At 45.9% G+C, this 60,394-nt stretch overlaps 2 protein-coding genes and 1 long non-coding RNA gene across 7 annotated transcripts; 1 reads left to right on the top strand and 2 right to left on the bottom strand.

The window, feature by feature from the left end:
• Positions 1-27,346: 27,346 nt before the first annotated feature.
• Positions 27,347-41,283, bottom strand: LOC146756509 (C-Jun-amino-terminal kinase-interacting protein 3-like). Of its 3 annotated transcripts, XM_085524503.1 has the most exons (5): positions 40,966-41,283; positions 33,650-33,770; positions 33,304-33,374; positions 32,799-32,890; positions 27,351-28,064 (listed from the first exon to the last, which is right to left on the bottom strand). In XM_085524503.1, exons 1-5 carry the CDS (start codon positions 41,281-41,283, stop codon positions 27,773-27,775), a joined length of 894 nt encoding a protein of 297 aa, XP_085380629.1. In that variant the 3' UTR covers positions 27,351-27,772. The 3 variants fall into 3 exon arrangements, with proteins under 3 accessions (XP_085380628.1, XP_085380627.1, XP_085380629.1); XM_085524502.1 differs by lacking the exons at positions 33,304-33,374; positions 33,650-33,770; positions 40,966-41,283 and adding an exon at positions 30,229-30,252 and having other exon boundaries at positions 27,347-28,061; positions 32,799-33,269; XM_085524501.1 differs by lacking the exons at positions 33,304-33,374; positions 33,650-33,770; positions 40,966-41,283 and adding an exon at positions 30,229-30,252 and having other exon boundaries at positions 27,349-28,064; positions 32,799-33,254.
• A 2,332-nt stretch (positions 41,284-43,615) lies between these two features.
• LOC146756508 (zinc finger CCCH domain-containing protein 11A-like) lies at positions 43,616-46,930 on the top strand. Of its 3 annotated transcripts, none has more exons than XM_085524499.1 (4): positions 43,616-44,891; positions 45,073-45,192; positions 45,719-45,842; positions 46,170-46,930. In XM_085524499.1, exons 1-4 carry the CDS (start codon positions 44,838-44,840, stop codon positions 46,304-46,306), a joined length of 435 nt encoding a protein of 144 aa, XP_085380625.1. In that variant the 5' UTR covers positions 43,616-44,837; the 3' UTR covers positions 46,307-46,930. The 3 variants fall into 3 exon arrangements, 2 of the variants coding, with proteins under 2 accessions (XP_085380625.1, XP_085380624.1); XR_014937451.1 differs by lacking the exon at positions 43,616-44,891 and having other exon boundaries at positions 45,011-45,192; positions 46,170-46,447; positions 46,759-46,930; XM_085524498.1 differs by lacking the exon at positions 43,616-44,891 and having other exon boundaries at positions 45,011-45,192.
• Positions 46,931-58,623: 11,693 nt separating this feature from the next.
• LOC146756507 (uncharacterized) lies at positions 58,624-59,984 on the bottom strand. Its single transcript, XR_014937531.1, has 3 exons — positions 59,732-59,984; positions 59,349-59,509; positions 58,624-58,991 (listed from the first exon to the last, which is right to left on the bottom strand). It is a non-coding gene; the product is annotated as an uncharacterized LOC146756507 (long non-coding RNA).
• Positions 59,985-60,394: the final 410 nt, after the last annotated feature.

The raw sequence follows: 60,394 nt of genomic DNA, 5'->3' as shown, positions 1-60,394 counted from the left end.
CATTCTGGGCACAACTTCCACCTACCACTCAGCTTTTAAAAAAACATTATTTGTGCTTTTCACCTTAAAATCATTTGAGCCTTTCACTGCAGTTTCTTACTCACTTGGCTTCATTTTTTCCTACTGCTCTGCCCACAGGCACATCAAAACCAGAAGAAATCCCCGGTGTAAGTTTAAATGTGTGATGCTTTAGGGTGTGAGTTTGTTGCATTTCCCTGAGATACCTGCACTGTAAGCAAGCTAAAAGCATCAGCATCATCCAACGTGACGCTGACATCGAGCCTAGGAATGTGCTAACTTTTAACGTACATACGAAAATCACTTCTTCTCTAATTGTGCTAAAATCAGTTGAACTCATGCAACTGCAAGTGAATGCAAGTCTGCCAGCTGAGGGAGGGCCCTGCACGCTGCAATGCAGCCAAGCTACAAACTACAACCAATGTTCACAGTGATGGCAGAACGTAAACCTGCCTTGAAAGTTGGAGGTATAAACAGCTTTTTCTTTTTTCCTCCTTCAGATTTCTTGTATATCCAAGACTTAAACAGCAACAAATGTCAGACTTAATCACAGATAGTGACCTGTTAAAGCCAACCATTAGGATCTATGCCATTTTACTATCAAAGGCAAAATGTTTGGCAGGGAACAGAGTATCTACACCTACCTGTGGGTAGTTCATTCAATAAAAAGCACTAAGATAATGAATCATATGCAGCTATCCCTTTAGAAGATAATTACACTTTACAAGTAGAGAGTTACACTTTAACACGAGGATCTTCACTGAGCATCACCTTTCAAAACTGTATCAACATCTGTTGAAAAAAACAAGTGTACTATACAAAGATATAAAAACAAATATAAAGGGAGTTACAGTACTATTTGAGTATAAGAGTAAAAAGGTCAAAAGAGTCAAAACAGTTTAAATCTGCTCTCCACTAAATATCCCAAGACAGACGGAAAATTTGATTTAATATGCTGTTACCCTTTTTTTCCTCCCAGCACATTTCACTTGGGTCTCTCAATATGCATTATGCTACATTTCTATTCCTAGTTAAAGAGTCATAACTTCTTCAGAGCGAAGAAGCAGCAAATGCCTGCCATGAATCTGTGCAATGAAGTGCTCCTTAAAAAATCAAAAATGCATGAAATGATCCAGAGCTGAAAGCTGAAAATCATCCATGCCAACCTTCAAAATTACCATTGTGTTTACAAATGTCATAGGAGAATATGATTTTAGTTCCCAGGATTTCCTGTCTTCACAATGAGAAAAATATCTGATATTTAGCCAAGACTTTGTCTTGAGGCTTGTATACAGAGTCATGTCCACAGCATGTGAACATTTGGGTGAACACTTCCAAGGCACAGCACGCATGCCAGTGCAGCTAAGTGCTTCTACCCTGACCTGGCCTCTGTTATCCTGATGAATTTTCATTCAGTGAAATGAAGTAGGATTCTTGGGGTGGGACATCGCAACTGCTTAACTGCACACAAAAACACTCTGTAACAGCATAAAGGAACATGAAGCTGTACTTAACCTTTTTAAGTGGGCTTTTCCTGCAGCCATATTTCTCATAAAGTACAAAGAGGAGAGTAAGCCATACCCTTTATCCTTTTCTGCATGTACAGCACCACACCACCTAAAGCAAAACGCTGCTAAATACGTATTAATTCACATGGTAATATAGAGTGAATAAGATGGAAGTACAAAGATAGTAGGACTCTTCTGTTACCTACAGCACTCTGCTAGCTGAGTGTTTCCCTGGGAAACAACCAACTGAATACCTGTAGAAAATTATATTCTGAATCTTTCCTTTTGTGGACCCTCCTTAAATGAATGGAATTTCAGATTTAAACCCTATAAAACTGCAGAATTAAAATTGAAAAACTAGGACCTTAACATTTCTGTGCAAATCAAGATGAATCTGAACATTTGTAAAACATGACCATCTTGGGAAATGAGAAATGTCTTTGGATATTTATTATGCCACAATTTAAAAACATTCTGAAATCTCAGTAGCTTGGGCCTGAGTTAGCTCCCAGTCAGATGGAAAGATTTTGTTTAAAGCTGTAAATCCTTCTAATGGTATTTAACTGTTTGAGTCATTGGAGAATTTCCTGTCGGAGTGAGAAAGTGCGTAAATAAAAACTAAAGCATCTGAAATATCAAAGAGATCACAGACACCTTTGGCTTCAGTCTATAGGAAAAAGCTCAATTGCCTCATCTCAGTGCAGCGCCCAGCACACAACATCAGGGCAGAACACCAGACAGAGAAAGCTTTTTTGTGTGTGTTTACACAAACAAACCCAGTAGGGAGTGTAACTGACTAGGATAGTTTTCAAGATCCCTTCACAAAAGCAATCCCAGAAATGCCAAAAAGTGTAGCACATGTTTAGTCTGAGACTGAATTGAGGAAAAAGCAATCACTTCTTTCAGGTGAACACTCCAAAGCTAATGGGAATGCCTTTTTATAAACGCCAAGGCAACTTTTAAAGATTGAAAATTAGAACTAGAAGTTTTTTTTGCTGTTGTAGGTGTCACGGAGTTCTCTCTAGAGCTCACTCCGGGACAGTGGGCACAAACCCGGGGCGGCAGGAACAAAAGCCCCCCCCCTTTTCTCTAGCGGCAGTGCGGCATGGCCCGGCCAGGCCCGGCCACGTGCGTTTAGGGAGACGGGGAAGGGAAGGGAGATTGCGATTAGGTCTAACAAAAAATAAGGGAGAAAAAAGGTGATCTGAGAAAGAATGGCAGTTTAATAACCTAATAATGCTAAACAAACAACAAGAGAGTATCAACAAAGAGAATACCAAGTCCCCAATCTCACCGATGGAGCTTTGGAAGGCAGGAAGCTCTGACCACGTTGTCTCCTCGCAGGGAGCCGCGCCAGCAACGCTGTCCCCTTCCTCACTTCCCTTCCGGTGCCCCTCCCCACATGAACATTTGAGGCAGTTCACAGAGAAAAAAAAAACTTGTCCCCTTTATTCCCATTATTAGGCATGGTGTTCTGATGTGGAATACCAACACCAACCAAATTGCAAAACCATAACATAAGGAAACAAACATTTGGGGAATGGCAGAATGGGGTAAAATTTACCGTCACGTCAAGAAAGTTGAAATTTCACTCTCATGTTCTTGGTGTGGTTTCTGCTATAATTATTTGGACTAATTAAGCTTTTCCCTGACGAAAGCCTAGAAGTATATCACAAGAAGGACCAACTTACCCATGACCTTTTATTTGTCTTACTCAAGCATCTCCTCCTGACCAAAACTGACAATAAAATATTCAGCCAGACTACAGGTTTGAGTAGCTGGGTTGTTTCTAGGATCTCCTGCAATCATAAGCTTGTAACACACACTTGTCTTTTGACTAAGTGTCTTTTACAGTGCAGTAAAACAACAGGTTTTCACATGGCTATTCCTCATTTACCTTGCTCTGAACTCATTCACAAACCATGCGGGATCAATCCAGGGAGAAGGGGAGGAGAGGGGAAGGGAAAGGGGAAGTCCACTGTCCTCTAAAATCAGGCTTCTTACCCTAAAGCTCAACAGCAAATAGCAGTCCACTTCCCCACATTGCTAGACTCCGAGCATTTAAAGAACATCAGCTGACCTCATTATGAGCTCTAACATAGCCAAAGGAATTCACATATTCAAATATTCTCTTGAGTGATGAGAAATATGGAGCATAACTTCAGACTTCTGCTGTTAAACTCTCACTTCTATCATCAACCAGGGTAACAGTTCAATGCTGTTTTAGATGGAAGACTCATACTTTAAATAACTCAGCTCATTAAGGCTTGGATTCCCTACTACAATTAGCTAAATTCCAGTTTGGATCATGCTTCACCTTGGATCACTTAGGGATTCAGCCACTTAATGGTACTAACTCAGTTTGTCTACAGATAAGCTGTTTTCTATAGCAACAATAAGCTGGGATTGCAACTGGATGTCGGGAAAGCACAAATCCCGCAGTTATCCTGCACCAACATCCTCTCCTTCCATCAGAACTGCAAGTTTTTAAACCAGACTCATGCAAGCTTGCATGACACACCTTGTGCAAAACTGTTGGCAGCCATCAGGACAGCCAGTTGCTTCCTGTACAGACACTTTTCCATCAGTTTGGGTTTTTTGCCTCGCTAGAACAACATCCAGTGGTGAAAACTCACACAGCTGAAGCAACCACGCTGATATACTGCAGTCACTGGAGGTGCTCAAGAGCCACGGGTATGTGGCACTGGGGACGTGGTTAGTAAGTCCAGTGAGGGTGGGCTGGGTTGGACTCAGCTATCTCAGTGGTCTTTTCCAGCCTTGGGTGCAACTTGTAAGAGGGAATGAAGCAGCAAACTGCCCAGCACTGAGCTGCATTCTTCCGACATGTGGTATCAATGAAGTGCTGTATTTCCCTATCTACTCTGGAACTATTATTCATCTAACCTAACTGAAACAGTAAGCCTGAACCTAGATATAAATCAGGATCATAGTCACCCGTGGTTCCTTATATATTCAGAAATACACTCTAGAGGGTAATTCAGTGCATCTAGAAATTCAAGTAGTCTCTGAAGGTCTTTGTATTTTCCAATGTCTGTTGGCCGCAGAAGTATGTGAAGTGATGGACATGGCCCAACGATCAGCACTGACAATCAGCTGCAAGTTAATATCTGCGGGTTGTTTGGTTTGTTTGCTTGTCTGTTTTATTTCCTACAACCATTCAGTTTGGAGAAAAGATGAGCAACTGCCAATAGAAGTGATAAGTGCACATTTTGGGACACAGAAGCAGAATTTTGTGACAACTGTCAGCCCAGAATATGTTGATGATGAAGTTGTCCTAACAGTGCATGCCAGTGATTTGACAAACCCTGCTCGGTATGACACAGTTTGTCTTCAATTTTTGGGATCTTTGATTCCCAGTTGGCTCTTAGGCAAAAAAAAAAAAGCCACCCAAACAACCTAGTCCTCATCTCATCCTTCCCATCCAGCTGCTGCCTCACAGAAGGGGTAAAATAAAAACTCTCTTGGACTAGCAGAGAGATTTACAATGGAGTAACTTAAGTAAGGATGGGAGACTGAAGGTGTTGGGGAAGACATCCAGGCTTTAGCTACAGGGCATGCATGCAGAATCACAAAACAAAGGCCAGTCAGAGAAATCAGAGCTTCGTCAGAATTAATGGGGTTGTTTCTACATGCCCACCCTATCTGCCAGTGTAAAACCTTCCAGTGAAAAAAAAGAAAGCTACAGATGGGTGGGGAGAATTGTTGGTGAAATTATTTGTGATATTTTTTGCTAATAATATGCTTAAAATCCTGTAGCTAGACTTAAAGTTAAGCAACTCACTCTATGTAAGTAGACTTACAGAAGGGAACCATAAAGCTTATGGAAGGGAACTGTCAAGCTAATCCACAGCTAAAACAGAGTAGAGACGAATTGCAGGAGCTTGTTTACTTTGCAGAAGTGTGAGCTTTAACCACTGCTGAGCTCCTAGTACAAAAGCCTGAACCAATGCAACAAACCAACCCGTCCATGTTGTACAAAAGAATGTACTGACACCACCAGAACACAAAATTCAATGGCTAAAAATACCAGCAAAAATCATCCAGCCCTTCTCCATTGCTCCAGGACATGCTCAGCTCTTTGTGCCCCACATATTTCACTAACCTTTTCTGAAACCCACTGTGAAGGCTTCAAAGCCCCTCCAAATGACTTATCCAGTCATCCAACCATTAAAAAGCTTTTCTGTTGTAGAACTTGCATCTTTGTCATTGCAATTGAAGTCCCTTATTTCTGCACAGAGAACAGATTGTTTGCTTCCACTTTCTAAAAGCCTTTTATATACTCAAAGCCTGCTATCATATTATATATGAGCACCTTCAAAGAGCCAACAGAGTCAATGATTTTATTGGAAGCATCAGATTTTATGACTCGCAGTAAGTGATCACCATAACTCACACTCACATCTCCTGCGTGTAGAGGAGATCCTCCTTGCATCTACAAAGATGCAAGAAGAAAAGAGGCAAAGAAGGGGTAAAATAAATCCCATCTTACATTTGGGATGCTTAATTCCAGCCTTGAAGGCTGATTTGCCCACTTAACAGCTGTGCTCTTCAGAAGCAGTTGTTCCACAGTTATTTAGAGAGAAAGACAAGTTTTGTACTTGGTTGTTAACACAGAGAACAGCATAAACACACAGATGAACTCAGCTTTGCAGTGTTGTAATGGCTGATGAGGGAAGCCAAGGATCCTTCCACACTGTCAGCCTTCATTTCCAGAGACATACCTTTGGGGGTGATGGTAATGCTGCTCTTGTCATCTCTGGACTCACAGAAGTACTCTCCCTCGTCCTCAGCCTGGATCCCTCTTATTGCCAGAGTTCTTCTGACCCCTTCCTCATCAATCTGGAAACGTTTGCTGGGTTTGATCGCAACCTCATTCCTGCGCCACACCACCTTCCCTTTGACATGGCTCACTTCCTCTTCCTCTAAGCCACATAAACAGCTGCTTAGTGCTCCCAAAGCGAATGCTCACCAGTTGTTTCCAGCTCGAAGGTCATCTTCTGGCCAGCAGCCTCGCAGATGTATTCTCCAGCATCTTTCTTCTCCAGCTGCTCCACAACCAGACGCCGTGTTTTGCCCACAGATTCCATTTGGAACTTTCTGGAGGAGGCAAGCAGTCTTCCATCCTTGTACCATTTTACTTCGGTTTTATCCTGTGCTACTTCACAGCTGAGGGAGGCACTTGCTGCCAGGGCAGCACTCGCCTCTTTCTGCACCTGCTCCTGGTTTATAAACACAGGTTTTGGCTCTGAGGGAAGAAAAGAAAAAGTATTGACTGATGGACTGAAATGAGACCAACTTGCAGGTCTGTATGTACAGGTTGGAACAGGTTTAGGTTACTACTTGTGCCCAAACTAATAGCCTTCACTAGAGAATATCAGCTCTTCTGTTGAAACAAAGTGTCAAATCTAGGCAAGAAAGAACCTAGGAACTGAAGGAACCAAGAGAGTCCTTGAACACCAGTCCCATGGTTGCAAGTCACTATGCAAACATATTGAACCCAAAACAACATCTGTCCTGCAGGCAACCAAAACCTGAGTTCCTTTTACTTAAGACCCACTGTGAAACATCAAAACACATAAACGTGTGATAGTCAAACCACTGGCTGCCTTTTCATGACCCAGACCAGTACTCCTGGCTTCCTGAACAGACTCCTCATGGCCTCTACCATTGCCACAACTGTGACTGTCAAAGGCACAAAGGAAATATGCTCACCAACGCAGTCCTTTGTTCTTTGTGTGTGATTTGCAGATATCTATCTTACTTTGAGCTCTGGCAATAGTCAGCTCTACCAGGTCTCTTACTGTGAGTAGCAGGCACACCTATCCAGATGCAGCCTCCAACATAAAGGCATAGTAAAAAGGCAGTGTACTACTAGGAGAAGTTCCTGCTTCTCCTGCCATGAAAGGCTGCACGTAGAACATGCACTCCAGCCTCACTGCACATACTTATCTTAGTCAAATGTTTAGGTGAACAAGAATTATAGTTCGGGATCTCAGGCACAGGAGAGATTTGAATAATATCTTGAATATTGCTTCCATTGTACATATATCAGTAATTATTATTCTACAGACAGACTGAAACAGGTCTTTGTGCCATACTAAAACCACATACTTGCTACAAACCCAGGCAATCAAGTATAGGGAAAAAACCTCAGCACAGACTACTGCAACTGGATCACTGTATAATGGAAACTAGATTTTACTTTACTGTTCTCTGCTGTATTTCAGACAACACCTGTCTTACCTGTGACATGAATCTTGAAGGTGAGTTTCTGGCCAGCAGCCTCGCAGCTGTACTCCCCTGCATCTTTCTTCTCCACCTGGCTCACCACCAGCCGATGCTGTTTGCCCTCTGACTCCACCTTGAACTTCTTGCTCGAGGTGATCACTTTCCCCTCCTTGTACCACTTCACCTCCGTCTTCTCCTGGGTCACCTCGCAGCTCATCGTGGCATTTTCTGTTGGAGCAGCCTTCACCTCCTTCTGCACCTTCTGTTTGTTGATAAAGGCATTTTCTTCTTCTGGAATTTAAGGAAAACGGGCAAATTTAAGACATGAATCTTTTCTACACAGCCTTCCCCAAATGCCCAAATTAGTCTTTGGACTGTACCGTTGAGGACAGCTTTCCCACTCACATTTCCTGACAGTGCTATGAACTGAATGCCAACATCTGAACTATATCAATTGCCAGTGAAGAACTTCCTCCCTGCCAGACCAAAACAGCTTAGATAGCCCTAAACTTGTTTTCATTTCCACCAGTATCATGTTCCAAAATCTTCAAAAATTAAAAAACACCCCTTTCCCCACTGTCCAGCAGCACACCAGCATACGCAGTCATTGAAAAGTCTGTTTCATACTAGGGGACAGGCATTACATTGTCCAAACAAGCTGACAGTTGTAAGTTGCTTTGCCAGCAAAAGCCAGGTGAGGGTCAAGGTTAAATTCTGTTTGTGATTAAGTCATAGTGAGGAAATGTATTTTTCTCACCTACTTATTTCTGAAAACAGTTCTAATATCTCCTGAGTTTTCATAGGCAGTAATAAAATGGTTTTCCCTATGGAATCACAGAACGGTTTGGGTATAGAAGGAAGCTTTAAAGATCATCCAGTCCAACCTCTTGCCGTGGTCAGGGACATCATTCACTAAATGAGGCTGCCCAGGGTCCCCATCCAGCCTGGCCTTGGACACTCCAATGATGAGTCACCCACAACCTTCACTGGACAATCTGTTCCAGTGTATCACCACCCTCATCATAAAGAACTTTTCTCATGTCCAAACTGAGTCTACCCTCTTCACTTTTGAAACCATTGCCCCTTCTTATGTTGCTATAGACCCTGGTAAAAAGCCTTTTTCCACTTTCTTATCAGACTCTCCTAATAAATAGAATGACTGTCTTCCTCCATTTTGGAAAGAAAAGCACCAGCTTGAAGGCTTTCTATTTTTAAGCATTTCTTTTGTACCTGCTATAGAGAAGAAAACAAAAGACAATACGGGAAAAGCTTTTTAGTTGCAGGTTTCTTTAATTTTATAGAAACCACCAATGCCGCCGTCTAGCATTGTGACCAAATGCTGTCTCTAAGACTATTTAGGAAGAAGCATTTGCAGGGGTGTGCTTGTGCCCTGAAGATATCTTTAATATTCTTCAATTTCCCCTGTAATTATTGACTTCTCATTTTGCTATCACTGCATCTACTTGAGATCCCCAGGGAAATTCCCGAATTATTTCCAGCCTGTCTTAAGCTGAGGCTACCCAAGTCCTCTGCGTTCATAGCTTCAGAAGGCAAAGAGGAATGTACACAAATTAAACAGAATTTAAGGACTGTCTACATCACTGAATGCTGGGGTTAAATGTGTCAAACCACTTAACTTTCCCCTCCTTCTTTGTTGGGGGGTTCAATACAGTTGAAACAATTTCTCTCACCTGTGACATCAATCCTGAAGGTGAGTTTCTGGCCAGCAGCCTCGCAGCTGTACTCCCCTGCATCTTTCTTCTCCACCTGGCTCACCACCAGCCGACGCTGTTTGCCCTCTGACTCCACCCTGAACTTCTTGCTCGAGGTGATCAGTTTCCCCTCCTTGTACCACTTCACCTCCGTCTTCTCCTGGGTCACCTCGCAGCTCAGCGTGGCATTTTCTGTTGGAGCAGCCTTCACCTCCTTCTGCACCTTCTGCTTGTTGATAAAGGCATCCTCTGCTTCTGGAACTGGAAAACATTGGGTAAAATATACATTACATATGAACAACTTGTGACTGGAAGACATTAAAAGTTGCTTCTATGTTGTATTGGACCATTTCCTGGAGCAACACTGCTTCACAGTGTTTATCACACATTATAATGCATCCTCAGCACAGTCCCTATGGTCATCCCATCCCTCTGGGTAGTCTTTACTATCAGCTCGGACTCCTAATTTTCAGATTTCTTCTAATGAAGACAATGACAGATCTTCATCTGTCTGTCTTTTTGATATCGCTCCACTCTGCACTGGAGATCAGCCAAATACAGCTCAATTATGAAGTGAAGACCTCAAAATCAGGAAACCATAGAAATTTAAGAGCAGAAAACCATCTTTTGACTCTACCCTATGGTTATGATATAGCCCTTAATATGGTGAATACTTGGCCTACATTAGATTTTGTAGCTCGGTTTTATGCATAAAGCATGGTTTTCTACTCTCAGCAACCCCTGATTCTTCAGAGAACTGGCTGAGGTCATCTCCTCTTAATACCTAACACATATAGAAGAAAGTGTTTAAAGCCCACCTTACCCTTTGTGTCAACAAATGGAGTTAGCATCAGAAAGATAGCAAGTGTAATTAGTTAGGCATACACACTTCAGTTAAGGTGATTCAGTTAATCACTTTGCTAAGTGGGATCGATTGATACATTGAATCTTTTATTGATTACTTTAATGACTGTTTTATCTGATTCTCCTTTTACCAACAACTGGTTGCTGAGAGCGTTCATGCTAGTTCCTATTTGAGGCGTGGGAGAACAGATAAACCCTAAATAAATGGGCTTCCATTTCTATTCCACGGTTTGCCCTACAAAAGGCTGTAGAAGTGCAGAATATTTCTGACGTACTTACATCATGGACTTCTCTAGTGCTAGCCAGCTTCTAACAGCAGAGCAATTTTGAATAAGCTTCCTATGCTTGTTTGGGTCCCAGGAAAGATCCCAGGGTCCTGATGTTGATACCAAGACAGAGGCTCCAAGCATGAATGCAGGACTAGCAGGTGTGAGGGGGATTGACATTGCCTTTTATTTGCAGTGGAGACATGGAAGACCACTCATTCAGATCATTCATGCAAGCATATTCAGGCATACCCAGCTCAGGTGACCGGGAAGGCTCCTGCTCCCCAGCAGTCATGGCAAACCCTTCCATGACCTGTCCCCTATCTCCTTCCTCCCCGCTGTCACTCTGTGAAGCCTTCTGCTGCCATCCCTTTCCCTTCCTTCATGACTTTCTCCTCTGCATGCTGTCTGAATTCTGAGTGGCAGCAGCTGCCCAGGAGGGTAAGTTCAGCTCAAGTTCCTGTGCTGCTGACCGTTGCAGTACGTGCAATCCCAGGATTCACACCACAGCTCTACCACCAGCACTGCAGTCCACTGAAGGCGAGGGAGCAGGGCAGCAAGCCAATGCAAGAATGCAGTTGACAAACTCTACATTTGATCTCCCTGCTTGTATTGACTGTAGAAGCATCATTCTCTCCGCCCATCTTCAACAGCCCCTGTTCTGACTGATGATCTTCAGGGAAGGTTCAAGTTGGATGTTAAGAAAAACTTCTTCTGAAGAGGAATGGTGATGTGGTGGCACAGCTTTGCAGGGAGCTGGTGGGGTCACCATCCCTGGAAGTGTTCAATAACCATGGAGATGTGGCACTGAGGGACGTGGGCAGTGTGCATGGTGGGATGGGGTGAGGCTGGATGTGGGGATCTTTGTGGTCTTTTCCAACCACAATGATTTGATGAAGATCAGAAGGGTTGCTTATTAGCAAGACAACAAACATGGCCTAGACCAACCAGGTGATGCAAAACTTCTCACAGATGCAATGGAGCTTTGGCCCACTTCAAATAAGGATTTCAGCGTGCACCACAAATACTGAGATAATGAGATGGCAGAATCAGCCCTTTTTACTCTAGTTTTCTATAGGTTTCCAAGGTGTGCAGCACTTGTTTCTTTTAAGCAAGAAGGTCTAATCTGCATCCCGTAATGCTCTACACTCAGCACCTAACATTCAACATGTCCTTAAAATGGGATTGTTCTGTGCTACCAGTGGAACCCTGGGGTAGAGGAATTCTGAAAATCTTTCTGAGTGCAATGGTAAGAGGAGAAATTAAGACTCAGGAAGCCATTGCACTTTGGGAGAAGCTAGTAAGATGAGGATTTCTGTAGTGAAAGAGCCAACCACTCCAAGAGTACTCATAATCCCTCCTGACTTTCACACCACATCATTTTGCAGTGAGGGCTGGACTTGCACGTCATGTTACGGTGGTACACATGAGAAAAGGTAGCTAGGCAAGCACTCTCCTTGTATGGCAGTGGAGGAGGTATTACATTACCCTGTGCAGCCATGAGCTCATCCGGTCTGAAAGAGAACAGAAAACCTTTGGTTTCTGAGGCAAACAGCTAATAATAGCCCTCAGCTAGCAAAATTCAAGTGTAAAAGCACTACATTGCTGGGTTTTCTCCCTACGCCTCTGCAATAAGATGTGGGCTGGCTTTGGCTGCTTAGTATTAACTTGGTTGATTCCAGCTGTTGCCATAGTCTTTCTGTCATTGTTCATATTTCATTTTCTCTGACAGATACCTCCCAAATCTACCCTTTCTGTAATCCACTCTTTGCTGAAACTGCCAGTTTCCTGAGCCAAAAGCATGAGCTACACAACTCACGGAACAGATCCAAAGGCCCCAGAATCACATCCATGTGGTGTGGGAACAGTAAAAGCTGATAGTTTAGAGTCTACACCGCAGGCAGCAGCAAAACTGCCTACTACAGGAGCAGAGATATATTGCACACCAGGGACTGAAGGAGCAGAATGCCCCAAGATGGAGAGAGCAAAGACTGCAACCTTTACAAGGGAACAGAACGCAAGCTATGCCCTGCAAGGACACCAGGTCTGTGTGAGCAGAAAGGCAGTAGACTCCCAGTACAGTTGCTCCTCCACATAGCTGATCAAAAGCCAAACCTTGACCAGGATTAAGCTCCAATGTGTTCACTGCCATAAGAAAGAAGAGGAGAAAACAGATTCCCTGTCCTGATCAGCTCAGAATACAAGACAAGAACTGTAAAGTTAACAGAGAACAAGTTGACTTATGAGCAAAAACCAGCAGAGTGCAGCTACAAATAAAACAGAAGACAAACCCTCGTCATCAGCCAGCTCACTAATGGTCACTCAGAATGCAGCTGATGTGCCCATGGCTATCTGGAGTCTAAGTTAAAATTTACCAGATCTTGTGCAAAATATACGGACACCAGAGCAATCTCTACTGCAGCTGGAGTGAGAGATCTGCCTCTGTTCTGAACTCCCAGACTAATGAGAAACGTACAATTAGAAAGGTATCAATGGATTCATGACTGGTCATTACATTTACAGAACATGGAATGAATGGTCGTCAATGTGGGATTCAACAAGCCAAAGGCAAGTGCAATGCCTCTGACTAAAAGTTCTTAGGACACCGACAACCAAACCTTCTCAGTGCAGCCACAGTAGAGATCTGTAACTACTACTGTTGAAATATCAACTGGTAGAGCAGTGTTGCACATTGTACAAATCACAGTTGGACATCTATGGACAGCTCATTATAAAAGTAGTCGTAGGGGAAGAGCTGGATGAAACACTGTTAAAAACAAATATTCATTTTAGCTGCACGTTTGTAAGCATTTCTTTTCATCCTCCCCAAAACAGTTTCATGGCAGAATCAAGAGGACACGTTCACACAGACGTTTCCACAGCCAGACTATGGAATAATCAAAGAATATCAACCAAAATATGTTTCCTACCAGTTACATGAATCTTGAAGGTGAGTTTCTGGCCAGCAGCCTCGCAGCTGTACTCCCCTGCATCTTTCTTCTCCACCTGGCTCACCACCAGCCGACGCTGTTTGCCCTCTGACTCCACCTTGAACTTCTTGCTCCAGGTGATCAGTTTCCCCTCCTTGCACCACTTCACCTCCGTCTTCTCCTTGGCCACCTCACAGCTCAGCGTGGCATTTTGAGTCAGTACAGCCTTCACCTCTTTTTGTACCTAGCCCTTGTTGGTAAACACGTCTTCTTTCTCTGCAGGTACATCACAACAGTCACACCGTTTTGCTGTAGTCTGCTGCAGAGCTATCTCCAGTTCCCCGTTTTCACTATACTTGCCCTTCACAGGGAGCATCGTGATGCCACATTAAGACAGGAAAATACTTTCCCCTCTATTTTGCCTTGGGAAATGATAAGCATATCATTTCATATCATATCATATCACATCATATCACAAAGCTAAACATTTCTCAGTCTGATAGCAGATTTGGACATGAGATTTAGAACACCTGCATGCACTGCTGAACCTCCTCCCTTCTCTTTTTTTCTTCTGATGTCTCTCTACATTTCCAGTAAATCAGAAGGGAACGGCCCTCTAGAACAGGTTGCCCAAGGAGACTGTGGATGCTCCATCCCTGCAGGCATTCCAGGCCAGGCTGGATGTGGTTCTGGGCAGCCTGGGCTGCTGGTTGGCAACCCTGCACATAGGAAGAAGGGGGTTGGAACTGGATGAGCACTGTGGGCCTTTGCAACCCAGGCCATTTATGAGTCTGATTAGTGGCATTTTCCACCTAATTGTGTCATTCAAATTTTGTAACCAGATCTCTTCAAACACCTCCCATTTTCTCACTCCTTGCATGCCTGCTGTGCTCTTGCACTGTAACCCTGCAGACACCAGATGACTACAAGAGCTGCACAAGTTACCCTCCTTGCCTATGGTTTGTTGCAGTAATTCATTCCTGGATGGAAAAGCACATGTAGAAAAGTGTAGCTATGACACTAGATGACAAAGAAAGTCCTATAGCCAAAGTGTTTTGCACCAGAGAGGCTGTAAGTTGATCCTCCAAATGCAAGACACACAAAATGAAGCGTTCCTTTATCTCTGGGATTTCAAGCATTTTCTCACCTCTGACTTTCACTTGGAATGTTGCTTTGTCATCTTCTGTTTCACAGCTGTAGCTCCCTTGGTCTTTCAGGGTCACATTTTTGACCATGAGCTTGCGGTGCGTCCCCTGGGAGATGATGGTTGTCCTCTGGTCCTGCTTCACCTCTGTTTGATCTTTCTTCCATACGACAGCTCCGCTTGCAGCTGACACCTCACACACCAGCTCCAGGTCTTCAGAAGGACTGACTGATATTTCTGCAGTTGTTTTGGGCTTGTTGACAAAATTAATGGCTTCATCTGAAGAAAAGAAGAGAAAGTGGTTTACATCCTGACACAGGCTTACTCAGTGCAGCATGAAGATACAGTTAGAACTGATTCTAATGTCTCTGCTCATTACATTTGGGTGATCGAGTTTCACCTCTGGAGGTACTCACATACAAACATCTGCTTGATTCTCCTGTGAAAGGAAAGAGTAAGTTCTATGCAGACAGTTCTTATTTCTTTTAATCAATTCTGTATTCTGCACATGTTCTTCTGAAGCTAAAATGAAGGCAGGTAAGTAACGTGTTTGCAATACATGAACAAACCTATTTAACACCTTGTCTCTAAGCTAACAAGCAGCGTTTGATGAGCACATCCGTATTTCATGCCCTTCATTCCATCCACACAGAACCTGCCTGAGGAGCAAGCTGATGGCTGTCAGCTACAGGCAGACCTAGCTTAGTATTGCATTTCTTAGAGCAACAACTGTTGCTTTCAGTCACTCAATATACCAAGGCCAATTGCTATGCCAGGCACATTTATGGCATCAGTGAACAAATAACTCGTTAAAAATTGTAATAGACAGGAGCCATCTATTCTTTTAAAACTAGGTGACCAAAGAAGAACAGTCCCTCTAGAATCAAGCTGTTAAGAACTAACAGCATCAATCAATATCACGTAGATAGATTACTTCCCTGCCCTAAGACCATCTTGTGACCATTTGGTGCTATTAATTAAGCCCTCCTGATGGCTTTTTTGTCTGAGCCATGTGACATTTTGTGATAGGAGTTACTGCTAGTGTTCCCTTAACCCTACACCAAAGTAGGAGGTATCCATTCTCAGGGAATCATGCAGGCTTCCTCTGTATTTGATGCTCACAGACAGCACCAGAACTTTTTAAATCTTAGCTTAGCTCTCATCCAATAATGTTCATCAAACAGTGCAACTTGTCCTTTGGGGATGCCTTTGTTCTGCATCAACCAGTTCCAACGGAGTCTTCTTGGCTTGTTTTAGATCAGTTTTTCAACAGATAAAGCCAGGGTCTTTGAATTACAAAGTGAAATTGCAGAATGCATGATTCTCAACCAAACAGAACGGGAGGTGGGATGCAGGGTGAATACCTGAGCCAATACCACCTGCAAGCAATCCTTCAATATCTTAGGAATCTCTAGCCATCCCAAATCCAGTGTTGTGCTTGATCTATCATCTCTGCTGAGTTTTTAGCTAAGCTGATGGTGAGCATCATGGTGGTGATGGGTGAGCAGTCGGACTAGAGGGTCTTAATCAACCTTAAGGATCCTGTGATCAGAGGAATGTGAATGTGCTGTTAAAGGTCACAAGAGCTGCACTGCAGCATGAGCATACACAGCGAAAGGCTTTCAGTAGAGCTTCAGTTCATAAATGAAAACTGGGTTATGGAAAAGAGGCTCAAGATAGAAACCAGAAAACAGATCTTAACGCCAAGTTCTGTGAATGCAGCCAGCTGAATTTCACAGATATTGAATTTCAATGACAATTTCTTGTGTTATTTTACCCTCCAGCTCCACCCTGAACAGGAACATGTCAGTGACAAGCATTACTCCTCCAGGCTTGACCTGACAGTGCTTTACTTGTACTATGAGCTAATGCCAGGAAGAGCAGGAAAAGAGTTTCATCCACGTGCCTTCTCCTTCCTTAGTAAAACCAGTGTGAAACTGCAGCCACGTCAGGCTGAAGGAGACGTCTCAGATGTCCTGCCTGGATGCAGGAGGTCACGTGTCAGAGGATGTCTGGCACGTCAAGTCTCATGGCAGTGCAGTGCATGACAAACTGCAACAACACTTTCCTGTGGGCTCCTTTGGGCACGAGGCCCAGCGGGTGACACACCTCTGGCTGCAGCTCTTCAGAGCCTCCCAGCAGCCACGTGATGCCCATGGGAGAGACACAGCTGACCCACACAGCAGATGATTTACCAGCTAGCTCTGGTTTACAGCAAGAGAAGATACAAGTGGCGATGCTGAATGGTGAAATACTGCGAGTGTGTGGCATGGGTATAAGATTGGTGAGCCTGAGGATGTTCAAAGTCAGGCTGGACAGGGCTCAGAGCACCTGATGGAGCTGCGGTGCCCCTGTTCATTGCGGGGGAGTCCAACTAGCTGACCCTTAAGGGTCTCTTCCCTATCTATGAGATGCACGAAAGCTGATTCTGCAGTAACCAAGCTACCAACAGCAGTTGTTTGTCTTACAGCTTGCCATCACAGGTTTTAAAATAACAGCATTGATTACTCATTTGATAGTCACATTACAGTGCAAAGCACATGGAAACGTCCATCAGCTAATTCAATTAATTCTGGGGGCAGACTTGCCACTATGAAATATTATGCTAACATGACTGAGAGAAGAAAAGCAAAATGAAGACTAGCTGACAAGCCTTGGCAGGAAGTTTTGCTCTCCATCAATTTAGTCCCAATATTCAATTCTGTTTGGAGCTGTCTGCATGCCTCTCTGCAGTTCGTTCTTTGAGAAGAAGCAATTAAGTAAGCTCTCCAATGCCAAAGTGCATACACTACTCTAGGGCTTTGTTGTTTCTCCATGGACCAACAAGGGTGACAAGCCAGCAGAATATGATGAAGAACCTCATGCATACTCAGTGTAAAAAAAAAAAAAGGCAATTGTTGCTGGGAAGAAGGTGCATTTGCATTTGTGTCATCTGCAGAGGGTACTGCAGAAATGGAAAGTCTTCCACTGGAGCAAACAAAGGGCTCTCATTTATTGCAATCAAGGCCCAGCGTGTGGATCTCAGAGATCAGACCTACACCCTGCAGCAAAACAGAGACCTGCGTGGGAAAGTTCAGTTTCTCTCTCCATCTGTGTCAGAAAAAGCCCACCATGGAATGACAGCTAAGTAAACATCCCTGTGACTCTTCACAGGTCTCTTCTACATTTGGGATCACTGCTACAAAAAGAGCTGTTTACATCATCTCTCGTGGCCACCCTGAGAGAAGAGCAGGAAGGCTGGGATGCTCTTTTTCCTATCTTTCCCTTCATTTCCTCTATATCTTAGAGACGAATCACAGGACACAACACAGAAATCAAATGGCTCTACAAAGCAGACTGGCCAGTTCAAGTCAAAACAGCCACTGAAAACACCCCAGATGCTGTCTGACAACAGCTGGACTGTTGGGGAGTCAGGTGAATGCAGTCTGCTGGCCCTGGGCAGGAAGAGGACAGCCCAGACTGTCACATACCTTTCAGTGAAAGCTGATAGAGCATTTTATCCCCCTCACAGATGCACTGACAACTTGCAGCATCATCCATTGAGACGCTGTGAATTTTCAGGGTGTGTTTCTTCCCCACAATTTGCAGTTCATATTTTTCACTGGCCTTGAGCTCCTTCCCATCCTTCATCCACTCCACAGTAGCACCTGTGTCTGAAAGCTCAGCCTGAAGTTTGGCTTCCTCACGCAGCCGAGCGCAGATCTTTTCTACATCTTTGCTCTTCTTGGTAAATCTCACTGCAGCACCTGTCAGGAGCAAAGGCCTCGTTATTTCAATTGATATCAGGCTAACGTGGTCAATGTTTGCTGCAAGATCTCTGAAAAAGTATCACCTTCTGTTCCTGCACTCATCATTGTGTCAGTGCTGAGCAATTCAAGATATTTAATTTGTTCTTCTTGCCAGATTTACTAAGTAAAAATCAACCAAACATCTCCTTCTACTGATTAATAATGCTCTAAACATGCTTCTGCAGAGGTTTCCACCCAATGACAAACAGCTCCTCCCATAATGAATGTTTATTTGTAATATTTTGTCATGCAAATCTGATTGATAGAGATATTATTGGAATGATTGTTCCCCTACTTCTAAACTATTCCAGTGCAATCAGAAAGGCTGTCTGAACCAGGAGCTGAACGTACTGCTCTATGGTGATGCAGTGGTAAACCTGCTGACTGAATGCACTGGCCAAGAGCTGTGAACTGCAGACATTCATCAGCTGGCATGGGCATGAAGCAATCTGTTTCAGATACCAAGCAGCTGGGTAGATTGGCTTACCCTACACTCAGTGCTATCATGTTTAGGTCACTTACCCTGGACTAAATATCTCTGTGCATTCCAACCCCACCACAATGGCAAGTCAACAGACATGATGAACAGTGTGAAGGAAGGGCAGGAGAAAAAACAAAACGGGAGGGATATCAGAGCTGTTATCTGGCCTTCCTGCACAGATCCAAATCCACTTTGCTACTGAGATAAATTCCAGTGCCACTTCAGAGGGGGAGTCTCTGAGAAAAGACCACCCAAAAATGGCCTACAGTGACAGCCCAAACAATCTGAACTAAGAGAGAAGATGATGCTGTTCCTTCCTCCCTTTTGCGATCTTACAGACCCAACATCAGGAGGTTCTGTGCAGAGGAATGTGACAGAGCTCAGCACTGCACAATTATGCCACAGATTTTGTACCGTATCAGCCCAAGTCGCCTGTCCTTATTACAGGTGAAACTTCATCCAGTTTGCACTGAAATCAACAGCGATTTCCTTGATTTCATCTAATTATTTTTTTTATCAGTACCCAAATGCATTTTACAGAGAGGTGAAAATTCTGCAATTTAGGCCTGCTGACCTTCGTATGGGACAAAAGGCAACAGAGGCGGCACTTCAAACTCCTACTGAAAAGACAAAACAAACAAAAAAAGGCCTGTGGTTCTGCCACTCTCTTCCCTACAGAAAAGTCTTTCTTTTCACTGCAGCTGTGGGTCAGGATGCATTAAGAAACTCATAGTGAGCATCATGCAAGCAGAGGGACTCCTCACAGTCTTGTTTACTTGAAGAACAGGAGTGAACTATGTAAATCCTGTGCTCAGCTGAGCTCAGCGCAGAGCACAGCGCCTGCCCTAAAACGAGGCACTTTGCACCCCAAAGCAAAGGAAAGGCACAGCGTGGTTTTCTCAAGACCTTGAGACGGGCCAGTGTCAAAACCTGCAGAAAGCTACACAAAAAGCGGATCAAAACACAGCAGACACGTGAACACCAAGCAGGAATAGCCTCCTGCCCAGGAACCCGCCAGTGCAAGGAACCAAGCAAGGCAAAGGTGGGAGAAAGTCAGCAAAGCCAACCGTGATTGGACAAGAGCAGGGGAGTATCACACGTGCATACCATATCATTGAGTCTCAACGAGGTAAAAACAAACAAGAAAGGAAACTGAGCAGAGCAGAGATACACACCTGAGAACTCCCCTATGGGCCATGTCCAGTGAAGCACAGAGAGACAAGGGAAAAAAGGAAGTGAAAAAAAGGATCGATCAGTGACTGAAACCAACAAAACTAAAGTTTTGTTTCAAAAAAAAAAGAATTAACAGTGATTCAGCCATTTCAGTGTCTAAAGGCATGAAATAGTAAGGACGGGAACTGCCACGACTCTACATACAGGACAAAAAAACCAAGGAGAGGGAACCCCTGTTAGAACTGCAGCCACACGCCTCAGCCACCCCCAGCCTTCCAGACACGAGTCTCAGACAGTCGCATCTCAGCCTGGATAAACCTTTCTTTTCTCAGTCACACAGCACTAAGCGCAGAACGGCCAGTTTCCACTGCCTTCTTGTTTCCCTCCCTTTGTGATCATTCTCCTGTTAGCAGACAGATCTGCTGAAATTAAACGTGCACTTCAGCCACATTTCAGCATGCAAAGGACAGCTGCATTTTACAACATTTTTTTTTCCAACAGCAGCGCCAGGGCTCAGTCTGATAATTTCATTTAAACTTCTGTATAGAAAAACATCATTTATATACATGAACTTACCACTAATGTAACAACTGCTGTTTTCACCATAAAACACCCATCAAATGAAGTAAGATTTTAATCTCCAAGCAAACACAGGAGGCCACCCTAACACTGAAAAAAAGGACTTCGCAGGGCCCATTACCCAACTGTTAGTCCTACCCTATGTCCAGAGTAAAGGGATAATGAAGACCAGGAAAGGAGATATGAGAGAAAGGGGGAACAACCCACAAGCAGCTGGGACTGCTACACTTTCACAGCTTTATCAGACTGCTACCTGACACAAAGCTGCTTCTCTGACTGCTTCAAAGTCCTCATTGGGAACATAGAACATAATCAGACTTCAGATTCAAGAAGCTCCTTCAATATCAGCCTAAAAGGAGAATGCAAAACTCTCTTGGATTGACTAAGAAGGTAAAAACTGCAGTGAAATCTATGATGTTTCCATACGAGAACGACAATTGTTCCCCTTAAACTTAAAGAAATCTTAACAAAAGGGTTTTTTTTTCTTGCAAACTTCCAAGAAAAGCTCTATTCCAAGTGAAGCTGCCAGAATGCAGAATTACTGGCATGAAGATTTGTGGGAGGAGGGGAAGAAGCAATCTTCAAACAAAGGAAAATAACTTACAGACACAAAGACAGCCCAAATACACAGCCATTAACTCAAGCTGTTGGGTAAGAATTACTGCTGTAGGTGCATATTTCAGTCACAGTGTATCCCAAATTCCATGCCATTTTCTAAAGGTCAAACATCCAAGTTCGGAAAAAAGAGTGAATCTAAACGCTTCTAGAAGCCTAACGGAGCTGTCTTTGCTTCAGAGAAAACAGAACAGTCCCAACAAATTTTACCTAGCAGATCTGCTCCTTCATCAACATCTCCGATCACCTCGGATCCTGCTGTGGAAAGTTCATGATAGAGGGAGTCTGTGTTGATGCCAAACGCTTTGTTCACAATCCCCTGGGTTGGGCTGTGGTTGGAAGAAAGAAAGGCAAGGATTCTTCTTACTTGGTGATGTTTAAGCCAGAACATAACTCTGAAATACTGAGCATCACAGACCAGTACAGTCAAAACTCTGAGAGTGGATTCTGCCACGGGTTGACTGAGGGAATTCAGTAAGTAAAGGAAAAAGAATGTTTTATTCCCCATACCATGTATCAATACCTACCTTGCATGACCTCAGCCTTGCCTCGCTGATGCCTTTTCAAATAGCTGATAACTACTCAAAAATTCATAGAAAACCTTCCACTGGCAGTCCTAAGGATGTGCAGTGATGCCTACACTCCCACCAACTTCAACAGCAACCCTCACAGCAGTAAGATCAGATAAGGACTCAAATGCTGTGAACAGCCCTGGATTTCCTTTTTCCTGTCTCAGAGCAGCCTGGGCCACTCACACAGATCCTTCCATATTACTGATATGTGCCTTCCCTGGAGATCTCAAAGGCTGCCAGCACCTCATTTTTGCATTAGGCAGAATTTATGCATTTTCTGAAACAGCTGCATCTTGAGCTCTGGACCACAATATCCACCCTTCACAAAAACAAGACAGAGGGCCAAGAGCAGAAAGTCACAACCAATACCTGTTACCAGGGCGCTCCAGGCGGGGATCCTGACACATATCCAGCTCAGGAGTAGAGTCTATGATGTCCTGAACATCGGACCACTCGTCACTGCTTCCCATACCTACGTAAGACAACACATGATCTATGGCAACAGTGCTCCTTAAAGGCATTTCTGCAGCTGCAAATAGCACAGCTTGACAATGTCATGGTGCTGCACATAGTTAAAATTTCACTTTGAAACTGCACAGTTCAGTGCATGAAATCTAACCTGGTTTCTGTATAATCTGTAGCCTAAGACCAATATTTGAGGAAGAAAATAAGGGACTCCCCCTTTTGCCAACTTACATAGAAACCAACATACTTAGAAACCAAGACATTTGAAAGCTGAGGCAAGCAACATAAACACAATGTCTGTTTGCATAGAGAATTCCCGAAGGATTAAGGATGTCACCTGTGTACTACATTAGCCCCTTTAATGTGTTAGAGGTGACATTTTTGTCCTTTCCAAGCTGCCCCAGGAGTAAAATCTACAAAGCCCATGAGAACAAGAGCATTCATTGCTTGGTTGAGGCTGGCACTGTGGGCAAGCAATAATAAAATACAGAACTGGACTCAGCTGTGAGTCTTTTTATTCAAATGCTACACTAGAGGATGTTGCACGTTGTTTTATAGTCTCAACCTGTTAGGAAACAGCTGGTGAACGTTAGCACAGGAATTTCCTCTGTATTATACAGAAAAGGTTCTGGTTCTGATGCTAACCTCAGAAACCTGTATTCATAAACATGCTCCAGCTCCCATACCTATGCTGACATTCCTCATCTCCTGCGTGACCTGGACTTCCATGTTCCGGCTGTTCCGCTTTTCTCGTGTCCTCTTGTTGCTCTTGGTTGTGCCATTGTATTCGCTGATGGGTTGGATGCTCAAATTCAGGGGTGTGACAGCAGCAGAGGGCACAGATGATGTGGGAGTGTTGGACTTGGTTCCAGTGGTGCTCGGCGTGGTAGCTGCTGAGGACTGCCCAGATTCAGACATTTCATCTTGGGGACATTATGGCAATTCCAGGGTAGGGAAAGAATAAAAAGGGAAAAGCAGAGCTATATATTTCAGTTAATCTCCGGTTTGTTGGTATATGGCTGCCTTAAAGCATTAAGCAAAATAAGCCTTGCTCACTGCACTGACTAAATGCCCAGCGTTCACTGGAGACACGTGGCACTGCAACCAGAATGCAGCAGTGAGTTCCCATGCTGAACTCAGCAAGCAAATCCTACCTGTGAAAGGATTGACATCCTTCTTCTCTTACTATGAAGAGTTATCTTCACAAGCCACATCATTATGCGACCTCTTCATCATGCACCTCAAGGAAGAAGGTCTTTTCATAAGTGAAAAGCACCTCCAATTGCCACTGACTACAGCAGAAGCTGAAGGGCTTTGGCACTCGCAGTAAGCCAGGACAGCATTTCCCAAGACTGGAAGGTAACACGGACATTGCTTGGGAAAGATGCGAGCTCTTAGAGGATCCAGAAGCTGCCATTACAGTAAGCCACTGACATAACAAGAATGAGAATCCCCTGCGTTGAGAGAACAGCAGCGTATTTCTTACACCAAGCTGCAGAAGCAAAGCAGATAACAAACTGATGGTCCGATTTTGCTAGTGGGGGAAGCCCTATGTCCCCGCATGATATTTCACAGAAGCTTGCCAAGCATGGGTCTGGCTTGACAGCACAGAAGAAACAGGTGTGGTCTCCCCAAATTGATAAGGCAAGACCCAGAAACTCAAAAATAAGAAGCTGACAAATTAACGAAGGCAACAGACTTCCATTGTGAAATGTGCATGAGTGAGTCTCAGCTTTACAGACATTACAGCCCCATTTCTTGTATTAACACCTCTTGAAAAACATGGGAGACTTGTAAGGCTTTGTGAGGATTTTACACTGCAGCCCTTGTTTGTCAATTAAAGCAGCGCTGCTTCAAAGTCAGCCAATTAATGTCTTGACCGATGCAGTAATCATCCCCAGTACCAAATGAGATCTCTCCTTTCTTCACGGCAGCCCATTCTAATTGCTGCCAGCAGGGAGATGGCAAAATGAATTTGGAGAGTTCTATGTGCTGATGACTTGCAATTGGGTGCAGTGACGCTCAGCAGCCGCACACCCAGACTCAGCTATAATTGTTACTGCTTGCCTCTCCCCTCCTGTGCAACTGCTGCAGAGGCTCAGACTGCTCAGCAGCTGCTTCAGGCCTCCCATCCTCGGAGCTGTGATGCTGGTTCACTAATTTCTAAGTCTTGCTCTACTGTTCTAACATTAACTGCACAACATAACAAAGCAATTCAAAATGGGATGAGAGAAATACTGAAATATATTAACCCTTTGCAGCCTTTTTTTTTTTTTTTAAATCTGGAATCTTATTAACACCTTCCCTTAATTAGACCGGCCACTATGCTTATCTATTGATGTCTTGTTTGGTTTCTGCACATTCAGTCCAAGCAGCCCCCACGCTCCCACATGGAAGTTCCAATGGCTTCCCTGCACATTTGCTGATTTTACAAGCAAAACTGAGATGGAAACACTTCACTGTGGCTACATGTGGAAACCACTCTTCTCACCTCCACTCCAGATTCCTGTTTTGTGAGTTACTTTTCTAATAGTTTAGTTCATTTTTTGGGAACGTGATCCAATAAACCTTGTAACACTTCAGCTGCAATTTACCTGCTGTGCTTTCTGTCATACAGAGGGACAACAAAGAGTTCCAAGCATAAAGTGCAATCATAAAACCTCTTCCCCCACCCAAAAAAACACTTCTGTTGGATGAACAGATTCAGAGCTCCTTCTTGTACCCACAACCTTTAAGCATAACTGAAGTCTGTGAGAATTTCAGCCCTGCAAAAGGGATGTGCAGATGTCAATTCTTGGACTTGGGATCTAGATGTCATTTAGAAGTTCTACAGCATCTACAGAGTGATACTTGTATTGAGAATACAAGCTTCCTGCTTGTTGACATTATCCTTCTCTCACCCAGAACACATCAGGGAGTTATTACAAATGTAATTACACTCTATGATTATACACTTGTAGTTTGTAGTCATCTAGAGAGTGTCCTTTATTAAGACTACCAACCTGCCCTGGAGAAATTCCTCTCAAATGTTAACACTACCAAGGCACTTTTCTTCGCAGTCCAGAACATCTATTAAACTTCGCTGGTATCTTCTTTCTACTGTCCTTCTGATTGTTCCACTATTACTGTTCCAGATATTTTACCGACTGTACAGCTCTCTTCTGCAGTCCAGGAGGCACACTGCATTGCCCAGAGCTCACCCAAAGAAAACTCCACAGCCACCACTTACCTACAGCCATACCTGTCAACCTCCTAAACATCAAATGTGCAGTAGTGACCTCCAAAATGCATTGCAAAGGCTCAACATTCATAGCAGTCATATGTCACCATGAGTAGTCACACTTGTATGGTTATAACACTGAAAGCATAGTACATAAAAACAAAAACGTTAAGGACTTTCATCTCCAAATCATTATGTAAAATAAATGTGCAACTGAATATAAAAAGAAAATAACAAAGGACAGCAACTTAAACAGAAAATAGTCATAATAAGTACACAAGTACAATTAAAACATAACTAATGTATGGCCCCGTAAGAAGGAAAACTAGCCAGAAAAGTCAAGATACACATATTGGGAAAATAAAGTCAGTTACGTGTCTGCAGTCGATGTCAGTGAAATATCAGAGCAGATGAAGAAAAAGCAAGAAGTGCACGAGCACCACTGCTGAGATTTCAGCCATGCAGAAGAGCTGAAAAACAGCATTTTTAGTCAGAGTGCACACAAGTAGCTCGCAGGAGGAAAATTTTCCATTCCAAACTGCAAATCCAGAGTCAGAGAATCAGTCCTTTTAATTATTCATATGTTTCTTCAACAGCCTTAGGAAATCCTCCCTAACACCCCAGCTATCCAAGTCTTCCATAGCCCGAGCTCTATCTGCACACTATCAGCTGACCTCCTTATTGTGTTTCCCACTTCTGAATTTTCCTAGCAAGCATCAACACAAGCCCCAGACCCACCCATCAAATACATGTAGAGCAGCACGGTACTATTTCTGCATGTTTTCTTTTTACCAGAAATGGACTTCTTGCCTGACATCACCAATAATAAATGACAAAGTCATCAAGTCAGTAACTCTCCATTACTTGAGCTTGGAAACCAAAGCTTACAATCTATGTGGATTCCCGCTGTATTCTCCTGCAATGCAGATCCTGAATTACTGCTGAGTTCCCCTCAGCTCTCACTGAAAACCTCTCAGAAGCCCCGCAATGATATCTCTGAAAGAATGATGCCTTCAGTAGTCTGGAAGGTGGATCTCACCTCAACTTTGTTCCAGCTCCTCTAAAGGCTTACACCTGCCACACATGCCTGACCAACAGAGAGCTCAAGAGCACACCCATACCACAGTGTGCAGTGCTGTTCAGAGATCCAAAGGAATAGATTTTTTCCAGAAGTACAAATACGCTCTCTGTACATTTTGGCTGCCGTGTGATTGTGTGCAGCAATGTGCTGGCACACGTCAGACTATCTGAAGCTACACCTTCACATCCACATCCCACTGCACTGTGGTTTTGCTATTCCCTAACTGCAGTAAAGCTCTCCAGAAATTAGTGTAGGATCTGATTAGTGCCTTTTAAGACACCTTTAAAGCAGACCAGAAGCTCTGCAGGGAGGACACACTGCAAGCCATGCTGGGTGGATGCATCACTGGCTGTCAGGGCTGACACCAGGCACCTGGGAAACATCGTTTAAGAATCTGGTAGGATTCTGAGCAAAGACTGAGAAGTTTGCAGGCACAGAATGTGGGAAAGATGGCTCATCATGAGCGGCCTCAGCTGTTAATAAATGCACAGATCTGTCAACTAAGAGCACAATCTCTGGGTCTTTGAACTCAGACCAGTCTCCAAATGGCACAGCACCTGAAGCAAAAGGCACAATGATCCAGCTGCTCTGGTGTGGCTGCCATGCTGTGAGGCTTTTGGCAAGCCCCAGTGCAGAAGGCAGTGCGCTGAATGTGACAGGCGTACTGGATATAGACAGCACAAGACTAGAGCTGCACACCAGATGTGTGAGGAAGTGAAGAGCTTTAAAAGCACAGTGCAGGACTTGGGCAGTCAGATGTTTAGTACCCCTTTTAGCTGAAAATAGGAAGGCCAGAAGAGTGGTAAGACAAAAAGAACAACTGCTGAAGAGCAAGAGTAACTCTACTTCTAGCCCCATCTGAGGAGCAAAAGCTTTGCTCTTAGAGAGGGAAAGAGAGGAGGCAGGTTCCATCATTTCCTCTCACAAATAAGCTAAAAAAGGTAAGGATTTTATCTTCACTATATTTCTAACTGTCCTCACATATACTCTTTTCAACTTAGGGCCAGCCAAGAGATTAACACTGAGACAAGGGGGTAACAAGCATGAGGAGCCTTATAAATCCATCCCACACTGTACACCAGATCTGCGATGGGACATCCTCCCACCTCAGCACAGCCACCACAGGAGTAAACTCACAGCAGGAAGAGGCTGCAAAGGGTTATGGACACAGGATAACCTCCACCTTAATGAAAACATGGATGCTATTGACAGTGGCAGAGTGGGAAACCCTTGCTCTGTGATGGTCTGTAAAACCTTGTAGCTGGAGTTGGACTGCAGCTGCCCGAGGCCACTCAGGTGCCAGTGGTCCAGTGTTGGGACGATCTTGGCCCCTATCTGCCCACGTACCATGCCATCCGCGAGGGGGAAGACATTCAGAGAGTTAGGACGTTCCTTCCTGCTAAACAGAGAAACAGAGAGAGAGGGAAAGCCAATCTGTTAGCTGTTTACGAGCTTCATACACAAAAGAAACAGCACAGTAGCTCATGCAAAATGTTAGTCATTAGAAACTGAACCGCACTCCTTGCCCCAGCTTAGCAGTTGTGTGGATTCCCAAACCCACAGCTCCATGGTGCTGTTTGTTCAGACCCAGAGTGTCTACAGGTAGAGCCAACCATCTGCCTAGAAAGTCAAAGGGGGTCAAGTGACCAGGACAGGCACAACTGACATCAGCACCCCCATGCAGTGTTTGAAGGAAAAGCAAAAGTGCAAAGAAACCGAGCAAATTCAAACCAATGTGTCCTTTGAGAAATGGGTGCACCGTGGGAAAACGCCACAGCAGACAATCCCACAACAAAATGGGCATCATTGAACGAAGAAAGAGGCTGAAGTGAGTCACCTACACGCCACTTCTGCACATTCCACCCCAAACCTGGTTTGCACCAACAGCAGAAATCAGTGGGTTTTGGATCACTTCTAATACTAAGCAAGAGAAGTAATACTTGCATTCTGTGATTCCTCCTCCATATCCAACTACAGTCTTCTCAAAATTCAGAATTTATACAAACTTATAAATAAATGCATCACTCATAAGCCAGATGTCTGTATTACTTTTTCTTTATCACTCTCCTTTCTGGCAAGTGCAGGTGACCAGCAAGCTGTGGATTTGATTCTCAATATGGAAGCTGGCACAGATTTGGGGACCAAGTTCCAGTGGGAGAAAATGTAGAGCAAGCAGTGGAGGTGGAAACTCAAAAAAGAAAGTAGCTTGTCAGCATGAACACTCCAGAAACAGGGCAGCAGTCAACACCTCCTTGCAAGACACCGATCTGCTTCCCTGCTCCATCAGGCTCCATGCCAGCCCAGTACAGCACTGCTCCTGGACACAGCAATCATTTCACCAAGACTCAGCTCAGCTACCACCATCACACAGTGGGACCGGCAGCCTCCAGCAGTCCCTTCAACCCAACCTGTTCTGTGATCCTGTGATCTGTGACCACGGGTGAAAAACAACTGCAGCTGCATCTGAGGCTGCCCCAGGACTGACTCAAACACACTGACATGGCAGGGGCAGAAAAGAGTTCATTTACAAAGTGAAAGCAAAATGTCTAACGGAAGAGACCAATGCTCAGCCTTTCCATTCTGAGTACTGTCCAGCTGACACGGCGCACTGCACCGCTGTGCCATCATGGCTCCTGCTTGGAATGGCTGCTTTCTGTGCCCCATCAAGGAAAAACTGCAGGAAAGATAACTTCAGTTTCACAGTCCTGATGTTGGTGTTACCAGTCCCCAGAGTAGTTCAGAATATCCTCAGGGTTGCTATAAATTTTCAGTGCTGACTACAGCCCTTTGGAGTGACTTTCATACACCCACGTCCTTCTGGTCCAGGGGGACTCTGAGCACTTGGTTAGTTCCACCTCATGTTGTGAGGAAAACAGCAAAAGCCTCTATAAGGGCTTGCAGTAGCCAAAACCTGGATCAGAATGCTCCTCCTGTAAGACCTTAAAGCTTAGAAAATGTAACAGAACTACTAGGTTTGCCATCATTGCAAGGTGGCAACAGCCCTCTTTGTAGGCTGAGGGTGCAGAACTCACTGCCTCAGCCAAAGTCAGATGTGCTTTCTGACAGTTACTGGTGACACGCATTTCCTGCCCTGCTTAGAAAAGAGGTGTATTTTGTGCTCATATAGGAAGTGCTCAAGAAACGTGTAGATGCAGTAGGCAGGGCATGGTTTAGAAGGGAAATATTGGTGGTAGGTGGACACTTGGATCATTGGGGATCTTTTCCAACCTTGGTGATTTGATGATTCTAATTTAAAGGAGAAAAGACAACTTTTTAAAGTAATCTGGAAGGTGAAGTGCAAATGTCCAATCACACAGGGATGATCCCAGTTTGGAATCCAGCCTCTGCCCCTTCTGCTTTGGGTGCATGAGCTCCTTCCTGATGTAGCAGCTTGCTGGCTCCCTCTGCACCAGCCAAGGGAAGTGTGCCATGTGAGTGAATCTAATGCAGATGTCAGTACACAAAGAGGGCAAATAGGCCAGCACAGAACCTTTCAGCATCACACCACGACCACCCAACAGCAACCTCCAGAACTATGATTAACAAATAGCAGTAGGATTTACCTTTTCCTCCATGACTGGCGATGACTGCAGCGACAAACGTAACAGCCTAAACAGAGCAGCAATTGCACAAAAAGCAAGACAAAAAAAAAAAAACAACAAAAAAACACAACAACAACTATTAGAGAATGAAGACCATGCAAACATGCAGCCCTATCAGAGACAGCGAATGCATGCACTTTTATTCATACTACTTGGAGGTGTGCACTGTACCCATTCCCCTCCTCAGATGGCAGCAGACACACACACCCCCCAGCAGTTCTTGCACCATCTTCTCTCAAGTGACAAGGAAGCACCCTTGGTGCATTTACAGCCTTATGCAAATATGTATTTACACAGTCTACCATATAAAACACACCCAAGCACATCCACAGGTGAAGGTAACCAAATGCACTCACAAACATGTAGGAAGACACTGAGAGATTACACCCATATCCCCCCCAAAACACATCAGTGTACCAACTCACAAGTGCTGGTGTTCACCCACATGCAGCTGTGCAGACACAGGACCACACAACCCTCAAAGGCACAAACATACACAAATACAGCACACATGAACAGCCCAAAGCTTGAAATGAAGGAAAACGACCCACTTCCCAGCTGCTGTTCCTACAGATTCAGATGGAGGCCTGGCAAGGGCTGTGACAGACACAGAGAGCTGCTCTTTCTTCCCATTCTTCCAGGAACTAGCAACACGTTACATGGAATAGCATCCCTCCAACACAGAGACAATCCTCAGTGCAAGGTTTGTCCTTCATACCAGAGAACGGGGTGTGGGGGGGCAACCAGCCTAACACACTCCAACCATTACAGCTGTGATCAGGATTGGTTTGGGGCAGAGGAAAACAGAAACAACCTATTGAGGGAGCTGTCAGGAACACACACTCTCACAATCCTAACAACCTACTGGTTCTTCTCACCCCATATCTTCTCTTTCCATACCCATCATGCCTGCCTCCATTCACCTACAGAGGCCACCATCCAGTTTCTGCTCTTCTTTCCTTGTATAGATTTCTATATTTTTCCACTGGTCTGCTAGAAAAGCATTACCTTCAGATGGGAAAGGGTTACACTGTATTCTGTAATCAGTTTTATTTTTCTAAGCCACTCTCTGACATGACACTGCTCTGCAGAAAACACAGCACTGAGAACTTACTATATGGAAAGAACTCAGCCAGATCAGAATGTTCCTATTCCAGTTCCTTTTAGATCCGCTACAGATTTGTGCTGTCCTTCAGAGTTTGTGCAGGAGAAAGCCTAGATAAGTCTCTCTGCCTCTGGAGTTTAGGGTATAACTGCTTCAAACTGCTATATTGCTGCCCCTGAAACACTGCTGGATATTCTCCATGGCAGGAGAGCTGAGCTGCTCTCTGCAGAACAAAAGAAACAGGACCACACACTGACACTTGGCTTCCTGCAATGCTGCACCCTGCCAGCTCAGCAATTCCCAGCTCCCCCTGTTCCCAGCTGAGACATGGAGATGGCAACAAGACAGAAACGCACACATCAGCACAGCTGTTCTTCCTACAAACATTCATACCTTTCAGGTAGGTGGGAGAGGTGAGTTGGACTGAACAAAGACCTAATCCACCCTGTTTCTCCTTCACCATGGGTGTGCCTAAGAGCTTGTACAGAGACATCTGACAGCAGAGGCACACAGCCCAGCAGAAGTCTCAAACATGGATGTTCTGCAGTTACAGAGCCCATTTTCCTTCAGCATCCTCCCTTCCTTCTAACACAATGTTACGTTACCAACAGCTGTGAACAAAACTCCCGTTCCCCCCAGCAGCCCTGTGTGCACACCAGTAAGGCACCAGTACAGAACCAGAGGCTGACCCCCAAACCTTCCCCTCACAGCACGATGCTCGGGCAGGAGGCCAAGCACTGGCTGGGGAAGGAACATCACGTCTGCAAGGAATCGGGAGCAGTTTGTGTCTCTCTTGCTCTCTCCTCTGCTGTTTTACAATACACAACCAAAACCTTGATGATCTGAATTCCTTCCCAGGCACTCCAACCCAGCAAAAGGAAGCCACAGCTTCCAGAGAGCTTATATTCTTTATTTCAAGACCTGACACTTCCTTCCACTTTCTTTATCCCAAACCTAATGGACACACTAGTATTTAAATGTTACGGATCTAAACAGAAGGTACTAAAATAACCTTATGTTTAGAAAATAGGAAGAATATTTCTTCTTTTCTTCATTTGAAATTATCTTTTTATATGTGGTTTTAATATAGTGGTTTAAATATACTACACTTCATTTCCTGCTACTGCCATTCCTTTAAACAGAGGCTGGCTCTGATCACTTTGGTGCTATGAAAACAGAGGGGAAAAAAACAAAGCACTTTCATGGGCATAAGTAGATCTATTGAGTGACTGACTCAGATAAATCTTCCCTTAAGAAACTGGGGAAGAAGTTACATAAAGGCTAATGCGTTTAACTACTTACAAAAAGCTTCAGGTACAATCCATGCCCACAGGGAAAGATCCTTTGATTTCTTTCTCTTGCAAATATGCACTCATTTGATAAGTTCCTGGATGGCAAACATTATATGGAGAGGTTATGGCCCTACCTTCTCCCAGGTACACTGCCCTCAGTTTGATTATTTCCCACAACCTGCTGCATCTTGGATCGTTCGATGTGTTCCACATAGGTCTGGATCATCTGAGAAGAGGAAAAAATACGTGAGGCAAACAGAATAAAACAAAAGACTCCATTGGACTCCATGATCATTATGGGTCCCTTCCAACTTGGGATATTCTGTGATTTCTGTTTTTTGAATATTGTTTTCCAGCATTTACTTCCAATTCCTTAAAATTTCTTTAAAAAAGTGCTATCTGATGTTCAGACAGAACCTCCCGTGTTCCGGTTTGCACCCTCTGATTCTTGTTCTGGCACTGGGCACCACTGAAAAGAGCATGGCTTCATCCTCCTTGCACCCTCCCTTCAGATAATGTTGATGCTCTCAAGTTTCTGAAGCTCTAGTCACTGTCAGGATGAAAAACCCAATTCTCTGATGTGGTTTTATGGGTAAGCTAAGAGTTTGTTTATTTGGAAGGAATCAGGCAACAGCTTGCCTCTGTGTGACGCTGATGTAAAGCATTATACTCTTTCTTCATTTCTGATTCACGCTCCTCCAGCCGTGAAACTGCCAAGAAAAGATTCCACCCATCAGCTAACATACAGATCTAGACATGGTCCATGCAAGAGAAGCAATGAAACCTGCACTACACTAGTGTGGATATGTCGCACCCTGTAGATTGCTCTGATTTTTATACCAAAGAAAGGGACAGCCACAGATTTCAGGCTTTCCACAAACTACATTAAAACAAACAAGAAAAAACAGCACATGAAGAATATCTGCAAGTATATGCTCATGGAAAGCAAACTACATAATCGTATCTGGTGCACAACTTTGCTTACTCTGATCTGCATAGTTTTTGGTCTTCAGCTCCAACTGTCGAGTCTGAAATTCAAGGTGTTCCACTTGGATTTGTAGCTCTTTCTTCTCCTGTTCCAGTGCATCTTCAAACTCTATGAACTTCTGTACAGGGAAAAACCAGAGAAGGAAGCAAGGATGAGGAACAGACCTAAACGTATTTGACTTTTCCTCTTCTCTCCTCCTATACTATGTGTGCGTATATATACATATATATATGTACACACACAAAAAAAGCAAGAGATAAGAATTTCTATGTGCTTTAAGTTAAAACAGCATTTACTCAAGCTAGAAATACTTATCTTCTAAAATAAAGTAAAAGATGTACTTTGTGTATCATTAAGATATAATCTGCTGGCCAATGCAAGTTATGTAAACCAACACGGTTCCATCATCTTCAACAACACCTTTATCATGCTAGGCTGAATTTGGATTCCTGTTAGTTTTATGTCAGAAAAGCCAAATTCTGTGTCTACGGTCACGCATTTAGAAGTGCCTACGTCAGAAATCTCCTTCAGACATCAGAAAGTTCCCACTATTAATGATGTTGCATCTAAATTTTGCAGGAAACATACAAGCCTTGTGGAAAACCAACCCACAACCGTCACACCTCACAGTCTCCTTTGCAATCCACTTCCCAGATCTCAGACCAGAGGTTTTTTCAGGCACACATCAGAGAAGGGGTAGAGAGTTACATGGTAAAAACCAGAGCAACTTTGACAGGTGATTCTATAAGGATGGCACATTCAGCTCCAGAGCTGCTAAGAAAAACTTGAGTCTTACTTTTTCAGTTCTGTAAGTTGAGTTATGCCTCAATTGGTGCAGAATGGAAGCAGTGAGTGATGAGACCTCACAGCAAGAAAATCCCGGCCAGTCTTCTCTGGGCATCAGTAAAAAAGAAAAAGTTCTAACCAAGACAGCCACACTGAGCAACAGGCCTAAAGAAGCCATTTCACTTGGTTTGGACTGGTTGGAGCTATGCTAAGAAAAGCAGTATTTCCCTCTGCCCCCTCTCAGGGTTTGCTGGAAGCACTCCATGCTAATGCTCTGTTGACAAACTTCCAATTACAGCCCAGCGCTAAATCCCTCTCCCTTCTCACTTGCTTGGCTTTCACTCTTGTGCAGCTCTCCTGGCACAAGGTGCCCATCTCTTCCCAGCTCCCCACCCAGGCGTGTGCCACCCAGCCAGGCAGGAATTGTGCTTGGAGTAGCAGTAAACTTTAACTGACTCTAAGGAAAACATTCACAGAACTCTCAACAGTAAAACAGGAAGCAAAAGAAAGCAGGAGACCAATTTTATTCCCACTATGTAGGTCAACTTTAATAGGATTCCTGGATTTGCTACCGTTGCTTTGGTTTGGTTTAGTGAAACCGATTGGAAGATTAAACATTCCACACTAAGGCTCTTCTTAGTCCTGTCTGTCTTGCAGCCTCAAAGTACTCAAACAAACTGCAAACTAGCAATGAGCCGACCACGTGGAGAAGAAAAAGAGACAGCAGCATTAAAAATTAATGCCACTCTAAGTGTTCTCAGGGAAGAAGAGCATCTCAGGTGAGTGCACTGCAGCAATATCCTGCTCCATCTCCTACGGAGATCGAACACCAGCTCTGGGCACAGGGACCCAACGGCTCCTCACTCTGTCTGGCTCCAAAACGCTTCTTGGCTGTTCCTCCATCAGAATCTCCCAGCCAGTGTCTCCCCCTGCATCAGAAAGTCAAGACAAGCAAATAAAGTGGGTGCCGTGGGAGTGGCCACCCAGCAAGCATGGGGACTTGGAGGCACTGTTCTCTAAGGAACTGAGAGAGACCTGAAATCCAGCTGCCCTGGTCCTTATGGGTGACTTCAACATTGCAGATGTTAACTGACAGTAACACACAGCTATCTATTTTCCACACATATGTTTACAAACTGCACCAGAACAGAAGGAAGGGATGCCATGGAGCCTGGACAGGCTCAAGAAGTGAGGCCTCAGGAACAGGTAATTCAAATGACGTTGAAGGGAAAATCTTCCTTTCTTTTCTGCCCCACTACAATGAAATCAATGGGTGAACTGGAAGAACAAAGAGCCCACTCCCACTTGTCCTGGGAGAGCAAAGCCGAGCACAGCATTACTATTTTTTCCAATCCCTTCATACTTGCTTTCAAAGGATAATTTTCCAGCAGTTATAGGAGCCAGATATATTTTAAACAGTTAGTAATGATGGAACATGACGCTGCTGTACACATACAAATTAGTCTTGCTGGAGCCTCTCCCTGGATTTCAAGCAGGATCGCTGGTCTCTAACATCTCAGGATAAGGTTACAACCAGCACCATGGTTCACACGCTCATCGTTAAATGGAAAACAACGAGCACAAAATCATCTTAAGTGAAAGAACGAGTATTCCTCTGCAAAGCAGCGGTACACTGGAGATGGCTGAGCTTCCTGCATTACTGGCTTTCAGAGGAAGAAAATGACTAAAAATAGTAGCATGGGGTCAGAAACCATCATATCATATTAACAATAAATCAGACAGAGTGAGCTAGATGTGCATATATGCAGAAATCTTATTATAAGGTCTTAATCTGGGCTGGCTGGCAGCACGTATTACATGCTGACGGGAACAGCAGCAGCTCAGCCGTCACCTTACCCTGCGGCTGGGCAGAGAGCAGCGCTGGGATGCACTGCCCGGGAGAACAGGGAGGATGCACAGCTGGATGCACAGCTGGATACACAGCTGGACGCACAGCTGGATGCACAGCTGGATACACAGCTGGACGCACAGCTGGATGCACAGCTGGATGCACAGCTGGACGCACAGCTGCCTGTGAGGAGGGGGCTGTCTGCAGGGCAGGAAGGACTCACACCGCATTCCACTCCCCACCTGCAGGAAGGCTGTCAGCCAGGGAGCCAATGCAGGCTGTGCAGCCTCCAACTCACAATTTGGGGCAGTAATTAACTGGCAATTCGGGAAGTTACGTTGACAGTATTCTGTCTTAGGAGGCCAAGACAAAGAAATAGGGCAGAACCCACTGGTGGCAGGACGCAGTACTGCCTGGTGGGCAGATGCTTTGAGCTACACCCCACGCTCAAATCTTTGCTATCCTCCCCAAAGAGAAACACTCCTCTGAAGGAACACCTCCACCTGCACAGGAGCACACAGCCTCAGTGAAATAACATCCCCTTGACAACTGCAGTCCTTAAGGGCTTTTGCTTCTCTTGCTAATTTCAAGGATTCACAAGCACATCTTTTATGTGTTAGCTACTTTATAGTTGTAGATTGGTCTTCAAATGCTTCTGTGAAATCAAATGCTGTTATTTTGGCATATATCAATAAAACCATCTCCTGGATTCCTATTCCAAGGGATCTGAGCCTTTTTTTGAAGAATGAGATGCTCTGCCCTTTAAATGCTCTCCATGAAGCAGGCCTGGTGCTATGGCAGAGCCAGGGCAGGCAGATGGGCTCTTCCCAGCCCTGACACAGCTCTGCCCCTGCACACCATGGATCACTGTAGAGGAGCACAAAGCGAGCACGGGCAGCTAACAGAGCTCTTCAAGGCAGCCTTGTGGTAAGTGGGGCTGACAGGGCAGGAGGTGCTACTCAAGTGCAGCAGATGAGACCGGACTGGGAGATGCCACTCATGAAGAGAATCAAAACATCACACAGGAGGAACGAAGCGATGCTGATGGTCAGAGAGGAGCTGGGACTGGGCAAGGGCATGCAAACATCGTGACTGCAATGAGAAGACTTGAGAGAAGGGAGCTGAGCACAAAGCAAAGATGAGCCCCAGGTCAGCTGCAACACAGTGTGAGGAGACAGACAGACGTGCTGCCATCTCCAGCCAACAGGATGTCACACAGGTGAACACGCAGGGTGATCACACCAGATAAATCCTACCATTGTCATTTTGAACAGTGCAACACTGCAATTCATGCTGAAGCCTTCCAGGAAAGCCACCTGCTATTGCAGCCCCACACGCCCAGGGATCAAACCAGGCACAGCCAAGTGTCACCCAAACCAGCTGCACACAGATCCCTCCATGGGGCACTCCAACCTGACCCTCCTCCAGCAGGCAGCGAGCAGAGCTCGGCTCGAGCCACCAACACAATGGAGACCAAAGGCAGGACTGGTTTCTATTAATACTTCAAAGGCACAGATATCTCATGGAGGCAGAAGTTACTTGGAGTAAAAGTCAATGCTGGCACAAGAACAAACCAGTAAAAACAGGCTGCAAGTTAAAAAAAAAAACGAAAGTGGAATTCAGGAGGAGGTCACTTTTAGAAGAGCAGACGCAAGAGGTTTAAGTAATGGCTTTAAGACAAAGCCTGATACATTTATGAAGCAGCTTCTGTAATGCAACTGCCTGCAGTGCTGAGGAACGGGCTGCTGAGTCAGCAGGTCCCTCCCAGTTCTGTGCTCCTACAAGTGGGTGCCATCCTAACACCCGCTACAGAGCAGGAAGAAAATTCCTATGCAAGGTCCTATGCATAAGCTGCAGATGTCACTAAATAGTGGGAGCTGCTGGCTCCCTGGAGTGTAGGGAGGCCTTGCAGTGAGAGCTTGACGAGTTAGTGGGATGTGCATTAGGCTCCACATGAGGATTAACAAGGGAAGTGCTGTACTCTGCACTGGGACAGGGCAGCCCCAGCTCTGTGCAATGACAGGAGCAGCACAACAGAGGTGCTATAAAGGAAGGGAAGAAGATCGCTCACCTGGAGCAGAAGATCTCGGATTCACATGGGAAAGCTGCACCAAGGGGGGATCTCCAGAAAGAGACCCTTGCCAGCAGCAGTCAGCCCTTAAATGGGCTCTAGGAGAGGTGCAGCCATTACCCTGCGCTCACACAATGCAAAGCAGGTGGAAGAACACGGCAATACTGAAAAGCTGACGCTGTTCCACAGCTTCAGTGTTTTGGAAGTCAAGGAAAAGAAATGTGACATTCTGAGCCCTGCAATCACAGACTGACTGCACTGCTTCATTTCAAGGGACTTCTGACTTCAGTGCTCTTGTCCGGGTGCTTCTGCTGCCCTATTTTAGAGCAAGTGGAAAATATTGAGTCACTCTGCAGTCAAAGTGTCCAGAAAAGCTTCACTTTTGGCTGAGAGTATTTTGAAAGATACTGAATGCAACCATCCTGGGGAAATGACTGGCAGAACATGGAGACAGAAACCTCTGCTTCAGAGGAAGGGAAATGAAGGCTGTGCAAGCTGCCCCAATGGAGCAGGACATGGCTGGGTGCACGCTTATGTAAAACAAGATCTGGTGGTTCTGCAGTAGCGGGAACAGGAGGATACGACACAACTTCTATGCCAGAGAATAACATCCACTGCTGGTTTCAGTTCACTTAACATCAATAAACTAACGATGTAATCAGACGCCCATGACATGATATTGCAATACAGGAACAAATTACTTTGTGATCACCGACTCCCAGCTCCCCAGCATTGCTGCAGCTGTTGAAATGATCATTGATACACGCAAAGAACTCAACAGCAAGGGATTGAACATCGCTCCTGGAGGTGGAACCCCCACTGAAGGTGGGGCTGGAAGCTGCAGACCCAGGACAGGCAAAGCACACAGCGCCGAGTGCTGCTCAGGGACGGAGATGGGCTTCCCCTGCTACAGAAGTGCAAGGCGTGCTCTGGTGGGGGGTGCATTTCTCTGCTTACAATGAGCTGATGAACAGCAGAATTCTCTGTAGCATAAGAGATTTTCACTTCCATAACACGTAATCCACTGCACAGGAAGAGGCACACAGGAAACTGCTGCAGGTAATGGTGTGCTTTGGTCACACACAAAGGGAATGACAGCTGTATCTCACACACGTGAGCTGATAGCAGAGGCTACATAGGGGGCAAAACCCATTTGTTCTCATAGAAGCACATTATCTATTCCTTTCTGCTAACAAGGCCCTATGCAGATACTTTTTTGCCCATTCAGCTCAGATGCGCCTGAGGATGACAGAGTGGTTTTACATCTGCCAACAGCACCGTGCTGTGGGTCCGAGCGTCCCTGCAGGACGTAAATGTTGTCACCACATCTGCTTCCAGGAGCAGGCACAGCAGGAAGCAGCACCCCCTGTACCTGGTAAACTGAGAGCAGAAAGATACGAGTCCAAAGATGCAGGATCCATCCATGGGGCTGTTCCACCCCACGCCCCGAGCCCCACTCCTCCCCAGCAGCAGCACATTTCCAAGTATTTAATTCTCAGAAGCTACAAAATACCGGCTTGTGGAATGAAGTCCCACACTTGGAATTGCTTTTCAATCCCTCCCTGCCATCATATGAATTTGAAAAGATCAGCTGTAAGTTTTATTAACACATACTTAAAACTTAAGGCTACAACCCAAATTGACCAGCATTAGTACAGGGCGATAAATGTCCTGGGCTCACGTCCTCACCATCCAGCACCCAGAGCACCTCCATTGAAATACTGCACGGCGCTTTACTCTGGAGTCATGAAGGGATTTCATTTACCACATCTAAGCAAATCAAAACCCGACTCTGAGCAAGACTCCTGAGACGGAAAAAACCCTCTACTCTCCCAGTGTTAAAACACAGCCAATACAGATGCATACATTCCTTTCCCAGCAGCTTTGCAAAGACATGCTGATGACACGGCAGCATTACACTTCTAGCGGTACCAATGTGTCCGGCACGTCGCAGACCGGCCCTGCTGGAGGCCGGAGCCGCCCGGCTGCGCCTATGGCCAGAAAGATGCCGGTGGTGTCGGCGGACTCGAGCGCTCAGTGTGGAGCAGCGCGCTCAGCTCGGCTCCTTTGTCCCCGCATGAGGCGCTGTGCCCCGATGCCGCCCGCTCCCAGCACCTGCCGCAGCCCCGGGGATCCGGGACCCACAGCGCCCGGGGAAAGGCCGCTGAGATCAGACAGGGAATCATCTCCAGGGCAGGGGAAGTACAGGGAAGACATCAACCATCTGAGGGCCGCGTTTAAACCCGAAACCGGCAGGAATCCTCCAGTCATCCCCGTGCAGCCGGTGTTTGAGCTCGGGGCAGCGCAGCAACGCGGAGCCATTCCCAGCTATTCCCAGCCATTCCCAGCCATTCCCAGCTATTCCCAGCCATTCCCAGCCATTCCCCTTCCCCTCCGCACGGGCTGCATGGAGCGGATGGAGCGGGGCCGGGAGCGCGGCCTGCGATGCGGGTACCGCCGCAGCACATCACATCACATCACATCGTATCACATCATCACATCGCATCGCATCATATCATCGCATCACATTGCATCGCATCCCCGGCCCTTGGCGCCGCGCACAAGATGGATGCCGGGCCCCGTTGGCGCTGGGCCGCTCTCACTCACCTCCTCGGCCTGTTTGCGCAGCACCTTCTCCCACTCGTACTGTGTGAGCAGCTGCTCATTGTCCTCCTGCAGCAGCTCCAGCTCCACCTCGTGCTCCTGGTTATCGTTCAGCACAGAGTCCAGGTTCTCCAGCACCATCACCACCAGCGGCATCAGCTCCTTCACCACCTCCTCGTTGTAGCAGTGGATGAGCCGCTCGAACTCGCGGTAGATGCTGTTGGCCAGGCCCGACACCCGCTCCGACATCACCGACCCCGAGCAATAGTCGTCGCCCGGGTACCCCCCCACGCCGCCATCATCCAGCTGGATCTCCAGCATCGTGCCAGCCCCACAGCGATGCGCTGCGCCCCACGTCAATCCACTCCATTCCGTTCCGATCTGCTCCGTTCCAATCCGCCGCTGCCGAGACCCACCGCGCTCTGCCCGCCAACGGGACCCAATGAGCCGCGCGGCGCCGCCCCGACACCAAGACGCGGCGCTGAGCGAACGGAGCTGCAGCCGGGCGGGGCGGGGCGGAGCTGCAGCATCCCCGTGTGCGCCGCACGGGCCGCGCTGCCGCCATGTGCATGTATGGAGCCGCCAAGGGGCGGGGGGGGGGAGTCACAGAACAATGCGGGGCCGGAACGAGCTGAGCTGGAGAGCGGCAGGAGAACACCGGGAACACACAACATAACACAACACAACAACACAACACAACAGCACAACACAGCCCGACCCCCAGCCCCGCACGCACCACCCGATCCCGGCGGCGGGGAGCCGAGTCCCGTGAGCTCCGGCAGCGCGGGCCGATATAGGAGCGATATTTCTGGATGGGAGGAGTCAGGAGCTATAAGCTCATTTTGCAGCTCAATTAGTGATGCCCCAAACGCATCCAGACCTGAACGTCTCTGCCCAGAGCCTGTGAAAACTAGGGCACTCCTGTGCGCCTGCATGTAACAGTAGTTTCAATGTAGGTAATGATCCTTCAAGGTGAAGTGCCTGCGGGTTCTGCAGCAAAAGGGTTTGATGGCCCCATTGAGGCGGGGATGGATCCAGAGAGAAAAACAGGGAAAACTGGCTGCCTGCGGTCCCCTTGGTCACCCCCATAGGACCCCACTGAGCTCCAGGCCCTTCTCAGCTCCATTGCTCCTCTCTGGACACACTCCAGAGTCTCAGAGTCCCTAATGCTCCGAAAAAACAATAAAGGAAGTTGTCCAAGGAGAGGTGAAAAGAACCTCATCGCTTATTCACTGCAGGGAAACATCTTCAGTTTGGGGGGTAAACGGAAGAGAAACGGCTGCATAAAATGACAGCTTACAGACAGGAGGAGGCTGTCAGGTGTCACGGTGTTATTAAAGGCCACAAGAGCACGAAGGGAAGGAGTGCAAGAGTGGGATTAGGGCAGGGGAGCTCCTGAGGGCTGCCAGCAGATCTGCAGCCTGCGTTCGATCTGTGTGAAACCCACATGGCACAGTTTGACTTCAGCACATTGGCACATCCTGAGCACAATGGAGTTATTGGTGCGAGGGCAGTGCCTGGGGGATCCCAGTTATTCCGTGTTGTGTAACAGCAGCAGAAAACAGCTGCAGAGAAACCTCAGAGTGCTCTGTGAGATCTCAGCTGCAGCTTATCTTGGGCTGTGGAGTCTGAGCACAGGGACAGCAGAAATCCATCTCCTGTCCTGCACTGAGCTGGGCCCAGCAGGGCAGGCAAACCAGGGCCTGATGTTTGGGAAGGCTCCTGACGTGGATGTGAGTTAGAGCTCAAAGATGAGTGTGATTCCACAATCATTATTGTCATCCTACAGACTCCACGTTACACAAAGCGGAAGGCACTGAAACCTGCCCTAAAAGCATCATTGCAGTGGGAATATCACATCTCACCCGTGATTCACGGCCTTAAGCCCTGCAAACACTCCATTCTATGTGATGTCATTATACCTACCTATATTGCTAGCATGCTGTAGATTCAGTGCACGACGACTTTAAAAAGACACATTTAAAGCTTGTCTCACAGAAAGGAAGAAGTGACCATGAAATATTATTATTTCATCTGAGATGTACTTAGTTATGGAATGGAGCACTGATGAATCACAAGGCAGCTCTGCTCCGAGCATCGTGCAGAGGAGCTCATGGGCTTCTCTGGGACTGCAAACCTCCCTCTGAGGAATCTTAACTGCAAGAAACCTGGCCTGAAGGTTTGGTCCCCATTCCCAGTGTTGTGACAAGAGTCACCTCAGTTCTCTGTTACTTTACTTCAGATAACCCCACTGGGTGACCCTTGTGTTGGTCTCTTACAATTGGATCTAGGAGGTGCTGGCTGCCTGTGTTTATGATGAAAGAGCAGCAGTGATGTGGGTCTGTGTGAGGTCACAGTCATTGCTGGGTTGGGAGGGTTTGGCCCCCAGCTGTCGAGCAGAGCTGGTGCTCTGGTGAGCGTGCTGCACACAGACACTGAGCTGTGAGCGTTCCTTGTTGGAGATCATCCTTTGGGAGCCCACTGCAGGCACCGCTGCGGCGTGTGTGTGAGCTGGGCACAGCCCGGACTGACCAGGCCAATAAGGTGAGCTGGGTTTGGTGCTGGGCAGCTGCTGGAAGGAGTCTGAGCAGAACAGCTGGGCTGGGGAGGAGCTCCCAGCTCAATGGAGGCCTTTCCGAGTGGCTGTTTGCAGGGGAAATTGATTCCTTGTGAGATTCTGTCACACGTTTTGGTGAGGATGATGAACTGCCATTACTGCCCTGTGTGATGCTGCAGTGCAATGGAAAGCACAGCAGTGATAATGGGGTATCAAAGTCCTGGGCTGCAGCAGGTGAGGATAAGCCCGAGTGCAGCAGCTGTGGGCACAGAAAGGAAGGAAAAAACTGCTGACCATTGGAAGGGCTCAGGCAGGCAGTGATCTCCAGTCAGACACCCTCACCTGCACTGCCAACCCTTCAGTGATGTCTGGGAGGGGTTTGCATGTGCCTGAGCTGCCCTGGGTTGGCCCTGCCATCCCACCAGGTGCTCAATCTCTGCTTCAAGCCGTGACTGAGCATCGCTGCTACAGCCCTGCAGAACTGCTGCTGGTCCCCAGCCTTTGTTTTAGACATTAGAAGGGAAGGAGAGCACAGACTTCATGGAGTGCAACTTGTGCTTTATTGACCCCCGGATCCAGCACATTTTTAACAGAACCCCCTGAAGTCCTGGTGAGATCCAGGTGCTGAGCTGGGCCGTGGGCTGTGCAGTGACATTACAAGCACAGTGAGCTCACAAGCGCTGCCTGGGGCCGTGGCTGCCACCAGTGAGTGCCAGAGCCGTGAGTGCTGCGCAGAGTGTGGACACGCTGTGTCAGCCCTCGTCCCGGCTGGCAGTGACGGTGGTGGTGGCTGCTGGTGCTACCTGCTCTCACTGACGGTGTTGCCCAGCCATTGCACTGGTGTGTTAGCTGGAAGGGAGGAGAACTGCAGCTGTGCCCGGGTAAGCCAGAACTGGAGGTTTCTCAAACGTGTGAGTGGTAGCACTGCATCCACTGCAGCTGCAGCAAGGGTAGATGATGGAGTCCTTCTCATGGCAGGAACACAAAATGTATGCTGCAAGGTATATAACTGCTGGTGGGATGGAGAACAGCACTTGCTGGGGAAGTCATGGCACTTAGACACACATTGGTTCCAGAGCTGGCACAGTTCTTGCAACCAGCTGCTTCCAAGGCATTGCCCTCCTCGAGAGCCCAAACTGCATCAAAAGAAAGCTGGGAAAATGCTTATTCCTCATGATTCTTCCCTTGTAGGCACTTCCTGTAGGGTTCCGGTCTGAGAGGACTCTTTGGGGATCCAAGCAGTTCGAGCACAACCGTCTCTTTGCAAGAGCAGGGAATTCCTCTGGAGGTAACCCAGACGGGCTCTAAGAATTTCACCATGTCTCAGCAAAGAGGCGACTGCTACTTCTACTTCTACTCCACCTGCACTAAGGTACGGTTGACTTCCTTCTGCCTGGGTTTTCTTCCATTTCCTCATGTTGAAGAGAAAGGGGTGGAGCAGGGGAGACCTGCTGGTGATGTTACCCTCATAGCGCTGCTAACAGCCTGGGCTAATGGCATGGACACGTTTCAGGCTGTGCTCTTATTTTCCTGTGGTTTCCTTGTGCTTGCAGGGAGACAGCTGCCCCTTCCGCCACTGTGAAGCGGCTCTGGGGAGCGAACGAGTCTGCAGACTGTGGATGGAGGGCGGCTGCTCAAATAGAAACTGCAAGTTCCGTCACATGAGGATTGATGTGAGTGTTTGCCTAAAGATGTGCTTTCCAGCTTAGTCTACAACACCACTTTTCATGGCTGTGGTTGGGCTGAATGCACTTCTGCAGGCTGGATATGTTTGCTGTGAAAATCTTACTGGTTTCTGTTTCTAGAGGGGACTGGGAGGAGGTAAAGAAGGCAGAGAATTCAGTGCCTTAGGTATATCACAGCGGGAGATGTTTGCATTAGGAGCCAAAAGCATTTTCTCCCCAGATGCAAAAAGCTCGCATTGCTCAGCCTCCTAAAGCTGCTGGAGCTGGGTGGTAGGAGAGAGTGGCACTGCCCTCCTGCCAGCAGGTCTCGGTTGTGCCCTGTCGGGCCTTCTCCATCCTGGATTTCTCCAGAGCAGTTCGTTCTGGCTGCTTGGAGTAGTGAAAGGAGGGGCAGGAAATGAGGGTACAGAGCTAAGGCTCCACACAATGGTTTCTGATGGCTGTTGGAGCGCGGCATCTCCCTGCAGACCTGATGTGCCTGTTTCCATGGCCCTTCCTTTCCTTCTCTCTGCAGAAGCAGCGCAGTTTGATTCCCTGCTTCTGGGAGAACCAGCCCGGAGGCTGCCAGAAACCACACTGCGCCTTTCGCCACCTGAAGGAACGCGGTGGGAACAGACCGACTGCGCTGCTGAGCCACAGTGAGTGTCCGATGGCGTGAAGCATGAAAGGCTCAATTCTGAATGTCAGTTCTGAGCGGGTGCAGGATGCATGTCACCATTCATTGGGGAGGCAGGGGAGAGTCGTGATAGTGAAATATCCGTCTGTGCTTTGGCTGTCAGAGCAGCGCTGGGCTTTTTCTGGAGTGAGGAAGATGCACTGCAGGTCTGTGCTGACTGCACAGCATTTGGGCAGCGGAAGGCAAATGTAACAAACAGTGCTTGAAAATGTGAAGCTTGTGGTTGACTGTGCTCAAACCTGCCTCCAAAGAGACGCTCATCAATCATTCCTTGTTTCCTTTCTGCCAGAAGTTGACACCAGTGGCCTTCCTCCAAAGAGCGGCCTTGCAGCAAGTCTGGGGAACCAGACAGAGGTTGACAAGGCACCAGAGAGAGGTACAGATACTCAACAGGCTCCTGGGTTTGATGCACTGTTTTTCTACTGAGATCTGACTGTTCTTTCCTGGGACTCTTCTCTGCAGTTGACATCCCAGCTTCCTCCCATGGCCTGGCTGGACGGAAACGCAAACAGTTGGAGGAGGAGAAGGGAAAAGCGGGGGAATTGCCCTGCAAGAAAAGAGTTAAAGGTGAGCACGAGGAACTTGTTACGGTGCCTCAGAAAAGCAGTGCTGTCATTTTGCATTGCTCTCTGTCAGACTTTTCCTTGCCCTGGATTATTACTGAGTACAGCTATTGGGTTTCTTTGTTCCTTTGTATGCATTGTTGGTACACAGAGATGACTGTGTTCAAAACATGGCTGAGAATCCCGGACAGGGCAATGCAATTCCACTGGCCAAATGTATTTAACTTTGTGGAAGGGTGGTGGGACTGATAAGAGAACTTGATCTCTCTTGAGGCACAGCAAGACAGTACCAGCTCTCTCTTCCTTTTACTTTAGGTGGGCGCAGGGTCTCTGTGAGGCCCATTGATTGGAAAACCACCTTCCCCCCAACGCGGAGACAGAAACGGAAAGCAGCAGAAATTCATCCATCTGCTGCTGAGGACGCAGATGAGCCCCCAGCTAAAAAACTACCAATGGTAAGAGCAGTGGCAAAAGCAGAAGTGGATATGGAAGGTTTACATTAACCTTGAAGAAAAGACAGAAATTCCAAGTGTTCTACAGCTCTTCCGTTTCCCTGGAAGGCAGCAGATGTCTCACAAGGTACTTGTGGAAACTCTGACCCGTGCTTCATACTCTGTCTTGTTTCTTCCTAGGAGACTCTTGCTTCAGTCCCGCCCGTGCTCAGCGTTGAAGTCATAAAGCTTCCAAGCAGGTGATGACCACAACTTGTTCTTCCTTAATGCCCTTTTTCCATCAGACTTAAGTTCTTTCACACTGGGGGAAAATGGGGTGTTTGAGATGTGTCATGGCGTAATGCAACAAAGGAAGAGGTCATCTGAGATCATTGAAACTGCTTTGTCAAAACCTCTGCTGAGTTCATGGGGAAAGTACCTCAGCCAGCAAGCAGGATTTTGCAGAGGATGATTTCTTGACATGTTTACAGCCAAAGCAGTGAGGGTGGCAATGTGTTTCTGCTACAAAGCTCGGCCCCTGATTGCCAGACTCAAACTGCTCTACTTGAACAGATGAAAAAGGCACCTGCTGGTTTCCTTAACTCCAAAGGCAGCCGCAGGTTAATCGAATCACCATCCCTATGTGGGTGGGAGGGGTGGGAGGGGCAACTACAGACCTCAGAGCTGAAAGCACATCTCAGAAATGTCACGTAGATTGTTCTCTTCCTTCCCACAAGTCTGGAGCTGCTCCCAGGAAGCCACGCAGACCCCATGGCACAGCCAGAGGAATCCAACACTACATCATGTTCCTCACAAGGGGCAGAAAAGTAGCAGCTGAGCTGCACAGGGGCGGGGGAAGCAGCCATCACTGAAGACAACAACCTTGAGGAGCTTATGATGGAGCTCATGGAAGAACTGGAAGGAGAAACTGATGTGATGAAGAGGATGTGGATGAACTCCTTCTGGACCTGTCCGACATGACGGCGTAACAGCATCGCCTGATTGGATAGTTTAAAACAACAACAATTAAAACCAACCCTGTTCCTTTCCAGCCTGTGGGTATTTCTGTGGGTATTTCTGAGACTCTGCACAGAGTCTTAAAGCCGAGTCAAAGCAGTGACAATCAGCACTGACTGCATCCTGTTCTAATTTCCTTGTGGCTCTGAGTTCAGGTCCTGCACCCGCCGCCAGCTCTGGGTGCTGCTTCAGCATCGAGGACACAAAGCTCCTCTGTGGGCACAGAACGGCGTCCATCCAGGGCTGAAACTTCCTCCTTCCTTCACCCTCAGCAAAACTCTGCCTTGGGCCCAATGGGAGCTCTGCTGTTCTGATTCCTTGGGCAACCCTTTGAGAAGGCAGTAACAGTGGGCTCAATAACTGAGGCTGAAGCACAGCACTCAGGGCAGGGGCTCATGGGGGAACACAACGATGGGGGATTCAGGAGCTGGGGGCAAAGCCGCTGTGCAGGGAGCGGCGCCAGCAGCCGCCGTGGCTTCGTGGTACCCCGGTGGTCGGGGCCCGGGCAGCCTCTGGCGGTGGCATTGCCGGCACAGCCCTTACGTTCCTTTCCATTCCCTCCCGTTCCCCATCCCATCCCATCCCACCCCATCCCATCCCCATCCCATCTCCATCCCATCCCATCCCATCCCATCCCATCCCATCCCATCCCATCCCCATCCCCATTCCATCCCACCCCATCCATCCCATCCCACCCCATCCCATCCCATCCCATCCCATCCCATCCCATCCCATCCCATCCCATCCCATCCCATCCCATCCCATCCCATCCCCATCCCGTCCCTTTTCGTTCCTCCCCGCCCACCCAGCGGGGAGGATGCGGGATCATCTATGAAGGTGCGGGGCCGGGCGGGGCTGCGGGGTGTCCGTGCTGCGGGTGCCATTGCCATTGCTTTGCCCCATGTTTGGCTTTAGCGTCCTTCTACTCCATCGGATCGGATCGGACCGCGCAGCGCAGCGCAGCGCACTGAACTCACCACACCAGGTCTCCGAGCCTCAGACTCACGGCCGCCATCTTACCGACACCGCGCAATGCACCACGGGACAGCACGGCACCACGAGGGGCGGGGGCGGCGGAGACGGTGATTGGATGGTAGCGGTCACGTGGGCGGGAGGGCTGTCCTTCTTGCTGCATAATCAAGTTTCTGCCAGCCTGTTAGACTTCCCCACGTAGATACCACTTGGGAGGTTTCACAGAAGGAATGGATATCTCGCATTCAAATTCGGCTTCTTCAGGCTCAGTCACATCCTCATCACACAGCTCCTTTACTAGATTAATGGATTGCTCTTTAAGAAGGATGGAACAAGAGAAAGCAGATATTTAGAAAGAATGTAAAAAACTCTTACATTATCACCCTACTTACTCACGTCAGCATTACTGCACATGAACACTACACCTATCACCTCAAAATGCCTTAAAAAATCATTAAAAAATAATAGAAAGAAAGGAATGTTGTTAAGAAGTCAGACAATAAGACTGACAACCTGAAGGGAGCCCAGATCTTCTGATTCCCAGTTCAACATCCAAATCAAACCATGACCTTCCCATCCCGATATCAAACTCCTTGCATTACAAAATGGAAAAGAGGTTCAATGAAACACGAACATTGATAATTAATTTGGTTAAATACAGCAACTTAGCTCTGAACAACAAGTTTTCTCCTAGTAAAGGTCTCTGTAGCTCAAACGTAATGACTCAACTTAGGAGAAATTACTTTTCCAGGATGTTCTTGCCCTTATAATGGTAACAGTAGCAAAGCTGGGGACTGAACTCTTGAGTAGTGTGCTAACTCAAATGTCTCCCTTTTCTTTATCACACTTAACATCATATATATACCCTAACATTGTATATATTAAAAAAAACCCAAAACCTGTGCTCTTCTGAAACAGACAGAGAAAATGAAGAAAAAGTCAAGCTATGTTTTTTATCCCTCAACGTTCAAACACAAATCTGAAGACTAAAGGTAGAAAATCAACCTCCTAAGAAAATAATCTGTTTTACTTAGCAAAAGTAAATCCCAAAAGACAAGCTGGAGATTTTGTGGGCACAAAGGTAGGTAGGTAGGAGTTTTTATTTCTGTCAAAGGTCCTGGTGGTGTTTAACTTCCTTGACATTAAAGCAAAGGATGTTAGCTGGTTTATAACATAATTTAAGCAAAATCATCATCAGAAGCATAGTTACATTTAACTGTAAGATGGGCACGAGATTCTGCCCTTTATGCTACAAATTCGATTTCTGCTGCATCATTGACTTGGACACGTGTGTAAGTCAGCAAGTAGGTCTTTACTGAAGCAGAGAACCACAGAGTCACTAAGGCTGGAAAAGACCACTAAGGTCATCTAGTCCAACCTCCAACTCATCCCTACCAAACTGTGCTCTTGAGAGCAAACCCACAACTACACTTTGCTTCCTTGAGCAAAGAGCTCTGAGGCACATGGCCAGGCTGAGCATCACCCATCTGGTTTCACAGCATCACTGCCTGTTCTCTCATGTCAATGAAACCACCCATTCCCCCATATCCACATCCCCACCAAAGTGGAATCTAAACATGGCTTCTACAAGGACTGACCGAATGCGGCCGCTGTCACCTTCAAAGTACCTAATGCAGAAGGACCACACTCATTGTCAGACAAAACCTCTTTGGAGAGGTGAACTGACTGCCCTGGTCACTCCCACTTTGGAAAGAACTGCACTCATTTCCTACCTGCTCCTGGCAGTGTGGGATGGTGGGATAGCATCACACTTCCCACACCAAGCTTCCCACCTGTCACTTGTTCCACCATAACCTCAGTCCCAAAACAAAAGGGGAACTCCCTTCTGAACTTTCTTCACTTCATTTCAGATGTCCTTTCTGCTTCATCTCCAACCCACAACCCACTCAGGAGAAAGATCTCCCTCTTACACCCTACCATCTTGCCGCATTCTGATGTTGTCATCAGCCTTCAGCTTGTCGTCATCTTTGTACCACTGGCTCTGAACCTCATCGTGTGAAATCTCAGACAAAAGATGCACTCCCATATTCATTCACTTCCACATCTTCCAGTGGTTTAACAATCTTGATATCTCCAGCTGTGAAGCACTAGAGATATATTTGTCAGGGTATTTCCAGAACTGTGTGCAGCATCTTTTCCTTACACATATTTGCTTGGAAAAAAAGTAGGATTATGTTTTATTCTAAACCATCATCCATTCCTGATTCATTTCTCTCTTCAACACGGTAAATGCATTATTGCCTTTGAACTTAAAGATAGATTTACTAGCTACAATGGAGCTCCCTGCAAACACTTTTCACGGAAACCAGAATCTCATTTATTCTGAAACATTTTAAGTAAAATTAAGGGTAGAAAAAGAATAGAATGGAATGAATCTTTAAGGTCATTTAGTTCCAATCCCCTGCTATAGGCAGGGACACCCTCCTCCAGACCAACTCTTCTCCTCAGGGTCAAGGCTTCTCTCAAATCATTCTCCTCTAAGCCTGTGCCTGTGCTTGGGATTGCCCTGACCCAGGTGCAGGGCCTTGTACTTGGCCACACTCAAGTTCATGAGGCTGCCAAGGGCCCACCTCTCCAGCCTGTCCAGGTCCCTCTGGGTAGCATCCCTTCCCTCTAGCACATCAACAGCACCGCTCAGCTTGGTGTCATCTGCAAACTTGCTGAGGGTTCATTTGATTCCACTGTCCATGTTGCCTACAAAAATGTTAAATAACACTGGTCCCAACACCACCCTCCACCTGGACACTGAGCTATTGACTGCTGCTCTCTGAGTGTGACCATCCAGACAGTTCCCTATCCTGCAACTGGTCCATCCATCAAAACCATTTTTCTCCACTTTGGTGACCAGGATGTCATGCAGGACGGGATCAAATGCTCTGCACAAGTCCAAGTAGATGATGTCAGTTGCTCTCCCATTATCCACTGATGCTGTTACTCCATCATGAAAGGCCACCAAGTTTGTCAGGCATGGCTTGGCCTCGATGAAGCCATATTGCTTACCACCAATCACCTCATCTTTATTTTCCAAACAACAAACCTGTCTGAACCATTGGCTTCTCTGCATGCTCATCATTAGTCTCTCCTTAGCTTGTGTGCCCACAATGTATGGGGAATGTCAGCCACAAATCTTACCTAGGGGACGTCTTTGCTTCAAAATCCCTTGAACATCACACAATCCCTTTTAAATCTCCAGGTCTGCACTTATTTATGTCAGAATCAGACCATATTTCTGTGCTGCTATTTCCCTTTCATTCTGAAGGGCTCGGATACAACTTGGATTAACCTCAGGAGCAGAGTTCCTGCATAAAACAGCCAGTACTGAAACAGCAACTCAACCTGGTTGCAGACTGAGAGAGAAAATGAGAGTTCACCACTTGTGAATAATGAGACTTCTCTTATTTCCCTGGGAAGTAATGCCCCCTTTTTTACTTTGATGGAGCTCTTTCCTATCCTAGAAGGGAAAATATCAAGTCAGATCTCCATGAGTCCTTCCATCTCTGCACTCAGCAAAGGCAGCCTTCAGATCTATGCTTAATTCACCCACTTCCCTAGAATTAATGCAACTGTGCTTTCTGGAACATATGCTGAAGCTTAAGCACAGTGCAGTGTTTTCAACATGGAGGAATGGCTATAGAAAATTCAGAAATTCTGGCTGACCTATGACAGCTTAAAGCACTGCGGAGGACTGTTAACAAACTCGTTTGGACATCACCTTGAATAAATGACGTTATCCCCAAGTAAGGGAAGGAACAGCTGAGCACCGAGGAGGTACACAAAGTGCCAGAGCAAATTCTCACACTGTCAGGTGCAAAGAAAACTGAGATTTCACCCTAAAACCCAGTTCACAACAAGGCTACAAAATCCTGGCTGACAATTTCTGTGTTAGAGTTGAAGCTCAAGACTCTACTCCAACCAACAATATTTTGTACAGCAAGACCTCAGGAGTTCACAAGAAACCAAACACAAACTTCAATTTCAACTTGATAAATGAACTCAGGACATAATAACAAAGAGTGCTGATCTGGGCAAGTAAAAGAGCATAAAGAAAAGAGAGCAGTGCAAAAGCTATCAGGCAAAAGCTCAGACTCGCATCCCTTGGAAGTGAAATTAAAGGCTCTCATTCATTTCCAGAGAAGTCAGAAAGGAAAATTCCATTACATGCCATACCTTGAACCACTTGATGTCCACGTTGGGCCTGGACAGCTCACACTCAAATGTGACCTTGTCCTTCTGAGTGACGCTAATGTCTGCCAATGGTTTGCTGATTTACAAAGGCAATTCTGAGAAGTAGAAAGAAGGATGTGTATTTAGTTGGGAATGAGGTCTCTAGGAGCATCTGGCATAAAGAATAATGAAAGGCAGTGCCTACTCTCCATGCTTACTAGAGCTTGAAATTAACAACAATAAAACCTGCTGTTTTGAGCCCATTATCATTACTTGTGCTAGGGACAATCATGTTACAACAATCCTCTTCATATTGGAGGGATATTCTGGTGGCAATGGCCCAGTGCATAACATTCTTTGCAGCTGGAAGGAAAGCTGGTTCTGCTGTTCAAGTAATCTGGGACAGGAGCAGATAATGACACCTTGCACCAACCAATACCTGTCACAGTGAGCCTCCCCGATGAATTCATGCCTTCTGCTTTAAAGGAAATGAGTCCTGCATCTTCAAGGGTCACAGAAGAAAGTGTAAAGGAATGTTTCTTCCCCTGGACACCCATCGTGATATTTGGTGCAGGCTTCAGCCGCACGCCGTCCTTCTGCCAAGTCCCTTCCACATCCTCATGGGACACCTCCACCGAAAAGGTGACAGTTCCCTTCTCAGGGAATTCCAGGGGCTGCAGACCTTTCACCAGCTTCATCTGCCGCACTGAAAGACAATGGGGACAGGTCGGAGATCTCACACCAGCAGCTGAGAAATAGAATCACAAAAGGAATCAGAGAAAGGTTTAGGTTGGAAGGGACCTTTGAGATCATCCAGTTCCAACCCCCCTGCTGTAGGCAGGGATGCTTCCCTCTAGACCAGACTGCACAAAGCCCCATCCAGCCTGGCCTTGAATGCTTGAATAGCATCAGGACTTCCAAAACAAGTTACTTCCCTCTTCCTCTCCCAGGTACACTATCTGCCAATTAAGCAACAGCCTTTGCAAAGAAGAAAACTTGTTCATAACCAGGTCCATGGGTGCTCTTAAATGGATCCTTCCAGATGGAAAAAACATTTCAGGTGGCCTCCTAGATTCTACCCCTTTTTGTGTTGCACACAAGACAGAAAAAAAATTACTTTTGCAAAGTTCTTCTTGTCATAAGGAAACAAACATTTGGGGAATGGCAGAATGGGGTAAAATTTACCGTCACGTCAAGAAAGTTGAAATTTCACTCTCATGTTCTTGTTGTGGTTTCTGCTATAATTATTTGGACTAATTAAGCTTTTCCCTGACGAAAGCCTAGAAATATATCACAAGAAGGACCAACTTACCCATGACCTTTTATTTGTCTTACTCAAGCATCTCCTCCTGACCAAAACTGACAATAAAATATTCAGCCAGACTACAGGCTTGAGCAGCTGGGTTGTTTCTAGGATCTCCTGCAATCTCAAGCTTGGAACACACACTTGTCTTTTGACTAAGTGTCTTTTACAGTGCAGTAAAACAACAGGTTTTCACATGGCTATTCCTCATTTACCTTGCTCTGAAATCATTCACAAACCATGCGGGATCAGTCCAGGGAGAAGGGGAGGAGAGGGGAAGGGAAAGGGGAAGTCCACTGTCCTCTAAAATCAGGCTTCTTAGCCTAAAGCTCAACAGCAAATAGCAGTCCACTTGCCCACATTGCTAGACTCCGAGCATTTAAAGAACATCAGCTTACCTCATTATGACCTCTAACATAGCCAAAGGAATTCACATATTCAAATATTCTCTTGAGTGATGAGAAATATGGAGCATAACTTCAGACTTCTGCTGTTAAACTCTCACTTCTATCATCAACCAGGGTAAGAGTTCAATGCTGTTTTAGATGGAAGACTCATACTTTAAATAACTCAGCTCATTAAGGCTTGGATTCCCTACTACAATTAGCTAAATTCCAGTTTGGATCATGCTTCACCTTGGATCACTTAGGGCTTCAGCCACTTAATGGAACTAACTTAGTTTGTCTACAGATAAGCTGTTTTCTATAGCAACAATAAGCTGGGATTGCAACTGGATGTCGGGAGAGCACAAATCCCGCAGTTATCCTGCACCAACATCCTCTCCTTCCATCAGAACTGCAAGTTTTTAAACCAGACTCATGCAAGCTTGCATGACACACCTTGTGCAAAACTGTTGGCAGCCATCAGGACAGCCAGTTGCTTCCTGTATAGACACTGTTCCATCAGTCTGGGTTTTTTGCCTCGCTAGAACAACATCCAGTGGTGAAAACTCACACAACTGAAGCAACCACGCTGATATACTGCAGTCACTGGAGGTGCTCAAGAGCCACGGGTATGGGAACACAAAATTCTATGGCTGAAAATACCCGCAAAAATCATCCAGCCCTTCTCCATTGCTCCAGGACATGCTCAGCTCTTTGTGCCCCACATATTTCACTAACCTTTTCTGAAACCCACCGTGAAGGCTTCAAAGCCCCTCCAAATGACTTATCCAGTCATCCAGCCATTAAAAAGCTTTTCTGTTGTAGAACTTGCATCTTTGTCATTGCAATTGAAGTCCCTTATTTCTGCACAGAGAACAGATTGTTTGCTTCCACTTTCTAAGAGCCTTTTATATACTCAAAGCCTGCTATCATATTATATATGAGCACCTTCAAAGAGCCAACAGAGTCAATAATTTCATTGGAAGCATCAGATTTTTTGACTCGCAGTAAGTGATCACCATAACTCACACTCACATCTCCTGCGTGTAGAGGAGATCCTCCTTGCATCTACAAAGATGCAAGAAGAAAAGAGGCAAAGAAGGGGTAAAATAAATCCCATCTTACATTTGGGATGCTTAATTCCAGCCTTGAAGGCTGATTTGCCCACTTAACAGCTGTGCTCTTCAGAAGCAGTTGTTCCACAGTTATTTAGAGAGAAAGACAGGTTTTGTACTTGGTTGTTAACACAAAGAACAGCATAAACACACAAATGAACTCAGCTTTGCAGTGTTGTAATGGCTGATGAGGGAAGCCAAGGATCCTTCCACACTGTCAGCCTTCATTTCCAGAGACATACCTTTGGGGGTGATGGTAATGCTGCTCTTGTCATCTCTGGACTCACACAAGTACTCTCCCTCATCCTCAGCCCGGATCCCTCTTATTGTCAGGGTTCTTCTGACCCCTTCCTCATCAATCTGGAAATGTTTGCTGGGTTTGATCTCAACTGCATTCCTGCACCACACCACCTTCCCTTTGGCATGGCTCACTTCACAGCTTAAAGTGACACTGCCTCCAATCTCAGCATTAACAGCTTCGAGCTTCTTGGTGAACTTCACTGGGATTTCTAAGATGCAGAGGAAAGAAAAGAACTATGAGAATGCACAAGTTAACAAACGTGTTCTACAAAACCAAATGAAAAACCCCATGAACAGACACACTCGGGGATCATGGCAGGCTGAAAGAAATCCAAAAGATAGAAATCTGGAGATATTATCAGCATGGAATTATATTATCATTCTATTTCTGCAATGTAAGAACAGCGCCTTAAAGAGACTTAAAGACTACCTTCCAGCGTCTCTAATCTTCTACCTGATGTGTGGTGGTTTTTTGCTGCTATTGTCGGTTGGTTGGGATTGTCTCTTATTGCTGGTTTTATTGTTCTGTTTTTTAGCATCAGAGTCTAATTTGCCTGACTACCATTAAAAATCTGTACAGATGGAAGAACCCCAGCAGCCACAGTTGTATTTCATGTCACTGGAGACACAGCCAATGGAAAAAGAGATCTGGGAATGTGACACATTCAACCTGTTGACATGACATGCTAGCAACCACTCCCATGCAGTAACAGACAAAGGGAGCTGGTGGGGTGCATGCCAGCTGCAGATTTCTCCAGTGTGGGTGTCTGAAGGGACACAAACCCCATTCTACATCCTCCTCATCAGCTCTGACATGCTTAGCAGAGTCAGGAAGAGCTGAGGCTCTGAACACAACCTACCAACTGCTTTAGGAAGAGATAGAAACTGGGTGATGACAGTGAAAAGCAAACACCAGAAAAGAACCCATCATAGTCCCTGAGCTCTCAAGTGGCCAGCAGAGGACAAACTTGGATCTCTGGAGGCAAGAAGGTCTTTTCTGGTCTATGCTGGGGATGCTACAGCAGCTGCAACAGCAATTCAAGCGTAAAGGTTGGAACAGCTTGTAGAATAGACCAATCTTCTTCACTTCATCCTCCCATAAGAAAAGAACAGCTGTAAAAAAGGACACAACTTGCAGGCCTCTACCTCCTTACCTTTCACTTCTAGAATTCTAAAACTAACTGAGAAGTATTAATACGCTGAGTATGGCCTAAGTAAGGCATATTTTCTATTCATTCTACTCCCAATCTCTTGGCCTCTTCATCTTGTACAACACTTTGCCACAGAACTGGGCAGTTCTGGGACACACAGCAGCAGAGGGGATTGTCTTAATCACCTTCCTCCCTATCTCTTTCTCTGCTCTTCAGAACATCCCATGCCTGCTTTCAGCTTCTGCTCACTGACACAGATCAGGTGATGAGGCATGCAAAGATGAACAAAATCTATATAGAAGTTCCTTAGTCAAAAATATTCCACAGCCACATTTTCACCTCACTACCACTACACTAAAAAGGAGAATCCAATTAGTGGTGTGGGTCATTGATGTTGTTCCAGGGGGAATTGTGGCTGTTCCATGCCCACAGTGTAGAAGACAGACCGTCTTCCTCTAAGCCACATAAACAGCTGCTTAGTGTTCCCAAAGTGAATATCAGCTCTTCTGTTGAAACAAAGTGTCAAATCTAGGCAAGAAAGAACCTAGGAACTGAAGGAACCAAGAGGGTCCTTGAACACCAGTCCCATGGTTGCAAGTCACTATGCAAACATATTGAACCCAAAAGAACATCTGTCCTGCAGGCAACCAAAACCTGAGTTCCTTTTACTTAAGACCCACTGTGAAACATCAGAACACATAAACATGTGATAGGCAAACCACTGGCTGCCTTTTCATGACCCAGAACAGTACTCCTGGCTTCCTGATGGAAGGTTGGGAACATGCAGCCAAAGGGACAGGATCAAAGGCCTCCCTGAAATCTAGAAAGATTACATCCTTTTCCTTCATACACTGAGTCGGTGGCCTTATCATAGAACAAGATTTGATGACCAAGACTGGTTGCACACATGCTCCCTCACCGATGTTTAGGCCACCAGACTGTTTACCCGGGCAGAGCTTCAGCACACAGAGGCATTTTGACCAGAACCTTGTGCTGAACTCTAAAACTTACCCCCAGGCTTCCTGACTGTGTGGTACTGGCACGTCCTGTTTGGGATGGAATTCTCAAGGGAATGTGCTTGCCACGAGCCTTCTGAGACTGAAGCAAGAGCTAGGTTGCCACAACTGGTCGTAATTCTGCTAGAAAACAAGAGGATGTAGATCTCTTCAGAAACATTGTCAGTACAAAGACAATTTCTGCATGTCTGCCATATTTTCCCCTTGATGTGCAACCTTCACGTCTGATCATATTAGGGTAGTTTCAGGCCTTAGCTGATTCACACAATATGTAAGAGATAAAGAAGCAGACTATTCTTGTTTTTGCTTGAAAGTTAGTGTATTGTACAATTGCTGGAAGTGAAATCTAAAGCTGGTGCCAGAATCTCTCTACTGAAGTGAATGGCAAAGCTCCTACTAATTCAGTTTGTACAGCATTTCAGCTGGACTCCCATTTCTGGGGCCAAGTTTCAGCCCAGCTCCAAGGAGCATCGACATTCAGCTGGATTTTCAGCAGCTTTTTGACTACTATGAGAACCGTGGGTACAATGCTTGAGAGACTCAGTGTAGTATAATAAGCTTGAATTACTTATCAGGCATTAGAAGTCCTTTGAATTAAGACTGTGATAATATCACAGACTTGAACTGAAGAACTTTTTCCCCTTGTAGGTCGATCGTTCTCTTTATTCCCTGTACCTAAAAAAGAAGTAACAGTGACTCCACAATTGATCTTGCCTAGATAAAACTTACATTTTACATCTAGTCTTACTAAGGTTATATGGAAATCTTAACAATCCTTCAAATTCTACCACTTTCTATTTAACAGAAAGACAACTCAATTTCAAGAGACAACTTTCAGATTCAGGTTAAAGCCAGAGTACCCATCATGTTTTAAATCTCTTCTACAGCTTGGAATGTCATCATTGACATTTATACAGCATCTCTAGAAGCACTCAGTTCAGCTTTTCTCATTTATTTTCTAAAGTTACTGGAATTAATTTATTTCCTGAAGTATTTGTGAACTGTAATTCCAAATTTGCTTGGTTGTCCTACCTGATGTGTTGATATTTTCCACCTATCAGTGAATCATTTCAAAGCAGGGAGTTAAGCCAGCATGTGACATCTGCTGTTCATCCATCAGTTTCTGTTTTGAGTCTGCCTGGACTTCCAGAGATTCATAAGGATTTCAGCATGGTAAAAAAATAACAAAAAGGCTGAGAAAACACAATTAAAGGAGAAAAAAAGGAATAAATGTGAACTTCAGAAATGCAGTTATTAGGTAGACTATGAAGTTCTGCAGTGGTAACTTACCTCTGAAAGGTGTGAAATATTTCATGTTTGAGAATAAGTGAGTGTTAAGAGTCTGTTAATACAGTAAGGTTATTTACTGTAGGAGTGGGCTTAAATACAGAGAATTACTGACATACGTTTCTTACCTCTGACGTTAATGCTGATCTACTCTCTCTTCTCTTGTTGTGAAACACAGAAAGCTGTTACACAGTCTTCATCAAGGTGTCCCAGCTGCAAGAATAAGACCTATACTGAGGAAACAGCTTTCAAGTCATCTCACAGCCCAATCTCACCGTGGTAGTGTTCTGCTGTGCAGCAGTCAATAATTAGCCATGATTTCAGATTCTTTTTTAAATAGTGTTATGGCTACATATTACAAGGAGTAAACAGAAAGAGTCGTCCAACTTCAGCAAACACTTCCCTCTGTGGCAACAAGTCGTGAGTTCTTAATTCAAGTACAAAAGCCTGTCAGCAGATGAGACCTTTTTCTAGAGCAGAAGTGACGCTTCTATCTCTTCTTGATTCCTAGTTCCATGGCGTGCACAGCATGCTGTGCTGCATGCACAGCACAGCTGTTCTTCAGAGCAACAGTGGCACCCAGTGACCAACAGCAGCCATTGTCTGCAAATACACAGCAACTTCCCAGGATCTGCAGCAACAATCTCCCCACACACTCCACTTCACACAGACACTATGACCCTGATTAGACTCAAGCAGCAGACTTAAAACAAGTCAGAGTTTTAGATTACAGAATATTTCAGGATCTATAATGTGTGAAATTCAGTTACACAACAGTGCCTAGGTGACGG

Source organism: Coturnix japonica, chromosome 27 (assembly GCF_054131305.1).
Source record: "Coturnix japonica strain WE chromosome 27, WE-NBRP24, whole genome shotgun sequence".
NCBI classification, from domain to species: Eukaryota; Metazoa; Chordata; class Aves; order Galliformes; family Phasianidae; genus Coturnix; species Coturnix japonica.
The sequence above is the reverse complement of the archived record's forward strand: the minus strand, read 5'-3'. Positions and strand labels throughout refer to the sequence as shown.

Coding starts and splice junctions, on each gene's coding strand:
- LOC146756509 (XM_085524503.1), bottom strand. CDS start 41,283: ATGCTGGAGATCCAGCTGGATGATGGCGGCGTGGGGGGGTACCCGGGC. Junction 33,771..40,965: donor TGCGCAAACAGGCCGAGGAG/GTGAGTGAGAGC, acceptor TTCCCTGTACAG/AAGTTCATAGAGTTTGAAGA. Junction 32,891..33,303: donor TACATCAGCGTCACACAGAG/GCAAGCTGTTGC, acceptor TCCTCTTCTCAG/ATGATCCAGACCTATGTGGA.
- LOC146756508 (XM_085524498.1), top strand. CDS start 45,013: ATGGCATGGACACGTTTCAGGCTGTGCTCTTATTTTCCTGTGGTTTCC. Junction 45,193..45,718: donor TCCGTCACATGAGGATTGAT/GTGAGTGTTTGC, acceptor TTCTCTCTGCAG/AAGCAGCGCAGTTTGATTCC. Junction 45,843..46,169: donor GACTGCGCTGCTGAGCCACA/GTGAGTGTCCGA, acceptor CCTTTCTGCCAG/AAGTTGACACCAGTGGCCTT.